The sequence below is a fragment of the Glycine soja genome, chromosome 17 (genome assembly GCF_004193775.1).
Source record: "Glycine soja cultivar W05 chromosome 17, ASM419377v2, whole genome shotgun sequence".
Classification (NCBI taxonomy): Eukaryota; Viridiplantae; Streptophyta; class Magnoliopsida; order Fabales; family Fabaceae; genus Glycine; species Glycine soja.
In genome coordinates, this window is record NC_041018.1 from 24,432,804 (window position 1) to 24,504,892 (window position 72,089).

At 33.8% G+C, this 72,089-nt stretch overlaps 3 protein-coding genes across 5 annotated transcripts; 1 reads left to right on the plus strand and 2 right to left on the minus strand.

Moving 5' to 3' along the window:
• Nucleotides 1–18,387: 18,387 nt before the first annotated feature.
• LOC114391585 (endonuclease 4-like) lies at nucleotides 18,388–24,895 on the plus strand. The gene is made up of 7 exons (XM_028352575.1): nucleotides 18,388–18,396; nucleotides 21,336–21,516; nucleotides 21,894–22,004; nucleotides 22,099–22,154; nucleotides 22,899–22,966; nucleotides 23,375–23,448; nucleotides 24,729–24,895. The coding sequence occupies exons 1-7, from the start codon at nucleotides 18,388–18,390 to the stop codon at nucleotides 24,893–24,895; spliced, it is 666 nt and encodes a 221-aa protein (XP_028208376.1).
• A 4,497-nt stretch (nucleotides 24,896–29,392) lies between these two features.
• Nucleotides 29,393–33,398, minus strand: LOC114392576 (plant cysteine oxidase 2-like). 2 transcript variants are annotated; one of them, XM_028353761.1, is made up of 5 exons: nucleotides 32,716–33,398; nucleotides 31,549–31,670; nucleotides 31,283–31,442; nucleotides 30,765–30,968; nucleotides 29,393–29,777 (listed from the first exon to the last, which is right to left on the minus strand). In XM_028353761.1, exons 1-5 carry the CDS (start codon nucleotides 32,996–32,998, stop codon nucleotides 29,647–29,649), a joined length of 900 nt encoding a protein of 299 aa, XP_028209562.1. In that variant the 5' UTR covers nucleotides 32,999–33,398; the 3' UTR covers nucleotides 29,393–29,646. The 2 variants fall into 2 exon arrangements, with proteins under 2 accessions (XP_028209562.1, XP_028209561.1); XM_028353760.1 differs by having other exon boundaries at nucleotides 29,393–29,783.
• Nucleotides 33,399–45,214: 11,816 nt separating this feature from the next.
• Nucleotides 45,215–56,517, minus strand: LOC114392494 (protein RRP6-like 2). Of its 2 annotated transcripts, XM_028353650.1 has the most exons (15): nucleotides 55,722–56,517; nucleotides 54,107–54,262; nucleotides 53,159–53,317; nucleotides 52,999–53,082; nucleotides 52,705–52,784; nucleotides 52,515–52,565; nucleotides 50,362–50,479; nucleotides 49,565–49,647; nucleotides 49,331–49,376; nucleotides 48,416–48,503; nucleotides 48,158–48,327; nucleotides 46,701–46,766; nucleotides 46,475–46,612; nucleotides 46,284–46,382; nucleotides 45,215–46,164 (listed from the first exon to the last, which is right to left on the minus strand). In XM_028353650.1, the coding sequence occupies exons 1-15, from the start codon at nucleotides 56,400–56,402 to the stop codon at nucleotides 45,514–45,516; spliced, it is 2,670 nt and encodes an 889-aa protein (XP_028209451.1). In that variant the 5' UTR covers nucleotides 56,403–56,517; the 3' UTR covers nucleotides 45,215–45,513. The 2 variants fall into 2 exon arrangements, with proteins under 2 accessions (XP_028209451.1, XP_028209454.1); XM_028353653.1 differs by lacking the exon at nucleotides 54,107–54,262.
• Nucleotides 56,518–72,089: the final 15,572 nt, after the last annotated feature.

Genomic DNA, 72,089 nt, shown 5'->3' on the forward strand with positions numbered 1-72,089 from the left:
TGAGAAAGGGGGAGAATGTAAATCATGCAAGCTTTGATGGTGTAAAGAAGAAATCACATGTTTGTCATCATCAAAAAGGGGGAGAATGTGAATGTATGTATACATGATTTTGATGATGTCAAAGAAGAATCTAACAAGGCTGCTTCAAATGATAAGCATTTGCTTCAAGAACAATTCAAGATTGCTTCAACAAACAAAGCCTTGTTTCAAGATTCACTAAAGACCAAGCATTGCCTTAAAACAAAGTGCTTTCAAGACATGCAAGGCTCTGGTAATCGATTACCAAGAAGTGTAATCGATTACCAGAAGACAGGGTTGAGAAATAGCTATTGAAAAAGGTTTTGAATTTGAATTTTCAACATGTAATCGATTACCATATGTCTGTAATCGATTACCAGCAACGAAACTCTTGAAATTCAAATTCAAAAGTCATGACCCTTCAAATTATAACTGTGTAATTGATTACACAAACATTGTAATCGATTATCAGTGGAGAATTTTCAGAAAATCTGCCAACAGTCACATCTTTTCATTGGATTTGTAAATGGCCATCAAAGGTCTATAAATAGGTGACTTGGGCACGAATTTTATGAGAGAGTTTTACTTGGCAAAAATGTCTTATCCTCTCAAAAGACAATGAGAGAGATTCCAAAAGAACTTCATTGTCAAATGCTCTCTCAAAAGAAATCCTTGGCCAAACACTTGCAAAATCTATAAGGATTCTTACAAGATCTTCATTGTAATATTCTTCTCTTGAAGAGAAAATTCTTCTTCCATTCTTCTTATTCAATGAGATTGGCTAAGAGACTGTGAGTTTCTTGTTGTAAAGCATCTGAACACAAGGGATGGGTTGTCCCTGTGTGGTTTAGACTTTGTAAAGGATTTTACAAAGATAGTGGAAATCTCAAGTGGGTTGCTTGAGTATAGGACATAGGCACGGGAAGTGGCTGAACCAGTATAAAATTGTGTTTGCATTCTCTCTTCCCTTATCTTATTTATTTTGTCGCAATCAATTGTGTCTTTCTTGTTTAAAGAACATTGTTAAATTGATTATTGTTGCTTGTTCTGCATTCTAAGCCTATCCCTCTTAAGATTATTGAGGCCACAAGGTCCAACAATACCCCCTGGGCTACCTCCTCTTAGGGGAATAGAACACCAAATAGACTTAGTCCTAAACGCAAGCCTTCCTAATAGGCCTGCCTATAGGACTAACCCTTAGGAGACTAAGGAGATAGAGTCTCAGGTTAAGGAATTGTTGGAGAAGGGTTGAGCCCAAGAAAGCCTAAGCCCTTGTGCTGTGCCAGTGTTGTTGGTGCCCAAAAAGGATGGTAAGTGGAGAATGTGTACAGGTTGCAGGGCCATCAACAACATTATTTTAAAGTATGGTGTCCCATTCCTAGACTTGATGATTTGCTTGATGAGTTGCATGGTGTCAATATCTTTTCAAAATTTTATCTTAAAACTGGTTATCACCAAATCAGGATGAAAGAGGGTGATGAGTGGAAAACCGCTTTCAAGACCAAGTTTGGTTTGTATGAATGGCTAGTGATGCCTTTTAGGCTCACTAATGCACCAAGCACCTTTATGAGGCTTATGCATCATGTCTTAAGGGATTTCATAGGTAGATTTGTAGTTGTTTATTTTGATGATATTTTAGTGTACAATAGGAGCCTAGATGATCACTTAGGACATCTAAGGCAAGTTCTTTCAATTCTTAGGAAAAACACTCTCTATGACAATATAGAGAAATGTACCTTTTGTGTAGATAATATAGTTTTCTTAGGATTTGTAGTTGGTAGAAATGGGGTCCAAGTGGACCTTGAGAAAATCAAGGCCATCCAAGAATGGCCCACCCCAAAAAGTATAGGAGATATTAGGAGCTTCCATGGGTTAGCAAGCTTCTACAGAAGGTTTGTTTCTAATTTCTCTACACTTGCCTCACCTCTCAATGAGCTGGTGAAGAAGAATGTAGCATTCACTTGGGGTGAAAGACAAGAGGAAGCCTTTACTTTGCTCAAAGAAAAGCTCACTAAGGCACCTGTTCTAGCTCTTCCTGACTTTTCTAAAACTTTTGAGCTAGAATGTGATCGGAGGCTATAGAGAGGCATCGAAGGCTGACTATATCAGCACGCATCTGATGACATCAGACAAAGTCAGAGTTAGAGCCACAACCACATATAGAGCCACATGCATAGGCAGATAGGATTGTAGGACCTCTATTTGGAGGAAGTCCAGTTGATTTGTTACTACTTTGATCTTACAGGGACCACTATGTTGGTCATTGTTAATTCCTCGGGACAAGTGTGGGATTTATTAGCAAGTGCACTGAGTCATAAAAGTAGTATAAAATGGTAAGACCTAGTATTGTATCCACAAGGAGTTTGTTTCATTCAGAAAAGTGTCATTCAATAAGTAGACATTTGTGTAACATCATGAAATGGAAATAAAATAGGATAAAATTTCAATTCTAAAGATAATTACAAAATTAACTAAGTAAATGCAAAAATAAAATAATGATTGAAATGTTGGGCCTTTGTATTGAGTGACTTGATGCAATTAAGGGTTTTTCTCTATCTAATGTTGTTTCTGTGTTCTATGCTGAGGACAATTATCCCAAACCCCGATCTCTCGCACAAATGGGCTAATTCTAATTAAACTTCGTTCCCGGATCCCTCGTTGAACTTAGCCTAACCGAACAACATTAAGGTCACAGCATATTAAAAACTAGAGTCCCTACACTTCATGTCCAAACAATACAGTTATCTAGCCCTGCTCTATCCAGTTCTAAGGATTCAAAACATTTCCCAATGCTAAAAATCCTAACTTTACACACAAATGGATGATCAAACCAAAAGCATGCAAGAATTAAGTGCAGATAGAAGCAGTGAACACATCAAAACAACATTAAATAGATAGTAAAAATATTTACATCAATACTCAGCAGAAATTCCCAACAAAAGCTTTAGCCTTCCATGGCAAGTTATCACCTTTCAATTACAATAGGAGGTTTTGGAAGCAAAATACAGATTACACAGCGGTAGGGGTGTCTCCTCCACCTCTAAGAACCTAAAAATCACTCTAAAACCTCAAATCCTCTTAAAAGTTGAGGTTTTTGGTGCTCCCTTGTCATGTTATGTCTCTCACGTATATCTCTATTCTTCCACAAGTTAAAGACTCTCTTTTTACGCCAACTTCAGCTTTTAAGGGCTTTCTGACCTCGAAGGTTTGCTTAGCGCCATTTTCGTGCTAAGTGCGAGTTAGTGGAATTTCGTTGAGTGAGCTGGGTGCGCTTAGCGCGAAAGAAGACAAACGACTCACTGAGCTAGCTGATGACGCACTGAGCACACAGATGCTTGGTAGATTCTCCTCCAGATTCTCCCAACTCGCTAAGCGGGCTGAGTGTCTCACTTAGCGAATGATTCTCACTAAGTGCATAAGCCTCATTTAGCGAGACACCAGCCACAACAACCTTCTTATTCTTCATCTTTTCACCTGAAACTTAAGTTGAAAACACATTAATTCACATTAAAGGGAATATCTCTACATAAAAATCAAACTAAACCTAAAAATATGTACAAACCTATAAAAAGAACTATAAATTGGGGAAAAAACATAAATTGCATAATGTTTTTCAATACAAAAGTTAGTCGTAAATGACGACTAACAGTCATGTTTTGATCCATCAAGTGCGGTTAGAGCTAAAGCTTGTTAGCCACAGTGCCCAGGTGCTACCACTCCCTACTGCGTGTGCGGTGAAGGCTTATGTGGAGTGGTCGGGGAAGCCAACCTAGTCATAGCATGGTACCCTACCGCAAACAAGGGCTTTGTGAATGCCCTTGTAGAGAGGTGGCACCAGGAGATGTCATCCTTCCACCTGCTTTTTTGAGTGATGACCATTACTCTGGATAATGTGTCTTGTCTCCTGCATCTTCTTGCGATGGGTAAACCTATTGATCATGTCCCCTCCACCTTTGATAGAGACGTGGTGAGCATTTTGCTTATTACTCACCTTGGTATTCCGACAGAGGAAGAGGCTATGGTGATGACCACTATAGGTGGCAGGATGAGGTCGATGTGGTTGGCAGAGCTATATCATCGATATGTCGAGTTAGGGTCACGCGTGTGGACTATTATGATATCTTCTGCACTTGGTCAACAATATGATATTTGTCAACAAGTCCTCGACTCACATCCATGTCGCCTACCTCCTCTACCTCAACAACCTTGATGCTTGCCACAAGTATGTGTAGGGAATCGTTGCACTATGTACCTATACGACCATATCCCCTATGCACACCAGTACACCAGAAAGCAGGTTAGAGGTTATATGGCATTACTCATGATAAGTAAATTATTTTATTATTGTGATTATTTTTATTATTATTTCCTCTATTACTATATTTAATTTTTTTTGTTAATATTTTTTGCAGTCATGGGCGTTTGCTCATTTTCCTAATGCTGGCTATCTAGAGCATGGGACAGGTGCTCTGGATTACCTAATAGCCAGCAGTTGGAAGCCAACAAGAGGTTTTGGGTTTGCCTTTTCGTTCAGGGAGAAGCTAGATGAGTTGTAGATGGATGTTGTCATCTGGTGTCCTTATGAGGGCCATAAGGGTGTCAAGCCTTTCACATAGGAAGCCTTTTTCTCTGGCTTCAAGAGATGTGGGACTAACATGTGGCCTTATCTTTCGAAGAGGATGTTGAGGTAGTTTGACCATGTACAAATGATTCCACGCCATCCACCTCCTCATCCTACATATCAGCTTTGTGATACGGCATAGGTAGAGTCACTAGTGCAAACATCACATTCTACATCGATCATTACTGACTTTCTATGTCAGTTGTGTACCATCTTTGAAGCCACCATCTTTGAAGGCAAAGACTTTTGACAACGATCAATTAACAACTATCTTAGAATAGCTAACAACTCTAAGACATTTTTTATCTAAAGATCATCTTTGAATAAGACCATTCTAAGACAATTTTTAACCAAACACCATCCTAGAATGGTATCATTCAACGATGGTTTTTACTAAAAAATCGACTTTGAATGATGGCATTCTATGAAGATATTTACTTAAAACCATCGTAGAATTTTGACATTCAAAGACGGTGTTTATGTAAACACTGTCTTAGAATGTCATCATTCAAAGATGGTTTTTAGTAAATAACCGACGTTGTAAGAAATCATTCTACAACGGTGTTTACTTAAAAACCGTCTTTGAATGATACCATTCCAAGACGGTTTTTAATCAAACAACGTTGTAAAATGGTTTCATACAACATTGATTATTTGCTAATAATGGTCTTTGAATGTGTTCCTTCTATTATAAGGTATTTTTGGGTAATGTTGCACCTATTTTCACAAGCTTGATTGTACCAGTGAATATAAAACAAACTTAAGGAAAAACTACAACTAATAGAATAATTTTTACAAATTTAATGTCATTCATCATTGAAAAAAATGTACAAAGCAGCTAATGTTATGAATATCATATACACAGAAAAACTGCAAATTACAGAAACCAAATTACAGAAAAAAAATACAAACAACTCAGCAAATAATTCTATCAATATCCTTTACTTAATCATGTAAGTTGATTATGCTATATAGCACCCTGGACATATAAATAAATAAATCAATCAAATTCCAAGAGGCTTCATAAAGCGCTTCCTTAGTAGTTAAACTTCCATTTGTCCATATTTCGAGGTCTTATTTTTCATTCCCATTCACATAAGAATGAATACTTTGATTTACATTTCGAACATGCATAAATGTGCCACGAGATGATAATCATAGGCCCAAAAGAATTATTAAGAGGCCACAGGGATAGGAAGAATTTGTTCACTAAAGCAACAAACCATTACTCAAATTCTGCTAGTAGTGGGTAGTATTGGAATCAATATCTGTTAGTTGGTTGTCCCCATGGTGCTTAGCCATTCTGTTATGTTTGTTTTGCTCTTTATTATTCTGTTACTGTTGTCCTTATCCTATTAGCAAATGTTAGCCTAAAAATAATGTTATATCAATGAAAGGGGGAAAGTATTAGCAAGCACAAACCTGTCTTCTTACCCTTCTTTCTCGAGGTATTTCCTGGTCTCGAATATAGGAAGTCATTTTCCCTTAAGAGCCATCAAATTATCAAATGAAGAAACTACCCATGAAGAGGCTTCATGTGGAATCCACCCAATTTGGTGCTTGTGATAATCAAAATGTGCTACCATAGAATCTCCTTCCTGCCCACAAAAGTAGGAATGTTTTCATATCAACTTTAATAACAAAAGTAAAATAATAACCAGGAAACATTCACACAATCAAAATTACTTTGTAAACCATAATAATGCAATAATACTATAATAGTGGTTCACCATAATGCATGTAGAAGTTCCTTGATACATGTATTTATAGGCACTTGATCTGCACATTGAGTGCTAAGAGAAGGATGTGATAATCAAACAAGGTAAAAGAAAGTCCTATCATACAGCTTTACAAATTCAATGTAGTATGGCTACTGGGACACCAGGAAAAAAAGCCTGAAAAAAAATTGAATCATCAAAACATGAGATGAAAACACTATTCACATGAGAGTACATGAGGTGCACAGAGTAACCATTCTATTATAAATGAAGCGTGTGTACTACCTTGAGCAGTTTGACATGATGAATACACATCATCACTCTCTGAGTCCAACATACAAGTAGCCTGTCATACACCAAATTGTGGGAGTTGGCTAGATTATTAGAACATTCTTTGTTCATAATTTTTTTCCTTATCCAGTTTTCGCCCTATCCCAAGGTGGGTTACTTAGGGCACTTTATCTCTAAAGGAGTATCCATGGATTCACAAAAAATGCTATCCATTTTGGAGTGGCCAATGCCTAAAACTCCTAAGGCATTGAGAGGGTTTTTAGGACTTATGGGTTATTACAGAAGGTTGATTTGCAATTCTGCAAACATACCCTGCCCATTAACTGATCTATTAAAGAAACAAAATTTTAAGTGGAATGGGGATAGAAATAAGACTTTCATACAAATTTTTTGAAAACAATAGTCTGTAGAAGGATAAGCCTCATGGAGGGGAATTGGAGCTGTTCTAACACAAGATACAAATTAAAGCCAATTGTGTATTTCAGCAATGCATTGGCAAATTCAAGTCATGGATTAATCTGTGTATGAAAAGGAAATCATGGTTCTTGTCTTAGCCATACAACATTGGAGGCATTATCTTGTGGGTCATAAACTTAGTGTATACACTGACCAAAACACTTTGACATATCTACTTCACTAGCGAACTACAAGTCATAATTGACAAAATTATCTCCCCAAGTTGCTGGTGTTTGATTTAGATATTATGTATAAGGTGGGGGCTTCAAATAGGGTTGTTGATGCTCTATCTAGAAGATATGAAGACAATGAATTGAAGGGAATTTCTAGACCTTTGTATGAAGACATAACAAAATCGGATGATGAAGTTTAGAAGTATCCTACATTGCCTTAAATCCGATGAGAATTGAAGGAGAATCCAAACCATATTTTGTACACCCTGGAGCATGACAGATTATACTACAAAGGGAGGTTGCTCTTGTCAGCTTCTTCATTGTGGATTCCAAAGTTACTATAGGAATTTCATACTTATGATATGGGAGGGCAGTCGGCTATTTACAAAACTTATCGAAGAATCACTCAATCACCTTATTGGATAGGAATAAAGGGAGAAATGACTGAGTTTGTGGTCCATGCAGTGTCATGTGTACCAAAGAAGCAAATATGAAGCATCCTCTCTACCAAGTTTACTACAAGCTTTGCCAATTCAAAGCACTATTTGGGAAGAAATCAACATGGATTTTCTTTTACGTTTTGCCAAATTCAACGGGATTTGATGCTATAGCACCATCACTGGTGGATAGGTTAAGCAACTACGGGCATTTTAATTGTGATTAAGCACCTATACTCTGCATGTCTATTGCTGAAATATTTGTTTATGTAAATAATCATAGTTGCATAGGGTGCCTATATCCATTGTCAGTGACAGTGACCCTACTTTTAAAGATGACCATAAATTATGACCCAAAATCAAATGGCCAGACAAAAGTGCTTAACAGAACCTTAGAAACCTACCTCAAATGTTTTTGTTCATAACAATCAGTATCCATTTGTAGACTTTATTCCTTAAGCAGAATTAACCCTGAAGTTAAAATTTGCATTGGCAAGGCAAACTTTCAGAAGAAGCTACTTGGGAAGACATTTGTATCATCATAAATCAGTTTATCTCTTTTAAATTTGAGTACAAGGTTGTTTCGGAGGGAGGAGGTATTGTTAGGCCAGAGTCCAACCAATAACCTGTAGCAGGAAAGGGTTTGGGTTTGCAGGTTTATTAAAGGAAAAGGAAAGGGTCAAAAAGTTGTAAAAAAACACTTAGAAGGATAGAAAACTTACTTCTATTATTTGGAGAATTGTAACTGCTATAAATAACAGTCCTCTCTTCAATGAGACGGGAGGATTTGAAATATAAAGTTGGCAGCTTGGCTATCAGGTATAAAGAAAACAGCTATACCTGTTGGAAACAAATAAATTAAATTTATATATAAAAAATAAGTGTATCTGAAAAAAGATATATAGAATACCACTATACTTGCTTGAGACAAATTATTGAGAGCAACATGTAGCAATGACTATTTTAGTAATTCACCAGAAAGTCAGGCCAAAACAACTATACTTGTCATACACCAAAAATATATACAGAAAACAACTATACTTGTCTGAATTTAACATTTTTCGTACACAAATTTAGTTAACTCGCTTTAAAACTTATATCTTCATAGACTCAAGTAGTGTCTTGCAAATTAACATGAACTTCCTTGAGCCCCCTTCACCCACCATTAAGAAGAATGTTGATCAACTATTTCTATGTGATTTCCAATTTTCCACTAACCAAGTAGAAATGTGATTCAGGTTGTTGTCTTATTCTATTTTTTCCACTAACCAAGTAGAAATGGCTGTGCTAATTTTTGTTAGTGTAGGCAACACAAAAGCACTGGCTTTTAATAAAGTTGGATTCATGTTACTAGCCTGGTTGTGAATTTGATGGATTGTTACTACTAGTATGTTTTTGTTGGAATTAAATAGCATAAATAAAAAAGTTGTTACATTTTCCAAGTTACCTAGATTCATTGTAGCTTAGGAAAATAAAGTTACAATTATTAGCTTAGTAGTTATTGTGAATTGCATCTTGGATTCATTACTCCATTTGTACGTTGTAACTATTATGTATATAAATCCTTCCTGGGGTTGAGTGTGCTACTTTGTTAGGACAATTAGTTGATGCATAATAATGGTGTGTTAGGAGAAGTGGTTAGATAGGAGGAGCATGTAAGATAAGAAATATCCAGTGTAGTATCATTTTTAAATTGAGCAATTACTCTTTGTGAAAGTACTAAGTGATTGAGTTACTAGTATAAAGAACTCACAAAATTGTCAATAAAATCAGCCAAAACCTTTTAAGCCTATTAGACAGATTATCCTATCCTAGAAATGAATTTTTATCTTTGAACCTTTATTCACGTGAAAATATCAAACTACTACCCCGGATAAATTCTGACAAAGATCTTGCATGGCAATGTTAAAAAAATTTATCAGTTTTGCAAACATACGAAAATAAATAGCAATAAATTTATCGATAAATAATAATCACATTTTGACTATTCTGTCAAACATGGCACCACTAGGCATTTGAACCTAATGAAAGTGACATTACCCTGCCTGTGGCACCCAAAGTTTGGGTGGCAGCACCAAAAGTAGGAACTCCATTTGCCAAGTGAGGTAGTGCTACAAACTTATGTTTGAAATGCAATTTTCAATATCTATCTATGAAACAATATTTATCATCATATCCATAAAAAAATATGTGTATACTTCAAATGGAAAAGCCTCAACAGACCAAGGTTCATATTTGTATAGGGGTACAGTTGGACTCCAGGTACTGAGAATAGGCATTCACCATTTACATGAATCATCCAAATATATGGCACATTGCATAATATGAACCTTGGATGATATGATATGTGAACCAACAATACATGTTGAAACTTATTTAGTTTGTCATCCAAATCCCCAGTGTTGCTTCCACAATTTAGCATTGACCTTCTTTTTAATAGCAACCAATCCACTAAAGCATAAGGTTGTCAACTAATAGTAAGCCTACCACCAACCTTGTATATATTTGTAATTGCCCAAGTATATAATAATTGGCTATAATAACAATAATAGTATGCAATAACACAAGGAGGGAAAAGATATGAGGATTGACCTAATAAGCAACAATGCTTGCATGGGCACCAACAAATAAACTTGCCAGCATTGCCCCAGCAACCGCCAATGGCCATAGAAGGATAGCAACACCCGTGAAAGGTACACATATGGTCTCCACGAAAGGGCCTTGACAACAATGTCATGAAACAATTGATGCCACCCTTTAAATAGCATGTATGGACCTTTGCATATGGCAACAAATGATATAATTACCACATGAACAATGATTCTTATAGCAATAGCACGACAGATTGCAATGGCACTACTATACTAGAATGCAACAACATGTTTAACAGGGCAAAGATAGTTATAAGGAAGCCCATTTACCTCAATGACTACGTGCATCATTGAATTCACAAGGCACACCTACCAGCTAGTTCGTTATTGCAATTCCACTACCTCACCACTCGTAGTCCCACTCAGTATGTTATCACCCATTATCAAATCTGTCATAACCATAATGTATTGAGCTAGACACATGATCATTGAAATTATTATAAATATGAGTAAAAGAAGGAATAAAAGGCAGACTGAAACTTGTCTTAATTTTCCTTCTCTAGCATTCCTTTTTTTTCTGCACTAGTTAGCTATCACATTCGAATAACTACAGCTATTAAAGTACCAGGAAAATAAAACAGCCTGCAGGAAAGGAGAAACAAAATTCAAAATAAGTCATATAGCACAAATGATGTGTCAGAGTGGTCTAACAACATCATATTTGGCACATTATGACTGGTTTTTTTTTTTTATCTAAAATTCATTCTTCATAGTCACATTTTGTCATGCTTTTATGTTCTAGAAAATAATTCTTATTTTTCTTTCAAAGTACAGTTCAATATTCTCATGTGATGTAAATCTATCAGAAACTCAAGATACATGTACAACTAGGACACAACAATGCTAACAACACCGTTGATGTCACATAGGCCAATAAAAAGCTTCTGAATAGGCACAAATTGTTTGTTAGGGAAATCACTATGAGAAAGTAATCTCAATTTCATAATACATGTATAGAAAAAGTGAGCAAAAACTTCAAAGAGTGGTAGTCAAGGAAAGCACCTCACAACAATCTAATATGTCCAAACAGCATGCACTAACCAAAGTCCAACTATGATAGCAGTGTTCGCAGTTGCAATTATTAACCATATGAAAGGGCATAAAAGGATACCTTAAGTGATTGGCATTTTGCAGTTTAAGCAATGGTAAGTAAGGTTTACAATCATACTCCTCACATCAAACCCTCCTCGTAAAGCATAGTATAGTAAAGCATGACATAGAAGAAGCAATTATATATTCCATGGTTGAAACTAGAAAATGAAAGAAGTTCACCAACTGATTAAAATCCATGGTGTTGTGTCAACTATAACCACTGTTTATTGAACTAATATGAATAGGAAATGTTTTTCTATTTCAGGCTCCTAGAAACATAACCAAGGCTCACAATCAGATATGTTTGGAGCCCATGTAGCCTTACAGTTATGTTGAGGTTGTGCCTTTACTGTTGCTTATCCATGAAGTATAGAAGGAAGTTCTCCAAGTATCGGTTTAGCTCACCATTTGTGAAATAAATATCCTTGAATACAACAAATTATATTAAAATCCTTGAATACAAATTCCCTAGTAAAACAACAACACAAAGGAACACTAGATGACAAAAGTACAAGAAATCGTACCTTTTTAAAACAACAACTCAACCAAATGAGGTGCCTACAGAGAAGTGTAAACATTTGTCAAAATGAGGGACCAAAAGAAGTAAGTGCCTCATAATTTTCAGCGAACAATCCACCGTGAGGGTTACGAGTATTCAACAACATATCCAAACCCCTAAACACTACCAAAAATAAACAAAAGATTACTGATTTAGTTATGCAAATGCTATTAATGCAATCAATTGAGCTTGTAACCCTTGATACAATATGCACCATTTTTACACATTCAAATGACAAGTACAAACATTTGAAATTTTGACATGTACCTCTTTCCAATAATGACACACTTGGTGAAGTTATAAGTGCTTAGACATGGCTCCATTCTCCCATTAACATTTGTATTTTTGACATAGCAACGACATGTAAACAAATATATACAAATATTAATTATGGCATAAATTGGTAAAAAAGATAATTCAAAAATAAAGGTTACATATCAACATACATGAATGTAGTTGTTGAACCTCATTTGTGTTGATGTCAATTGGCTATCATCAGCACTATCTACATCCTCAGGTTCATATTGACTTGCAAAATGGCCAGGTTGGTTGCACTTAAAACACTGATCCTATCCATGCACCTACCAATTGTGATTCCAATGCATTGTCCAACGGCTTTGGAGTAGATTAAATGAAATAAAAAAATTATGTATATTTATTGTGAAATAATTGTCAATAATAGTACAAACTTGTTTACAATATTTAAACAATTGTATTGAACACAACACATTCATTCTTCCTATGTCATGTTTAACATTCTACATCGGATGTTTTTAACTTTTAAAAAATATGTTTCACATTTCTTGCGAATTGTTGTCATGGTCTCCTTGTCTAACAACGTGCCATCACCAAACCACTACAAGTTATAATATATACAAGTTAGTGACGTAGATATAAAATGAATTACAAATAATAGTTAACAAATAAGGAATTTGGACAAGTAAATATACCATGGTCCAATCAGTCTTCAACTCCCTGCTTACTATGTTCCACGTCTAATGCATGATGTAATAGCCATACTCATAGCCTCCGATTTGAACGTGACTCTACATTTAATATGAAAAGTACCAAATAAGCAATATGACCATGCAAAGTAGTCTTTAATGATATACATTACAAAGTTACAAAACATCAATAGTACAAAATAAGTCATGGATGATATCACTAACCTTTACTTCAATCCACTTAGGTGCAACTTGATCAATATGACCATGCAAAGTAGTCTTTAATGGGTTCATTGCACTACTTACAAAAAAACATCAACGAATATACAAGGACAAACTATTTATGTATCAACATTTAATATGATCACAATATAAGTTAAAACTTAACTTGTTAATTGCAGCTTTGATATGAATATCAGGCTTCTTACACAATGAACAAAACCAAACGATAACTTCCTTCATAGGACACAAAACAACCAGCTGCCAATGGCCCCTGAATTTGAAATGAATTAGATACATATAACACAAACATTGTTTACAGGCATTCCATAAATTTGACTTACTGATTCAAGTAAGCTCCTAGGTAGACCTCTCGTTGGGATTCCTTAACCCATGTTTCAATGTATTGTTGGGATTCACCATGTTTATCCTTTGCATTGTGTATGGACTAAGGCTCAAGGAATCCATACATGGAACCATGACCCAAGCTTGAACTCCACTCATCCATAAACTTATTAATAATATTTGAAATTAAAAATGATAATCATGTATAGCATAATGAATATTAATTAGTAGTCAACAAATAAGGAATTTACTTACATAATCAACAATTGTAGTATAGATATGTTCAAACATTTGTCACCTGATATTATTTCATTTACATCAGAATATGTTAGGAAGACAGATGCATCTACATCATGAATCCCAAATTTAGTCCCATTAAACAACAATTCAACAGGTTTGTCATAAATATCACAAAGGCTCATGATCAGCCCACGCAAGGGATCATCTGCCTCCACATCATTTGACCTTCGAACAGGTTTAGCCACTTTGTGTTGGAGTAAGTGAGTCCTATATGGTTAATGAAAACAACAATTAAACTGATGTTGGTAACTAATTTAAGTCTAATCTATGATTGTGTTAATTCATGTACAACAAAATAAACATTACCTCATGTGATACAAGTTTGACAAACTATGTCGGCCATGCAATGAATGTGTCAAGGGCCTGCCTGACATACTATATTTCTGACGTGGGGAACAGGACTTTAGCATCACTGTCGAAAACTTTTTCAACACTGACCCTTACCATGTCATCTGCATAAGCCACATTGTGTATGGTAGACCCCCCTCCATATATTTTTCCCAAGGCCACCAAGTGTGTAGAATGATCACATTGCACATACAATCCCATAGTCGATATAACATCAACAACATCTTCTTCCCCTAATGGGTTGACACCAGTTTCAACATTACTACCCTTTGTGTTCACACGTGCACCCATTTGTTGTATGTCAGCCTCAATTGGGGGTGAGTATTGTGATCCCCTTTGTGAAAACTCAATTTTTATGGCCTCTTTCAACTCTTGTTTCATTTTGTTAAGGCTTTTTTTGTTTTCTTCTTCAATCTGATTCCTTATTTCTTCCTTATGTTTTTTAATTGTTTGTGCCTTTTTCCTAATTCCCTGTCATGGCGCATATATAATTTCCATCAATTGAATTCAAATGAAATGGTATACTGGACAACTGAAATTTAAACTTAAACACATGCACAACTAACTTCCTAGTTAGGGGTCTGGCGGGTTGCAGCAAATTCTTTCCAAGTCTTGGGATCTAGACCATATTTTGATGAAGGATATTGTGTTTGTTGTCCGTTAGTGTTAACATACACTAATTTGGTGGTGAGATTAGACTTAAATTGCCTCCATCTTGTCGCCATCGTTGACATGACCTTCATCTTGGCATTTGGTGTTTTTGCGATATCAAATTTGGCCTGCATAACATAATGTTGTGTTACAATCAGTCAATGTTAACATTTTAAATTCAAATAACCATGCAAGAAAACTAAATACACCATTTTGTACTAGACTTACCAAAATGTCATCCCATACTAGGTCCTTTATAGATTGCGGTACATCTTTCCTGTAGATATGTACAATAGGAATCTTTTCTCGAGCTATGATCCCCAGATAGCTGTGGAACTTTTCTTTATTCGGGCTTGGTCCTCTCCCAGTAGCAGGGTCAACATTAACCGTTGGTATAGGCTAATTGAAGGTTCTTAAAGTCAAGCTTCTTAGTCGTGTCGATTGTCTACTCCTCTTGGACATAGCCTCTGACTGACCATCTGAATGCAGAGGAGACCTTGGCGGTGTGCTCATGACCATGTACAAATAAAATTAATAATCAGTAATGTACATCGATTGCAAATATTGTGAATACAAAACAAATTGTAAATATCATAAAAAAAACTATTTGCTACAAATAACGAAAAAAGACAATACATTGCTTTGATACAAGTTCGTTACGTAGGAATGTTCTCGCATAAACCTTCATCATGATCATTACGATTTGCATGTACATCATCCACATCATGATCTTCATTGATAGAAGGCATTCATTGGGAAAAGGAAAGTGTCTCACAAATGTCAAGTGTTGAATCATCATTATGGTGACTGATACCACTTGGTCTTCCTTGTAGAACAACCAACGGTCTTGAATCACATGGATCTTGGGCGTAAAATACTTTTCTGGCTTGTTCTTCCATAACAAAAGGTTTGTCCATGTAAGCCACCTTGTTAAAGTCTACTAAAGTAAATCCCAACTAATCTTGTTGCACACCGGTATTCCCATTAACCCACTGACACTTAAAAACGGGCACCCTAAATTCACTATAATCAACCTCCTAGATTTCTTGAATCACGCCAAAGTAAGCCATGGATGCTCGAATAGGGTTATTGTTTGATGCACTACAAAAGTGATTGGAATCAGCATCGACACTCACCCCACTGTTTTGCACAAAACTTTTATCATATTGTGACTTCGTGTAGAAGGAATAATTTTTTATGTCATATCCCTTCCAAGTAAGGACATTGAGATTTGGCCTAATAGCTAAAAATCTTAATATTTTGGAAGCACTGTCATCAACAAATATTTTTTGTCTAAACCAGTTGATGAAAGTTCTATTGTGCTCTTGCAACACCCTCATCATTTTCATTTTTTGGTGAGTAATTGTCACATTTTTTTGTGAGTCTCTATGTACGGTAACACCTCTGTTGTATTGTTTAATATATAAAGATGTGCTTGTGACACCTCATGTCAACTCATTTTGACAGCATTGTATCCTCGTGTACCCTTACCTTGTCATGTCTGCTCATGTCGAGTTTGAGGAAGACCGACAGATTTAACTGTTTTAGTGTACTGGGAGAAAAACTCAATACAGTCTTCAGCAATGTACCTTTCGACAATTGATGCTTCTGGTTGGTATTGGTTCTTGGTACAACCCTTTAACACCTTCATGTACCGCTCAACTTGATACATCCACCGTAAAAACACAAGACCACACAACCAGATTTCTCATACAAGATGAACAATTAAGTGAACCATTATGTTAAAAAATTATGGAGGAAAATACATTTCCATTTGACAAAGGACAATGGCAGTCTCATTATCCAATTCATCCAATTTTTTAGGGTCAATGACTTTGCTACAAATAACATTAAAAATGAAGCACAAACAAGTTATGGAAACCCTAACCTTGTCAGGCAAGCTACCGCGAATCGCCATAGGCAATAGTTGTTGCATTAACACATGACAATCATGAGATTTCAAGCCAAACAACTTGAGATCATTGAGAGACACAAGGCTCTTGATATTCGAAAAGTATCCTTGTGGGACTTTTAGACTACGAAGGAATTGACAAAAACTTCTCTTTTCTTTTGTTAACATTGTGTAACATGCTGAGGGTAGATATGATCGCAAGCCTTGTGAGATAGAATGCAACCGGTCCTGTATACCCATGCCAACCAAGTCTTGACGACACTTCAAACCATCCTTTTTCTTGCCTTTAATGTTATGAAGAGTGTCAATTAAAGTAGCACAAACATTTTTCTCCACATGCATGACGTCTATTCAATGTCTAACATCAAGATCGGACCAATATGGAAGATTAAAGAATATTGACCTTTTCTTCCATATGTTTGCATCAAATGATGGTTTTTTTTGTGTCTTCCCAAAGATAGTTATGAAGTCCTTTACTCAATCATAAACTTCTTTGCCAGCTAATGGATTCAGGGCGCTTTCATTTTCCTGAGTTCCATCAAAAGATTTTTTCAATCGCCAATATGGATGATAATGTTTGAGAAATCTTCGGTGCCTGGTATATACTGTCTTCTTTCCATGTTTGAGTTGGATGAAGCTTGTAATTTTCTCATAGATAGGACATGTGTCATGTCCGTTGACACTATATCCACTCAAATTTCCATATGCTGGAAATTCATTAATAGTATAGAATACCATTGCACACAACCTGAACATCTGATGTAGATTCCCATCCCACACATCAACCCCATCTTCCCACAATTTTCTCAAGTCTTCAATCTACGGAGTCAGATAGACGTCAATATCATTCCCTGGTTGCCTTGGGCCCGATATCATCATCCAAAGCATTATGTACTTTCGCTTGATGCACAACCAAAGAGGGAGGTTGTAAATAATCTGCAAAACAAGCCAGGAACTGTGGTTAGTGCTTAAGTTTCCAAAAAGATTCATTCCGTCTGAAGCAAAAGCAAGCCTTAGATTTGTTGGCTCGTCCCCAAAATCAAGATACAAATGATCAATTGCCTTCCATTGCGGACTATCAGCTGGATGTTGGAGGAATCCATCACTTTTTCTGTTGTCTACTTTCCATGTAAGGTTTTTTGCATCATGTCCATTAGCAAACAATCACTTAAACCTTGGTATTATTGGAAGATACCAACACACCTTTATTGGACGACTGTTGTTTGCGATTGCATCAACACTGCATTCCCCATCGTTCACTCTGTACCTTGATACCCCACATGTGGGGCAATTACGCATTTCTGCAAACTCATTTTTGTACAAAATGCAATCAGTAGGGCATGCATGGATTTTTTGGTATTTCATTCCCAATGGACATAAAATCTTCTTTGCCTCGTGGTGATTATTTAGCAACGTGTTATCTTCAGGAAGCATGTTTTTCAATAACACAAGTAATTTAGTGAAGCTCTTGTCACTCCACCCAAATCGTGCCTGCAAGTTCACCAAAGCTAGCACCACTGACAACCTTGTGAAAGATGTGCACCCCGAATACAAAGGCTTCTTTGAATCATTTTGTATTTTGTCATACATGGGTCCATGTGCTTGTTGAAAAATGTCTTGCCCAAGATCGTGTGCATCATATCTTCTATACGATGTCCTATGTTTGCATTAACTGGCTCAGCCTGAGAGACTGTTGGCATGTCTGGTGATTCCCCATGTCATATCCATTTTGTGTAATTCGAAATGATCTCATCACAGATAAGATGAGATCTAATGTCATTTACTGATTGGTGTCTCCCATTTGCACATTTGATAGACAGAAAATTTGCCCCACAAAGATGGTGCATTACATTAAGTAAATTGCGAGAATTCTTGAACACCATTCTCATAGTCTTTAGTTATACGTGATGCTTTCATCTAACTTCGATCCATGCTTCTCCTTTGTTGTGACACTTGATTAAGTTATCTCACATGCATGAAAACCTCACTTTTTTCATTAAAGGTGTGGTCTTATCCCATTCAGGAAGACATTGTTTACAGTAGATTCATACGTATGGGTTAATTGTTTTTTTTTTTAATTTTGACTAAATTTTGTCAACAATTCGCATTGGTTTCCAAGTACACAACATGAAAGCGGTGACATCTTATGATCCACCACATTCAAGTATGCACTCAGAGAACAAATTGAAATACAGTATACCGAAATTTTGTAAAATTTAACAAAAGACAACTAACCCATATGTATGAATGTACTATAAACAAAGATGTTGGATCGAGTGGCCTCAGAATAATTAAGAAGGGGGGGTTGAATTAATTATTCCTAAACCTTTACTAATTAAAAAATTACTCTTCTAAGGCTTTTACTAAATTGTTAAGAGAATGAGGAGTAGAAGAGAAACTTAAATTAAATGCACAGCGGAAAGTAAAAGAGTAGGGAAGAAGGAAACAAACACACAAGAGTTTTTATACTGGTTCGGCAACAACCCGTGCCTACATCCAGTCCCCAAGCGACCTGCGGTCCTTGAGATTTCTTTCAACCTTGTAAAAATCCATTTACAAGCAAAGATCCACAAGGGATGTACCCTCCCTTGTTCTCTTTGAACCTAGTGGATGTACCCTCCACTAGAACTGATCCACAAGAGATGTACCCTCTATTGTTCTCAGTCAAACCCAAGTATATGTACCCTCTACTTGTACCACAAAGGATGTACCCTCCAATGTGTTGAGACAAAGATCTCAGGCTGTTAAACCTTTGATACTTTGTGAATGGGGATACAAAAGAATTCTCAGGCGGTTAGTCCTTTGAACACTTTTGTATTAGGGGAAGGGAAGAATCAAAAGAATTCTCAAACTGTATCGTTTTGAATTCTTTGACAATGGAGAAGGGAGACACAAAAGAATTCAGGCGGTTAGTCCTTTGTTCTTTTGGAAAAGGGAGAAGAGAGACACAAAAAGAATTCAGGCGGTTAGTCCTTGGCGAATTCTTTTTGGCAAAGGGAGAAGGGAATGAAAATGATGAATAGCACAAGTTTTTGAACGAAGAACTTTTCTTGGAAGAGAAAGTTTTGAACAAAAAATTTTTAGAAAGATGAAGAGAAGATGAAACAGAACAACTGTTGAAGGAGATGAAAGAAAATATTGAAAGATGATTGAAAGAAATGATTGAGATGAATTGATAGAAAGATTGCTTAGAAAGATTTCTTAGAAAGATTGCTTAGAAAGATTGATTGAAAATACAAAACAAAGTCTTGCTTTTATAGACTCTTCATGTCTGGTCAAGAGAACCATTTTGAAGAGTTATAACTTTTAGAAAAACTTAAAACCAATTTGAAAAAGTCAAAAACCATTTGAAGAGTTACATCTTTTGATTTATTCAGAAACAACCACTGGTAATCGATTATCAAATCAGTGTAATCGATTACACAAAGCTTTTAGTGAAAGGATGTGACTCTTCACATTTGAATTTGAATTTCAACGTTCAAAGGCACTGGTAATCGATTACCAAAACATTGTAATCGATTACAGCTTTTTTGAAATCAATTGGAACGTTGTAAATTCATTTGAAAACTTTTTCAAATCCATTTTGCTACTGGTAATTGATTACAACAATCTGGTAATCGATTACCAGAGAGTAAAAACTCTTTGGTAAACATGTTTTGAGAAAAATTCATGTGCTACTCAGTTTTTGAAAAAACCTTTTCATACTTATCTTGATTAAGTCTTCTCTTGATTCTTGAATCTTGAGTCTTGAATCTTGTTCTTGATTATTCTTGATTCTTGATTCTTGAAAACTTGAAACTTGAAACTTGAAACTTCTCTTGAATCTTTCTCTTGATTCTTGAATTCTTTGGTATCATCAAAATAACCTTTGAAGGCATTGCTTCCACAAAAGAGTCTTCCCAAACTATGTAACCGGACAATTAAAGTTTCAATACATCGATTAATGCAAACTGTTCGTATTAATCATTGTATTAAATCTCAAATGGGAAACTATGTTTCACTCGCAATGCACATACGTGGTTATATAAAACAATAGAGATATACCAACAAGCATGTAATAATTTTAGAGTGTGGGACATACAAACACATACCTCAAAAGATAGTCACTAAAGATAGGTAGTAGGTGACTTTCAATCTACAGTGGGAACCAGATGACACAGTCGGGTACACACCATAATTCCTCTTTTTGTACATAACACTACAGTACCATGCAAAATATTCAAGTAGTGAGAAAGAAGATATGGCTCAATATCACTAAATTAGCATCAAGATTATTCTCATTAGTCCATAATGTATAAAATATAAAACCACCTTCAACATGCTTAACTAGAAAACTATATTAATTAGTTGTGTATAAGAATCTAGGTAGATAAAGATTAACGGTATTTAAACTTTTCATCAACGATGTTTTTATTTACCTTGGTAGTTAAAACTACCTAATTGTTTCCTATGACTCCTAAACTGAATAAACCAAGTGGAACTAGTTACTTTTTCATTGAATTTTAGTTGGTTTGGGAGTACAAGCGGGTTTTAGGGGTTTTGCTATGTGTTTATCCTGAGACTGCAGTGTTGGTAAAATGTTGGACGTTTCAAATTCTAGGAATATCTCAATGAAGATGCTCTATTTCCTGTCAAACAATTGCTTCTTGATTCTGCTCAAGGTGATTTTGCTGCGGTTTGTTCATGGGTTGATGAGGTTGGCCATACTTACTACTATCATTGGAGCAACGCTTTACATTATGTTGACATGCCGGATTTCAAGTGTAACAATGAATACTGCAGTAAGTTTTTTTGGTTGTTCATTATATTGGCCTCGGTGAAATTGTTGTGTATTTAGGTCTTGTTTGGATAAAATTATCAATAACAGTTTATGAGAATAAAATAAGAAGGTAAAATGAATTAAACTTCTTCTACAAGTTAAAATTAGCTTATGCATAAGTTAAAATCAGTTTTTGGAAAAGTTAAATGAGAGAGATCTTAAAAAAGTTGAAGTGCATAAGTTGATTTTAACATGTCGAAAAAATTTAATTCATTTTACTTTCTTACTTTCTTCTCCTATAAATGCTTATTGAGAAATTTTCCAAACAAGGCCTTAGACTGTTCAATGGCCACACACTTTGCAAATTACTCTAATGTGTTTTTTTCATGATTCTTATAGGAGACTGTCATGATTCTTACAAACGTAAACATAGGTGTGTTAGTGGAGCAATATACAACAATACAATGCAACTTAAATCAGCTGATGAAAGCACTTCATCTGAATTTAACTGTATGCATTCATAGAGGATATTCTTAATTTGTTTGTCATATACAGAGATAGTTCTTTTAATTTTCTCTTCTGATTCTGCCTTTATCAATTACAGACAATTTGGCAGAGGCATTTATGTTCTTGTCAAATTTTGTTGGGGATATTCATAAGGTTTTCTTGTCCTAGTTCCTATTTAAAACCTTATAAGAAACAAAAGTTATTATTGGTTTATAAAGTAAACATGATTTTCATATCTTTTTATCCTTGATTTGCATGAGTAAAAAACTAGAGTTTGAGTTTACCTATGGGTAGATAAGTTGGGAAATGAGAACTTGAAACTTTAAAACAAGGATTGGTGCGAATGAGTCATCATATTGTTCCCTATGTACTAGGTGAAAATTATAGTTACATGGTTCAATATGTGTTTTTTCTTCTCCAAACTTGTGCTATAAAGGAATTGTTTTTTATTCCCATTTTCTTTTGTAGCCCCTACAAGATGCACCTGCTTTTGATATCCTTCTTAATTATGTTGTCACTAAGATTTTCTACATATTTCTTTGGTTTTCATATGTTGGCCATAATGCTCATGCAATCTGTCTCTCTCAATAATGCAATAAAGTGACTAAATTCAGTGATTTGGATTTTTGGTCCAAGTGTGGGATGACTTGATTATTCACTCTACTCTAAAAATATTCTATGATTCTGATCTTTCTATTATGATACAAGCCATTGAAAGGAATACTACAGTGAGTTTTATTTTTTCCTATTTTTTAATGCATTTATTCAAATGACGAAGATACCCAACATATAGAAAATGAAGTTTTTTCTTTTGTCATCATGGTTATTGCTTGGACTTGTAATATAGATATTTATAGGCCAAGAGGCTGACTGCTGATTTTTACTCACTATCTACAGTATAATTGGCCAAATGATGTATCAATTTGGGAACATTGTGCCAACAACCACACAGCTTGTCCAAATCGGTATAAGCATGATACATTTCCTATCCAACCTTTTTATCATTTTACTCTCTAGTTTTGTCTAATACTCTGATTGGTTGCTTAGTATTAAATTGGTTACTCTTTGCATTGCTTGGTAGTCAATATTTTTATTTGTATATAAACATATTTATATTCATTTCTTGTGCCTCATTATCATAACTTTGCTCCTTGAAAACATTGTGAATTGATAGAGTTGAAATACTTATCTAACTAATAATGAATTCACAATATTGATTAATTAATATGTACATTTGCTTGTATATTTGGATAGGCAGGGGCTCCCTTTGTTTTGGCATATTAGCATATTACTAGCAATTACAATACTTCTTACATACAACTGATATAAAGAATTTGTATCTTATGATTTGATTGGTTAAATTTACAATTCAGGTATGCTTCTGAAAGCATTAGCTTAGCATGCAAATTTGCCTACAGAAATGCTACACCAGGAAGCACTTTGGAAGGTATTTCCTATTTTCTCATCTAAAAACATAATATTAGAGAAACTCTATAATCTTCAGCTAGAGATATCCTCTTCCCCTTGTGGGTAGTGTTGTTTTTTGTCTCTTTGCTTTTCTTAGCTTCAAGTGGAACTAGTTACTTTTTCATTGACATACTTAAATTATTTACTTTTAGTTTTACACGTACACACATGCCATGCGCCACTACCAAAAAGGCTCAATATGAAGAGGATTAGGTTTCTAAGTTGGAGCACTGAAATAAAATCACATTCCCCCTCCCTACCCCAACAAGGAAGGGTTCCCACAACCCTCTCATATATGTGCTCAATTTAAGCAACATAATCTGAGACACTAACCATTTTCTACCCCGTAGCAGGCATATGACAAGACTCTTCATCACTTGTAGTGATGACGGTGCACTTTACTTGGAAACCAAGTTGAACCTTAACATGGTTGAGTTTCTCACACCACCTAAGCTAGAATTTCTAAACAAATTTCTCCCGTGTAAGCCTAATAAGATGCATTCACATAGAGAAACCTTGCCCCAAGTACTTGTACAAGTGAACATATTCAATTATGCTAGAATAGCTATAGGCATATGCAATCTCCATACTCTTCTTCATGCTATATGTCGTGGCTCTAGGGAGGAAGTAGCATTTCCTGATTGAAGTTCTGCTTCCTCTTATTTTTCACCATTGAATGATTTGAGTTTGCATGACCATGTTGATCAAAATAATGAGGATTCAAGTGCAGAAAATATGTGCGCCACTACAAGATTTGTGTTTGGTGTTGAATTGATTGACAGTCTAAGAGCTGATGCAAAAGATGGTAATTATGATGAAAACTCAAAGCCTCTTACTAGATATGAAGCATTGGCTGCATTCATTTGGAAACATATGACACCTGCATGCAAGATGGAATCTAATAGCACAAGACTAGTAGTTGTTATCCATATTGTGGACATGAGAAGGAGGATTGGTGAACCTTTCTCTAGATACATCATTGGCAACATTTTGTGGCTAGTGATGGTGTTTTGTGAAAGAGTCAATGCAGAAACTAGTGTTAGATATTTGGTTAACATTGCCATAGACAAATTTGGAAATCTTTCAAGGGAATTGTTTTTAACAGTCAAAAGTGATCCTAATATCCTATGAAGCACTCAGTCTATGGATTTGACTCAAGGTATCGAAACAAGAAATCTAATTCCAATCACAAGTTGCTCTAGTTTGAATTTCAGGGGGCTAGATTTTGATTTTGGGAAGCCTTTGTGGTTGGTGTTACAGGAAGGGATCAGGAAAATCTCCCCAATGAAGCTATTATCATGGAAATAGATGAAGCCATTGAAGCTTGGCTGACAATGGAAATGCAACATATTGCTAACTTGGAAAAAGACATTGAATTTCTCAGATTAGCTTTGCCTAATCCTAGTGTTTCAAACATCTGGTTTTGACATCTGCAAATGAATTAACATTTCAAATATAAACATTTAAAATATGTGTCTACACAAAAGAATGATAAAATGTTTGTTGATCTCCAAAATGGTTGAAGTAATCAGTTATCAAGCCATTGTTAAAGACAAAGACATCTTGGGATAAAATGAAAAACAAGTAGATGTCATTTTGTCTGGCCCAAACTAATTAATAAGTATTGAATTAGAGGGAAAATACTATTTTGCTAGATACAAAAGCTAGGTAACAACTTTTCTAGCAAACCAACTAGGTGCACAGTGCACTGCAAATCTAATAAATTTAATGGAATCCTGAAATGAACTAGTTCCACACATAACCAGTGTTTGCAAGCTTAGCAAAGATTCAAAGACAATATTTGCTTTCTACTTAGATGTTAGTTTCATCAAGTAGTCAACTGTAACTTTAAAATTTCTATTTTGTATTTTCACATACATCTCTAATCATACTGCCATCATGTACCTATGGCTACTAATACTGATCAATTATTAGTTAAGTTCATAATTTTTCTATCGTACCTGAATGATAGAAAAAGTATGGTTTTGTGTTAGTATCACTAATTTTGTCTGAACTAATAATACAATGAATGGCAAGTTTTTACTTGTATGGATTTTAATGTATACAAGTCATCACCAACAGATTAAATTAAAAATAAAAGCAGATGTTTATACAAAATCTACCTGTAGATACTAATACATTATGTACTCTAATCAGGGAAAATCATCCAAGTATAATTTGACAAGGATTTGCTCTGCATTACAGAGAAAACCATGCATGACCATTATTCATTTGACATGAAGCTGAAATTAAACTAATTGGGTGTACAAAACCAATAAAGCACCTATTGAGGAAATAGTAAGTATAATAGTTAGGTAGAGAAGAACCTGTCGAGGGAACAGTACGAGCTGCAGCTACCTGACCACCACAAAACCAAATGCACGTTTCGCAAGAGCTAGTGCTGAAATACCATGAAATAGTTCAAAATACAAACAGGGTGTACATTGAACAACATTTCCTTTCCCTTTCAACCCAATAGAGCATGAAAGTTAGAGGCGATAATAAAACCCTGAAAACAAACCTTCGACAATGACTATGTTACACGACGGCACAGGACATTCCACCATAGGGCGGTTTTTCAATAAACCCACGACGGCCGACGAGTGACGAAGGACGTGAGCTGAGTGAGGGGAAAAAATGTAAGTATGTGAATGACTAAGCGCAAAAGGGTCTATGAGTCACTTTAGGCACGAGGGTTAGTCATTTAATTGACTTGGCATACCACGACAATGTTAATTGACAAACGTTGTGGATTTCTCATTTAAACGACAGTCATAACTGCACCCATTGTTGTAAGATCCATATGAAGATGGGTTTTGTTACACCATCGTTGTTTACGCACATCATAATTACAAAATTGTCACCGCCTATTCTTCTAAGACAGTTTCAAAGGACCAATGTGGAATGTGCGTCATAATATAGGGTTTTTCTAGTAGTGAGTGGCAACATGTCATTCCTCTGGACGATGTTGTGCCACCTAAGGGTCCTTGGGCTTGCACTACTAACTATCAATTTTGGTTTGACAACGCTTCCCACCCCTATGCCATTCCACCAGAGGAGGGACAACCACCATGTTCTCTTGTATGTTTATCGCCCATCCCAATATAGTTATCGCTAGGGCAGCTACTAGCAGGCTACATACCAAGTTGAGACTACTCTTGCCAGGTAAACCAAATTGGATTTTGTTATTTTTTTCCCTAAATTTTCACTTCAAAAATAGTTACTAGTTGAAATTGTTCTTGCTGGATCAATTCCATATGGCATTAGGCACTATGCAGAGCTTGTTAGACCTCAGAGTTGTGCCAGAGGGCACGAGTCATCTCAAACCATACAACAAGCTCTCTAATTATTGTAAGAGAGCTTCAAAGCTGGGTGTAACTCAGAGGCAAAGGAAGAGGGCAACCGAGGATGGTAGCAGAGGCAAATGATTTTTTGTATTGTCATTATTAGTATTATCTTTTAAAGTAGTATGCATAATTTTTGTTGTTTTGACATTTTTTATTTTATATTGTGGTTGATTTACTTATTGTTTGTGTTCTACAACTATTAAAACAACGCGTGCCTAGTAGTAACAATACTAGTCTCTTCAATTAATTCATAAAAAAAAACATCAACAACTAAAGAAGCACGAATAATATAGACTTTTCTTAAAAAACAACCATTGTACAATTTTGATAAAGTAAAAACATGACTACACAAATTTATCACTTATCAGAGCAATGATCTCATTAGTAGATCTTGGTTTCCTTGGTTTGCACATCAGGGCAAGGATTTCATCTAGAGATCAGCCAAAAGTTGCATTCAACTGAATCAAACTTTTGTTACTAAATTCTGAAAAGATGAAAAATATTTGTCACGTGTAAGCTCCATATACTCCTCTTCAACACAACTATCACCTATGTAAACTGGTTGATGATAAAAAAGATCAAGTGAAATTTTGCAACCTCTGACGGCGTCCATAATTGTTTTCCTTAAGACATAAAGTGATATGTTCTCACTTATTGTGACGACTTTAGGACATTCAAACAATATCCCTTCAGTTGATGAAATCATGTCACCATCACAAACATAACAGCAGATACACTCTACATGTTTTAAGCAATGTGGTGAATATCAAGCAGGTGTTGAGTTGCATCAAACCCCTACTGCTATTTATATTAGATGATCTACTATTCTCTTGTGACTCATATCAAACCAACAATTGAGATCGAATCGACAATATAAATGATTTAGATTGGGTCTATATTTAATACGGTTGGTATGCGATTAAAAAAAAAGGAGTATCCTGTAAATAAATCTCAAAAAAATTGTTGTTTAGCCAATATGTCTCAGAAAAAAAAACACTCTCAAACAATAAATGGTCAATAAATACAACGTTGAAGTGTTAAATCAATTAAAAAAAAAGAACACATTAAAAAAACACAAAATGTGGTTTTGTTTATTCTTCTTTTTTCATTTTTTTTTAAAAACCACCACAACAGAATCAAGATTTCGTTGCTGATAATTTTTTTATCACAACATAATCAAGATTTTGTTATGATGTGAAAAAGGTATACAACGAAATCATGATTTTGTTGTATTAAGGGGGGTGACAAAAGATATAACAACGAAATTACAATTTCGTTGATATGTTTGGGAGGAAAAAAATATACAATGAAATCGTGATTTCGTTATATATGTATACAACGGAATCATGAATTCATTGTAAGAATGGGAGTGAATGTCATTTAACAACGGAATCATGATTCCATTGTGCATTTTAAATAACGAAATCATGATTTCGTGAGGAAAATATTTTTTAAATAATAAGTAACTCTCTTTTACTAATTAGTTTTATATTACGTACGTTTTTTCAAAATTGGAATCCATATAGATATTAATGATATCAAATTTATTAAATTTTATCTTGCAGTCAAATTTTATATTTTTTAAAAAATTATTGTGTTAACAATTTAATAAATCCGTGCAACAGGTTGTAAATCTAGTTGAGTAGTTTATTTTATTATTTAATACTATTAACAAGTATTTTATACAATGTATGAATTTACACACATAAATAAATAGATCGATAAGAAAAATTAAAAAAATTGCATTTAAGAAAATATTGTTTTGTTGACAGTAAAGAATATAAATGAAAATATAAAATAGATAAATTTGAATTTCTTTTATTTTTAAGACATTGAAATTAATTTAATTAATAAACTATCAGTTTCTAAAATTAATATTAAAGATTAATATAAATTAAAACAATAAAAGAATTAATCTAATATATAATTAAGAATATGAATTTGAGTTAAAATAAAAATTCATAATACATCTTAATAAGAAAATATATGATTGCAATAATAGAAGAATACATATATGAATATAAAAATAATTATAAAGACTGGTTAAGTCTCAAACTTATATTTTCCTTCAAAAAAGTCTGAAACTTATAATATAAGTTAAATCATTTCATATTTCTTTTACACTTTTTGAAAAGAGAATCTCCTAGTCTCCCTTTTTTCTCAAAACTAAAGTATAGACTATAAAAAGGGAGAGGTATAAGAATATAACTCGAAACATTGTGTTGTCTACATAAACAATATTCTACAAGGACTCGTGTTGAATTTTAATCAAGCTATCTTTCTTTTCTCTTTTTTTCTATCCCCTTTATCAATGACAATGACACCATTTTGTTTTTTGTAATATTCAATAGAAAATTTAGCCAAAATTAAAATGTCCCGAGAAATGCATATCTTTGACCTTGTATTGGGGAAGGTTTCAATTCCCACATTAATGGTTTCCTTAAACAAGTCAACATTGTTCACTGCTTGTTTCCAAATTCTTGGTCAAGTGTACACAACGTTAACCATACAACCCGGAACCAAGCCTAATAAAAAAAATCGAAAGTATTTGACAGGTAAACAAACTCAAGCCCACAGTTTTTCTTTCCTTTAGAATCAGCCTCATATATATAATGTAAATTTGGTTGTACAACATCCAAAATGTAACAACTAACAGTAAAATAATGGTATTAGAGCTTTATTTTAAACATAGTAAAATTTAAGCGCTAGCTAGAGAACAAAAACCAACACATTGAGAGAGGTGGAAAATTTCTTTATATATGCCTGTGGTATGCACAATAAGAACAGCTAAGAGGACATGCTACGGAATATGTGTCAAATGTTGATCTTATCTATAGGGCAGTCTCTATAATTGGAGGACCCAAATACTCAATTCCATCCATTTGAGAGTTTTCTGGCATCTCAATTTCTTCTAACCATCCGTAACTATCATTCTCTTCTTTCACCTTACCACTTTCTCCATCTGCAGCTTTCAAAATCATAATTTGTCAGATTCAACAATAATGAACAATTGAACATAGCATAGTTGATGTAAATTCTTATTCATGTTGGACTAATTTGGATCCAATCAAGAGCTGCCACCTCGTGTAGCTCATGTTTAATTGAGGATTTTTTTTCCTTCCAAATTTAGTACTACTGGTTACTGTGCCACGTGAGGTCACAGCTTTATGGTTGCAAACTTTATAACCAAAGATATCCAAGCAATAGAAATATTTTAAGGCCCAATTTACTTGAAAAAAATAAAAAATAAAAAAAGCACAAGTTTCCTATTAGGGAATCCAAGACACATACCATAAAAACCAGGTTGTTTGTAGGTTGCAAACCCATAAACTATATTGGACTTTGATTTATTTTTGTTTGAGTCAAATAAGTCCATAGAAAACAATCCTATAAAATTGAACAAGATTATGAATAGTGTAATTCTTCCTCTAAGTATTTAATTATAGAATTGATTATGAACATTTAAATGTAATTGAAATATGTGTCTGAATTAATCTTAGCCATAAATTTATAATGAAACATTTGCATGGTTGGAGAAATTGATTTTAAAAGTAAAACAAACAAGTCTTAAGCATTTGGTTAAATTTTTATTACTTTATTTTCCTTAAGAGAAGTTGTGCGCTCGACCAAAAAAAAAAATCCTTAATAATAAAAGCTGTTTTTAAGGAACAAACATGTGATACAGAATCAGTCCAACAGAAAGTGAAACCTAAAGCAAAAATTGAAAGACTTTTTTTACTTTAAAGGAAAACAAGTAATATGTGAGACCTTATAGGTAATGTGTAACATTTTTTACTTTAAAAAACTAATAACAAATATTGATTGGCCTAAACTCAAGTTTTAGTTGCTTTAACCTTGAACTAACCATTTGTCTCAAAATGTCATTCTGTACAAGCTAAATTATAAACATTGACATATAATTGTTGTCAAAAGTTAAAGTGTTGCATACTTGGAAAAGCAGTATAAGGGTGATCTCTATAGAAAGAGCAATCCCTGCCATCATCTTTGGAATAAGGTGGCCCAAGGACATCAAGCACAGCACATGGAGTTATAGCTGTGAATTCATGGATGTTGCCTCCACTTTGTGGATACAGAACTGAAGTGTCGCAGGGTGCTGTGAACACATTATTAGCTTTTAACCTTGCCAATCTGACTGCAAAAACAGCAAGTGCATGATTGGTCAAATTTAAAATACTAATATATCCCATGAATTCAGATTCATTTAAGTTAGAGTAAAATATGTTTTTAATCTCTATATTTTTTATGAATCTTGTCTTTAGCTCCTGAACATTTTGATATTTGCGTAATTTATGAACTTTATAAAAAAAATATTTTTAGTTCCTGAGCTTACTAGCTAATTTTTTGGAGACTAAAAGTAAGATTTTCAACTAGACAGTATATATATATATAAGGACTAAAAACATATTTTACCATTTAATTTAATTTTGATAGAGATATGATACTCACACTGAGATGGTTGGTGCAACAAATTATGAGAGACCTCAGAATCAACCCAATCGTAGGACTTAATATGCATTTGACCCAAAAGAAGTTTACTGAAAACAGTCATTTCTGGGTGGTTGTGGAGGGGAATGACTCCCTTTGCAGGTAGGAAAAAGAGGCAGAGCTGCATGCACAAAAGAGAAAAAAATGCCCTTTAAAATTAAGTACACACATCTAACTAGGAATTGCTTTGGTGAACAATGACTAAAATTTGAGGTTACAAGACATACCGAGAAATTCTCACAACTATATATGGTTGTGCACGTGACCCTTTGGTTCTCTTTGACAATATTTTCAGGCTTGAAGAACTGCAGATCTGATCTTAGCCCTACATCTTCTGGCTTCATGCTATCTGGTTATTGAAGCATCACAACAACACTTCAGATGATGAGGCAAATAGGAATTAATTAAGAACCTGAATTTAGGAAGAAAATTAAATACCTATACACATTAAGTATAGGATAATAGAATATGACTTGCAAATGCTAGTTTGTGCACAAAATGCATATCAATTTGTGCAACTTTTAGACAAGAGTTAACTGGTATTATATTTTCCCCTAAGAAAAAAGTAAAAGAGCGGTAAATTGTTTTCTTGAAGTGTTCACATTCACCATATTGTTAAACAACAAATACACTTCAAATGTTTTCATTCTTTTCCTGTGCTAAAACTTGAAATTTGGAATTTATTTAATTTTTTAAAAGGGAATGAAAGAATGAAAAGTACCAATCACTCACTGACTCGTCCTAAGTGGATGGAACTAGAATCACTTTTTTTTTTTAAGAAAGGAACTGGAATCACTTGAATACCATATATCTCTATTAGAACAAAACACCCAATAACTAAAGAAAACTGACGTTATATTATCAATTTGAAAAAGGAACAAAATATACACAACTAAAATTGAAAATTTGATTTAAAAAAAAGAACACTACGGCGTGAAGACAAAAGAATTGAATCCTCAGTGTGGTGCAAAAGCTAAGGAATATGAATGGGCACACACTTTCCATCTAAAAAAAAAACAATTTATGTAAAGGGGCATTCTACTTTGACGTTTTGGCTGATTATAGGCAGTATACATCAAAATTCCCAGATTTTCGTATACAAGCACATCGAAGTTAGGCTAAAAATAAAAGATAAAATATATTTTTAGTCCCATGTGTTTTCAATAAAAATTAGTATTAGTTTTTGTATTTTAATTTTGATTAATTGGGTCCTTAAACTTTAGAAAAACAGTGATTTTCAACCTTTCTCATAGACCTTTTTCACGGTGAAGAGGGAAGGAAACTGCTTTTGTAAAGTTCAAAAAGATCGAATCGATAAAAGTTGAAGTTGGAGAACTAAAATTAAGTTTTACCGAAACTACAAGATTCGAAGCACAAATAGAAAGAAATCGTACCAAGAATGTGACACAGTTTCTGAACATCTTGTGGTGAGGGAACAGTACCACCAGGACCCTTGAATGTTTCCCTGCATGAAACAAATAGCTCCTGAAGTGCCTTTGGGACTTTATTAGGCACTGTCTTCTTATTATGAATCCTACGATGATGATGATGGTAAGGTTTCCTCTTCTTAACAATGACCCTTATCCCATAACCAATAACCTTGTTAACATGTCCAACTCTGTCTCCACCCTGCTCCATTTCAATCGAGACACCACCAATATTATTATCCCTCTTCATACGTGTGAATACAAAATCTTCAATGTTATGATCGCTGAACAAGCCTTTGTCCTTTTTCACAAAGCCACTTTCACACCAACATCAGAAGAAAGGTTTATATAGCCCTCCCTATGTCCTTGAAGGATAACTATTACCTAATTCAATTTTGCTTCAACTGTATTTGTCAAAAATGAAACTTTCAAGGATTTATTTTCCCTTTTCTTCTCTGGGGCTTGTGAATTGTGATCTTACAAATCTTGGTAAAAAAAATTTGGTGCAAATATGAAATATGGTTTGACTAAAAGAGGAAGGGGGATCTTTGATATTTGTAGAAATTAAACAGTGCAAAATTGACACAAAATAAAGCTTATATTAAGGATGATACGATATATGATATTTCTGGGGATGTTAGAGAATGTTGTGGGAGAAAGTTGGATGTCATGTTAATATATATTTGAAGAAAGATAGACACGTAGAGAGAGAAAAGAAAAATACTAAAATAATGAAATATATCCAAAGATGGAAAACCATGGGCCATTTAGCATGGGATAGTGCTTTTTCTTTGGTTGACAAATGTGAACCGTTATTGGAAGTCCTAAGCAATCAATTATAAAAGGAGAAAATAAAAATAAATGAAAAGGAAAACCAGTATTTGGATCCACTTCCCGCCCCCCATAGATTTTGTTTGGGAACTAGCGGTTAGAGCGACCCCTTGTTTTGAGTTGAGACGGCGACACAATGTGGATTTACCAAAACAGCCCCTTGGTTGTGTAATTTGTAAGCTTTCTTTCTTTATTCACCGTTGCTGGTTTCTACAGGGAGTTTGAGAATATTAAAGGTGTCATGCGAACTAATTATAAGAGGGAGATCATTTCTCAACTTCGGGTTCTTAAACTCGGTTTTCTTAAGTAAGATTTTGAATTTGTGTATAAGAAAAATGTGATTGAAAGAAAAGATCTTACTAAAGAAGAAGAGATCTCATTAAAGAAATTAATCATCAATGAAAAAATTGATGGATACTATACACCAATATCATGGTATAAAAAAGAAAATCATTTAATCATTAAGTAATGAATCGACTAATGTGAAATTGTTGATCATATATCTCAGTTTGAGTCATATATGTGCAGTTGTGTTAAATATTTAGAGAAATTTTTTTATCACACATCATAATCTTATCTGACTCAAATAGAATTGTATCCGGTAAAAAATATATTTAGCCTTAAAAAAAACATCATTATTGATTAAATAAATGTTGGGGTAATATCTTAATCCGTTTGTAGTTAAAGCTAGCTTGGTTAGATCTGTGATAGTTATAATTATATTATAAAAAAAAGGAAACTAATAAATAAAAGCTTTCTTAGATCTGTCATTAAAGGGGATGAATGATCAATGTGATGTGCTGTGTAACGCGCATGGACATAATTTGCGGACTGTAAAAAGAAGTTACGTGTCGTAACTTAGGATTTGTTCTCTCAGTTGAAAAAATATAAAGTCTAAGAATTTAATATATTTTGTGTATCTTAAAATATTACGTATTTTTATTTTAGCTTCTATAAAAAAAAATTTTATTTTTAATTCTTCGTTTTCACAGTATACATATTTTTAATTCTTATTAAAAAAATTAAAATTATCAATATACTGTAATTTATTTATAAAATAAAATATATATTTTATCTAATAATCAATTATTTTTATTTCGTCCATGAATTATATCTGACAAAGTCTAAATCTAAGTATCGTACAAAGGAGATTTCAACATCGTTAAGGTACCGTAGGCTAACGTCTAAAGTTTTTTTTAAAATATTTTATAATCTTTTTCACAACTGAGAAGAGAGACACCTTGGGACTAAATTTATAGTGTGTACACATACAAACACTAAACATGATGTCTGATCTACTTGTAGTCATATAAAGTAGGGAAGTAATAATACCTCTATACTTTGTTTAATTAATAGACTTTCCTTTTTCATCCACACTTAGATAGCAATTTGTAGTCATAGGAGTTGGAGCCTCCTTTCTCTTGTCCATATCAAACTTCTTGAGAATTTCCTTGCTTTTGTCCAATTTGTTAAATACTTTGTTTGATAGAGAAATGTTTCATGATCCATTTGTTTTACTTGAAGACCAAGAAAATACTTTAGCTCTATCATCATTGGCATTTAAAACTTCATGCATCATGTGCACAAAATCTTCACAAAGAGATTTATTAATGCAACCAAAAATAATACCATCCACATAAAATTGCACAAGAAAAATATTATGAAAGTACTTTTTAATGAAAAGTGCATTTATCAACTCTTTCTCTCTCAAACTTTTGTTCAAGGAGGAAGTTGTTAAGTCTCTCATACCATTGCCTTGGTCCTTGCTTAAGTCAATAAAGAGTTTTCTTAAACTTGTACACATGATTTAGATTTTTGTAATCCTCAAAACCATGAGATTGAGAAACATAAACTTCATCTTCAATGTATCCAAATAGGAAATCACTTTTTACATCCATTTGGTATAATTTGAAATTCATAACACAAGCATAAACAAGTAGCAATCTCACGGCCTCTAATCTAGCTACTGGTGCATAGATTTCACCAAAGTTTATACCCTCTTGTTGGTTATAGCCCTTGTCTATTAGCCTAGATTTATTTCTAGTGATCAAATCATGTTCATCCAATTTATTTTTAAGCACCCATTTAGTGCCAATGATGTTCATGTTAGTATAACGTACCAATTCTCATACATCAGTTCTTTTGAATTGGTTCAACTCTTCATGCATTGACATTATCTAAAACTCATCTTTTAGTGCCTCTTCTATAAGCAAGGGTTCTACTTGTAACACAAATGCAATGTGCTCACAAAACAAGTTTACAGAGTTTCTAGTAGTCACTCCCCATTTCAATGTCTCTAATGATGTTGTTTATAGAGAGATCCCTAGGTGTTCTCCATTCCATGGGAAGTTCTTATGATAAGGGTCCTTCCTGAGGTTCATTGTTCATCACCTCTTCACTCCTTGGAGATGCTTTTCTTGGACTCCCTACATCATCATAAAAAACAGGCACCTTTCCCTCCTTTTGGGGGGTTAGGCTCATCAAAAACAACATGGAAAAGTTCTTCAATCTTTAATGAGTTCTTATTGAAAATCCTATATGCCCCTAGTAGATGAGTATCCTAAGAGAAATCATCATCATCTTTTTCATCAAATTTGTCAATTTATTCTTTGTCATTGTTCAAAACAAAGCATTTACAACCAAAGACATTGGGATGTGATATATTTGGCTTCCTACCTTTGTGGATCTCATAGGGTGTCAATTTCAAGAGAGGTCTTATAATCACTCTATTAAGAACATAGCAAGTTGTACTAATCACATCCACCCAAAAATATTTAGGTAGATGGTTTTCATTTAACATTGTTATTGTTAATTCTTCAAGAGACCTATTTTTTCCTCTCCACAAGTCCATTTTGTTGAGGAGTTCTTGGAGTAAAAAAATTGTGATTAATATCATTCTTTTAACAAATGGTTTCAAACTCCTCATTTAAAATTCATCCTCATGTTCTTAAAGCTTTAATTTTCAAATCTTTTTCATTTTGAATTAGTTTGGCTAATTTTTGAAAAGCTTTGAAAGCATTATTTTTCAAGGGTAAAAACAAAGTCCATGTAAATCTAGAATAGTTATCCATAATCACTAATGCATAATAGTTCCCTCCTATGCTCATAGTTCTAGAAAGACCAAACAAGTCTAAATGCAAAAGTTCAAGAGATCTAGAGGTAGAAATCATATTTTTAGCTTTGAAAGAAATTCTAGATTGCTTACCATTTGAGAAGCATCACATGAACCATCTTTCACAAACTTAAGCTTAGGAATTTCCCTAACTAACTCTTTAGAGATAAGTTTATTTAAATGATTCATGTGAATGTGAGCTACCCTTCTATGCCTTAGCCATAAACATGTCAAGCGTGATGATGAAGCACAATCTACATTAAGCATGTACGTATTTCCAATGCAGTTACCAATAAACTTAGTTTGATTTGTGATTGGATTACTAATAGTGCAACAATCTTCATTAAAAGAAATTGTATAACCTTCGTCACATAATTGGCCAATGCTTAGAAGGTTATACTTCAATCCATCCACATACAAAATATTCTCTATCAAGGTAGTTAGTGAGTTTCCAATGCTACCTATACCAAGAATTTTTCTTTTTCTTCATTGCTAGAATCACTTGAAGTGCTAGAAGCATTCTTCTCCCACGGTATGTAAGCCTTCTTCCTCTTGCTATGACTCATTGCCTTCTTTTCTCATCCTTGTTGTTTCTTTAGGTAGATGGAGCATTCAGATTTTATGTGGTCCGGCTTGCCATACTCGAAACAAGTGAAGTCAGGGAAGGTTGAGTCATTATTCTTAAAATTCTTCTTTTGTTGAAAGGATATTCCTTCAAGATTCTTCTTGTTCAAGAACTTCTTAAACTTTCTAATATATGTGTTAGATTTTCACTCTTGGAACATTCTGCATTTTCTTCATCGCTCTCATTACTATATGGTATGAAGGATTTTAGTGCTAAGCCTTTACTCCTCTTCTCCTTAGCTTCCTCTTCAACCATCTTAGTCATGTCTATTTAATATTCTCTTAATTTCCCAAATGGCTCAACATATGTGATGGAGGTGAGGTCTTTGGACTCTAAAATAGCAGTGACCTTCAATTGCCATGTTCTATTAAGGAATTTTAATACTATTACATTCAGCTCTTCTTACTCAAACACTTTCCCAAGGCCTTTGAGATGATTCACTATATGAGTGAATCTCTTTTGGACATCTCCAATAGTTTCTCCTTGCTACATTCGGAATGCCTCATACTCTTAGATAAGAGAGTTCTTCCTTGATCTTCTAACCTCCGGAGTACCTTCACGAGTCACTTGTATAAGATCCCACATCTCCTTCATTGTAGTACATGCTAATACCCTAAAAAATTCATTATAACTCAAGAACGAGTGAATGATATTCACAACTTTAGAATCATACTCTCCTCTTCTAATTTATTTTGTAGTCCAAGATTCAAATGTTTTCTCTACAGTTTTCTCATTAACAACATGAGTTAGAATTGTATAACCATTTACCACAGCATGCCAAATACCTCTATTAACATATTCCTTAAAAAATTTCAGACAAACTTTCTAAAAAGGATAGTTCAGACCACAAAAGAGTGCAGGTTTGTTAATGGGCGCAACTTCCATAATAATCAAAGAATTTTGATAAAACCTTGATTAATTTTCAAGACCCTAGCTCTTATACCATTTGTTGGAATAGTTGGAAATCTAGAAGGAGGGTTGAATAGATTCTTTTCAAAAATCTTTACTAATTCATAGTTTAGGTTCAATTAAAATCACACCCTTTAAGTAATCAATGTTTCCACGCGACACTCTTACTTAGGAAAGCTAGGCAGCAAGTGTCGAGGTCACCCTGTCGTGCATAGGCAACTTCCTCCCCATGGTGATCAGCCTGAGTCTTAAGGAAGTTCCAAACCAAGTGACATCCCCCAAGTACAAGTTTTTTCCTCATGAAAAACTACAAGTACTTACTGACAAAGTTTATATTATTTTCATGCAATATGAAGTATGAAACATAGGCACCGTCAATACATTGATCGTGGATAATTAAAGATTCTAAGTAATCTTTTTCCCTCTCCAGGGATGCTTAGAATTCTTTAACCACTCTATTTTCCCCTCCAGGGATATCCAACTTAGTCACTGCACCCCCCGCGTACATACACACCATACATCCATCACAATGGCATCATCAATATCAACATCATCTCATCTCAATGTCATTATCAACATCAACATCATCTCATATCAGCATTATCATAAACATTAACATAATCTCATATCAACATTATCATAAGCATCAACATCATCTCATATATATGTCATCAACATCATCAATAATCGCATTCCACATATATACATATAAAATTTTGTGCCTAGGATTCACATTTTACAGGCCTTCAGACAACACAAGTCTCATACAACAACAAATATCATTCTCAATTTCATTCATTAATAACTAATATAACACATCTCACTAGTCAAAAACTTGGTTTTTCTTGAAAATCAACATGCACAAGGACAAACATGCATCCCCATAATTGGGTTCTCTGGCCCCAACTATGGTAACAAAAGCTATAAACCAAAAATAAACTCCTATCACCTATCGATATCTCTCCATCAGCTCCTCTCTGCGTCGCTCGGAGGTCTCTCACGTTCATGTTTGTCGGTCCAATCGCAGAGCTGTATATACCAAACCTAAGACAATTTAGTATAAATTTCAATGACAAGGTTAATATCAACAGTTAGGGTCAAATACCCATCCAAATTAAAAAAGGTCTAAGGGGTGTTTCGGGGTCTACATCAAAGAGACATCATTTTGAAATTCTGATCACGTCAACATGACTGGGTTCAGCGAAGATCATGAAAATAACATCAATTTTATAAAAGGGTAACTCCTACAACGTCTCATTTTCAAAGGTTTTTCAAAGGAAGTATAAAACATCCTATTACGGTACCCAAATCACAAGAGGTACTAAGAGAAGCTCAAACTAACTAGGAGAAGACAAGGAAATCATGGTTACCTCGAAGAAACCACGAAAGAAGGGCTGAGAGCTCTGTTCTCTACCAAATCCTCGAGGTGCATTCTGAAGATTTCACTCTGATTAAAGCGTTCATCTTCGTGTTGTGTTCCGACGACAAGCAACTGCGGCTCCTGGCGGCCACCGGTGGTCGTGGGTGCTGAAAGAGGAGGTGTTAGGGTTTTTGGGCGTGAATTGAGAGAGAGGGAGGTGAAAACGCGTATTTTTACATTGTTGGCCATGTTTATAATCTACAGATCTCGCTTAGTGAGCTCGTTTCGCTAAGCGAAACTTCACCTTCCACGCTAAGTGAATTATCTCCTTGGGTTGGAATTACACTTAGCGTGCTTGTCTCGCTAAGCGAATTTCTCTCTTGGGTTGGAATTGCACTTAGCGGGCTTGTCTCGCTAAGTAAGCTATCCAAAGATTATTATTTGGAAAATCCCAACGGTCAAAACATGCAAACATGAGTCATGAACCTACAATTCAAGTTTGAAGGTTATCAAACGGTTAACAAGTCCAAGATCATGGTTTTATCGAAATAGATTTTTGGGTCAAACTCGAAATCTCACATTTACAACACAGGTCAATCAAACTCCACATAACCTAACATCTACACCAAGCAATCACACATAGATAATTCACACAATATCTCAACTAATCCAAATTAATCGAACAATGCAAGAATTACATCAAACATCTATTTTCAGTTATCGAAATTTCAGGGTGTTACAATAATCGATTACTATATGTGGTAATTGATTATCTCGTTTCACAAAGACTAGTTTGAACTTCTGAGAATCAAGAATAATCGATTATGAAATGTAATAATTGATTAGTTTGTCTTACAGAGAGCTCCTTAAGTTTTTAACTCAAACTAATGGATCACGAAATGTGGTAATTGATTATCTCGAAGCACAAAGTCTTCCTTCTTATGAAACTTGCATTGTAATCGATTATGAAAACTAGTAATTGATTAATTTGATGATTTTAGCCAAATTTCAAATAGAAGTCAGTTCATATGCTTGTTCTAACACTTTTTAATTGATTACATAATCTTGTAATTAATTACATTGTGTTGAAGTCATTGCTTCTAAGAAACTTAGAGATTAATCCATCTTTAATCATACTCGATACTCTACTAAGCATAGATAAACAAAAATTAAAATAATATTTTCCACACATGCCTAGTCTAAAACCTTCAATACATATGCCACATCTTTTCAAACATGTTTGGCATTGCAAAATCATAAAACCAAAACTTAAGACTAAATCTTCAATTCTTCAAATCAACATTTACAAGTTCATTGAACGTTTTCTCCTTGTTGTCAACCGACTTTGTATCTACAAAATACTTATCCATATTTGATAATTCTTTATCAACTTATTGTCATTAAACTCATGCGGATGAAGTCTTGTGCTACTAAAGTTCTAGAGTTATATCCTCTATATGCTTTGGATGTTTTGAAATATCCTAACAATATTCCATTGTCATACTTAGAATCAAACTTTAAAGAATGTCCTTAGTGATCAAGATGAAACAATAACATCCAAAAGGGTGAAAATAAGATCTGTAAGGTTTTTGGCCTTTCCACGATTCATAAGGAGTCTTTTTCAAGATAGGTCTAATATATATTTTGTTTTGTAAATAGCATGGAGTGTTTACAGCTTCAATTGAACCTAGAAATTTTTAGGAGTTAAGTTATCATTCAACATGGTTCTAGTCATTTCTTACAATGACCTATTCTTTCTGTCCACCACACCATTTTTTTATTTTCTTGGTGTAGAGAAGTTGGGGAGATTTTTGTTCTATTGATATACATCAAAATTGACATAATATATATTTTAAAAATATACTCTCTTTGTTCCTATATATAAGATTCAATTACTTAATTCATCAAGATTAATTAATTTAGTTTAAAACAATAAATTTGTCTTAAATTTATAACTTTTTTTCAAAATTATATTTGTCATTAATACTTCTCTCTCTTCTATTTTTTTTTTGTCAGTACATTCTTTTTCTTCTTTTAATGGGGGATATTTCTAGTCTAAAAATAATTAATGCAAGAAACATTATAGATCGACCCTTATAAAAAGAAACAATCATTATTTCAAACTTAAGTCTTATAAATAGGAAAGAAGGGAATATAAAAACAACAACTTTGTTATTATATACTTGTATATGTTCAATTTAAAACTTGGCACAAACAATCAAACTAACAATTTTTAATTCAGATAAAAAATTCATTGTATTTTAAGTTAGGGTTAAAAATCTTATTAGCCCCTCTAAATATGGTCATTTTCGTTTCAAATACCTCCTTTTAAAAATATCAACTTCTGGTCCTCTATTTTTGAACATTTGTCAAAATAAATCCCAACACTAACTTTGTTAGTTGAACTTAACAGTGATACCAATTTGTGCTAATTTTTAACCACAACAAAATGTAAATTTTGGATTCGCACTTTATGGTGATTTTTAACAAGAACAAAATTATTCTCACTCTTAACAAGAATATATTCACTCTTTTATTTGGTCGAATGAGTAGTTCTCTTGCTTTTACCTCTTCAACTCTCTCGCGTTTTCCCTCTCACTCTTCCACACAAACTTTCTCGTCAAAGATTGAGCCCCCTTTGTCGTGCTTAAACTGCCACCACCATCCTTTCTTCGCACATCCCTCGCCTTCCCCTTCCTCTTGTCCTCTTTCTCTTTCCTTCACACACAACCTTGCTTACTATCATGCATGGCAGCACTAATGCCGCCACCTCTTCTCCCTCAACAACAATGAACTTTTCCTCTTCCTTAATTTGCAAATTTGAGGATTTGGAACCAAATAATAAATAAATAACACAAAATACTTGAAGAAAGAGACCATGAGAAACATAAAGAAGCAATGAGCGAAAAGGAAATGACAATCTGAGTGATGAGTTGCGGGATAAGTCTCCATTGATGCTTTTTGCTTGTGGTTGGTAATGGTTGTCATGGTGGGTTTAACACTAGTGACAAGTATGTGGGTGGTGTGAGGCTTATTTGCTATTGGGTTTGGTGGTTGTTGGGTGATGCTTATTAGTGATGGTTCCATGAAGATGGCCATGGTTGCACATAAGAAATGCTTGTATGTTGTGTGCCTTGTCTATCAGCTTCAAGGATTAAAAGTGTTGGGGACAATGACTTTCTTTTTGGTTCATATTTTTATCATGTGTCTAAGCCTTTTTATTTGAAATTTGGAATGTTTATTGAAGAAACAATGAGGAAGTAATCATAACAAGCAACAGAAGTAGGCTTAGGCTAAAGTCTATTTTATGGTGGATTAAACATCGCCACAAAGTGTGAATCCAAAATCAACATCACTATTAAATTCAACTAACAACCAGTGTTAGCATTTACTTTAACCTGTTTTCAAAAGTGAAAGACCAAAAGTCAAATGTTTTAAAAGGAGAGACTAAAAACAAACAAGATCATATTTATGACTAAAAGGATGTTTAAACTTAAAATTGCTATATGTTTGTATAACCTAACGAAAAACCAACAAAATTTAAAAAAAAAAAAAAACAAAAAAACACTTTTTTCCACTATAGCCATGGCCAATGTTGGTCAAAATACCCTAGCCGATGTTAGCAGAAAAACCCTGGCCGGTGTCAAATAAATAATATCTCTAGTCGATGTTGGCCAAAACATCCTAGTCGATGTAAGCCAAAAATTCTTAGGCAGCATCAAATAAAAATAGTCATGACTTATGTCGACCAAAAACCCTAATCAATGTTGGCTAAAAAATAGTCATGACCAATGTCGACCAAAAAACCTAATCGAAGTCAACCAAAAATCCCTAGTTGGCATCAGCCAAAAAATCCTAGTCAATGTTGGCCAAAAATTCCTAACATACATCGACTAAAAAAATAGCCCTAGCCGATGTTGACTAAAAAATAGCTTTGGCCAAACAAAAACCCAAGCTAGTGTTGACTTAAAAGACCTTACCAGGTGTGGGCTAAAAAATAATCATGACCGATGAAGGCCAACAAAATCTAGTCGATGTCAACCAAAAAAATATAGTTGACATCGGCCGAAAAATCCTAACCAATGTTAGTTAAAAATAGCTCTGATCGATGTGGGCTGAAAAACCCTAGTCGATGTTGGCAAACAAAACCCTATCATACATCGACTAAAAATAACATATCGATATCGACTAAACATTATCTGTAGGTGATGTTGGTTGAAAAAACCCTAGCAAGTGTTGACTAAAAAATAGTCATGGTCAATGTCAGCCAAAAAAATCTAACCAACATCACCCAGAAAATCCCTAACTGACATCAGTTAGAAAAACCCTAGCTAACGTTGGCCAAACAATCCCTAGACAGCGTCTACTAAAAATAGCCCTGGACGATGTCAGTAAAAAAAAAAAAAGAACGTCGAGCCAAAAACATCACTAGCTGACATCAAATGAAAAAACTTAGATGACAACTGCCAAAAAGTATCCTTGGTCAACATCAGCGAAAAATTCTTATGACTGGCATCTATGAGAAATTAGCCCTAACCCACGACGGCCAAAAAAATTCTTAGTCAACGTTGGCAAAATCATAGCCTTGGCCGACGTCAGTGAAAAACAGCTCGTGTCGATGTTTGTCATAGAAGCCCTTGACCACCTTTAGTTGTGAGTGCCAAATGAGAAAGTGAGTAAGAGTAAGCGTCTCTAAAAAAGAATTTCAAATCAAAGAATTTTTTAAAGAATTTGAAATCTTTAATTAAAATTATTCATATAAATATCAAAAAATTAATTCTCTTTCAAATATTTTATCCAAACAAATTATTTTATTATGAATCATTTTAAAATTGACTTAATTATTAATTCGGTCCTCAAATATTTTAAAAGATTCAATTTGATTCCCAAGTTTTTAAAATATTCTATTTAGGTCTCAATTTTTTTTAAAATGCATCAATTTGGTCCTTTCCGTCCAATTAAACTGACCTCATTAGAAGTGCAAACTGATCGTAAGTAAAAATTGTGGAAATTTGCACCTCTAAAAGCATCAGCTTAATTGGACAGAAAGGATCAAAGTAGTACATTTTAAAAGAAAACTCGAGGATCAAATGGAATCTTTCTTTTGTAACTATGACATTAGTACGAAATAATCTCTATCAAATGCAATGATGAATCTTCTATGGTGACCTCGACATGAGTGCATATAAGGTGAACATTCTCCTTCCAATATAATTTACCTCATATCCAAGACAATCAGAATTTAAACCCTAACCACTTGGGATCAAATTGAACCTGGGATCAAGTTAAATCTTTTAAAATAATTTAGAAACCAAATTTGTAATTAAGCCTTTAAATTCCTAAAAAAAAAGAATTCTGCGACTGAATTGAAAGTTTTTAACATTCATTAAAAACCAGTTTAAACTAAATGAGAATGTCCAATTAAATGCTTAAGCTTGTCATTTCTTTACAAATAAATTTAACGAACTATAGCCAAAAAAATCACCAAAGGATACAAATCACCCCATTGTTTAACCTCAATTATTATATTCAACTGTTTTCTAATATTTACACGAATAGATAATAAAGCAAAATCAACTATTGTTTATCAAAATTAAATTCTAGATTTAAATGCAACGGAAAAACCCCATAGTCTAAATGCAAAGCATATTTAACCTTGTAATTGGAATTTTCAAACCAATACAATACAATTCAATGTCTAACATATTTTTCTGATCCCTCAAATATTTTCACCTTCAATAGCTGATCGGCGCAAAAAAACTGTTGCTGCTCAAGTAATGAACAAAAATTATAATCAAAATATGTGAGCTTTTATGACACAACCTATGCTAAATCACAAAATTATATATCTTGATCATGTTGGATTTAACACTGCTAAATTGAAAATATGGCTTTGTCAATTTGTACATAAAATCTATTTTCATTGTCTCAGCGGAATGTTGAACTACGATTCCCAGAAGCAGGAAACGCCTGACGTCTTCTACCTTGTGGCAATTGTTTACTCAAATCACTAGCTTGTCCCTGTCCTGTTGTCGAACGCTGCTTCTTGCTACCGGAGTCCTCTACTACCTCCATATGACCATCGGAACCCTTGGAAGATGCATGCTTTTTATGTTCTCCAAACTTAACATGTTTCCTTGCAGCTTCATAATCAAATGGCTTCAGCTGCACTAAGCCACTGGGCTGTTCAGTTTTCTTGGGCTGTCTGATTTTATTATTTTGATCATTTGAATGAAAGCATTTTTTTAAATTCGATGACAATTCTGACAGTGATACTGGCTCATCTTCATCCTCTTTTCCCGAAGTGGACACAACAGAATCTTTCTCCCTGTGTTCATTGGAGTTTTCTAGGTTATTCTGCTCCATATCCTTTGCACCCGTATCTGATTCTAGCATTATAATCTCATCTACTGGAGAGGCAGAAACTACATCAGAAACAGGTTTCTGCGGTTCTGACATTTCAGATGCTACACTAGGAATTTCTTCTGTAGGTTCTGACTTTTCACTGCTACCCAAAAATGAATGGAAAGGAAGACTGACAGAAGATCTAATCTGCTCTAGCTTGATCTCTTCCTTGCCCTAAGAATAAGCCCCAAAAAAGTGGCATGGATAAGTAGAGAACAGACATGGAGCTCTCCATATTTTGCATCACGTATGTAATTTAGAGACATTCATTGAGATGTTTGACGAAAGCATACCTTACCAGGACCAAGCTTCCTCTTTGAAGCAGAACTCCCCAGGAGTGCCCCAAAAGCACCAGTAGGCTTTTTAAGCACCTGAACAGCTGCTCCATTCCCCTATCAACAAATTAGCAATATAATTTAGATCAATGCTCATCACTAGGAGGCTAAAACATTGAACTAATATTAAAACACAGAAATTTTGCAACCTTTGCTGTAGAAAGTGCACCAACATTTGCATCCCTATTCTGCTCTGCAATTGTGAGACTATCCTTTGGTGGCTCAAAAATAAGACTATTGGACTTAATTTTTATTGGTACACTTGTAGCTTGATGCTGAGAAGATTCCTGAAGGTCGAAAGAATAAATGGTGACTTCTCAAGAATATTGATATAGCTGATATTTTCAATTCCAACATTTTAGTTGCATTTCCAACCTTAGAATGCCGTGTATGAGATGGGGGATCTTCAGTTCCATCTGTAACAGGTACTACATCTGATGCCTGCACAACAATCATCATCACACAGTTTAATCAACATGCAAAAATCAGAAATTAAGACGAATAAAATTTAAATACCAACCCATTAAGCTGGTAGCATTAATTCCCATAAGGAGAAAAACTTCTTCTTCTTCGTACCCCATTGCCCAGAGGCTCTTCGCTATGCGAAGGTATGGGGGAGGGATATTGTACGCAGCCTTACCCTTGCATATGCAAAGAGGCTGTTTCCGGATTCGAACCCATGACCAACAGGTCACCAAGGCACAACTTTACCGCTGCACCAGGGCTCGCCCTCCTCCCATAAGGAGAAAAACGAAGTAGAAAATTTTAAAACTCTCTAAGTAGTTATTTAGACATCTCAGCTTACTCAAATTTTTCGGTTTTGAAACTGACTCAGCATTTATAACAGATCCAAGGATCCAAATGACAGCAGTGGCCAATTATCATAATCCTAGTTTATTAGAGACCTTTTCAAATTTAAATGCTTTAAAATACCTGTTGAATATTTGTTTTATTCTATGTATGGTTACTTAGCTAGCTTACTTTTCAGAGGAGACAGCAGGGTTAGGTCAGTATGTGTAAGCTGTCTCTCTCTTCTCTTTGTACCCTATATATATGCCATTCAAAAGCAATTAATGAGATGAGAGAGAGTGAGAGAAAATTTCCTCACTTATTCAAATCTTCAACTATACCTTACTTCTATATTAATGTTTAATATACTTAAACAATGAACTTGAAACGTCCTATTTTTAGTGATAGTATTGTAACAAAAAATGTTATTTCTACTATAAATTGAATTTAAATGAATAAAGCCTATAGATTATAAAACAAAAGATATATTTAAGAGTTCCAATAACTATATGTTAACATTGTGTGGAAACAATAATTTCATGCCACTATAAAAACCATGAGGTTACAGTCATTGTGTTTCTTTGTAACAAGCTAAAAGATTAGGGGTTGTATGTGTGTCAGGAGTCCCATTACAACAGTTATCATCTAATATTGGGCTGGACTTGTACTAGCTGTACCAAACTACTAGATCTTGTTAAATGAAAGTGTTAGAACATTGTAATGTTAAATACAAGGTTACTATGTATTATGGCTCTTATGAATCATAGTATTACTGGGTAAATTGTATTACCGGGTTGGGCATGTATTACTTGCAACGCACTAGTACTTAACAAAGATTGTAAATATAAATGAGTGTTAGTGCTTTGTACTTTATACACACAACCTTTAAATAATTGTGAAAGTTGCACAAATAACAAACAGGAAGCTCCCATATTAGTAACTTGTTGTCTTCATAACAATTAATATTTTACCAGACCACAGCTGACAAATTAATATATCCTCTGCCCAAACATTCATATGGTAATTGTAAACATATTACTTACAGTGACAGCTTGTGCTTCTTTCAACTGTTGAGCAGCTTCCTCAAATGAAGCAGCATTCTGGATTGAATGCCTAATGATGCTGACAACAGTATCAAGATTGTGTTCAACATAAGGGTGTTTTGACTTCACCAATCGCCGTAGCTTGCTTGTAGTAAGAGGCATCTGCTTAGCTTTTAAACAAGTAAATACAAATTAAATTATGAGCATACATCCAAATTGCTAATATTAAGATACACAGAATTTGCACAAGTTTCATACCGATTTCAAGAACAGATTTATTTGGCAATACATATCCTGTACTTTCATCCTCTGCACGGGCAACAATGTCCCTCCATTCACACAGCCCCTGCAAACCAGAAAAACAGAGTATATAAACTACAATAGATGTTAAGAATAGAGAGCAACGAAATCCAAAACAAAATGCAAATTATGCAATATGTGACATGCCACATTCTTAGTGTTTGAAGTTGGGCATTCACTCACAAAATCCTGACATTGTATCAGGACTTTTTGGAGGTGAAAGCTATTTTGGATTGATTCAGAAAAAAGTAAAAAACTTAAACATGAATTATGCTTGGAAGGCCATTAGATTAGAGTTTCTTTGTGTCTAACCCAAACTGTTTCATGATAGAAACCAGCATGAAACAGCAAGATAACTATTCTAGAAATTTTAGTGGTGATTAAGATGACAGAGTAGTTGGAAACTGTAGTATTATTATTTAAGTAACAGAAACAAAGGTGATAATGACACTAATGAAGGTGGTAAGAAATGGTATCAAATATCAATAGCTAAATTGAGATTTCGATAATGACAATGAAAGTGGTCAGAGTGATGTTAAGGGAGTAAAACTTTATAAAATAAAGAGAAATAATTAACAAAGAATAATCTATAAAAATCCAGGGGAATAAGTTCACCACATTTGGGTCAAAATGAGATTCACGAGAAAATAATGGCTTCTAGATTAAGACAACAGAATTGTCCACAATACTTAATAAAATCATGTATCAAAATTTAATGCAAAGTGTTGCTTAGAAGAACTGTGGAAAACATTTTTCATATTCATGGCAAGAATGGTGTTTGATGGGAAAAAAAAGGGGGCAAGATATTGTTGCCTCTAAGTATTAAGTAATTCAAGATTGATGCTACAAATAATTAAAAGGAAGTAAACTTACAGAAACAATGGCAAGCTGCTGAGCATTGAAACCGGCCCCTTGCAACCTAAAGAGAAACAGTAATTAAGCTTTGTTTTACACTTCTTGGCATGCATTACATGCAAAACAGAACTTAATAAATAAACCCTTTATATAGAAGAGTCAGAAAAGTAATCAAGATATACAAAAAATGCTTGGTGAACAATTGCTGCTGGCATAGAATGCATAACTAATGAAAGAATGCTATTGACGAACCCATATATATGAAGATAGGAGTTCTCTGTCAAAAGTTCTTTCTCATATAGCTGAATGCAGACATCATAACTGCGTTTGTAGACCTGTAGGTTTAAGGGAAATTCCAGTCAAAAACCAAAAAGAAAGTTCATTGAGCCAACCATTCGGTCATATTGTATCTCAATTTGATTAAAGATTGAGAACAAAAACTAATGCCCAAAAAACTTTATCTGTATAGAAAGGAAGGTCAGGTCTAGTCAGTCTTCACATTTCACATTATTGTAACATGTGCAAATGTTCAAACAAATGAGACAAAGCAGTCCTACAGGGATTAAAGAGCACCCTATGGATTGTGGAAATGAATGATAGTTCACATTGTCATCTAGTTAGTTTAATTTCTAATAGGCACCAACTAAAAATGGCTTTATAGTCAGCTTCCTAAGATAACTCTTGAACGGAGAAAAAACTATTTCCATGAGAAAGGCTTTCTCAAAACATGCATACCACAATGAATATCATAAAGAAAAAAGCAGGAAGAACTGATAAACATAAATGTTACCTTCTACTATGCTAAATTAGTAAAAGTTTTAACAAACAGAACTTAAAGCAATCATAAATTACTAAACGTTGTAAACTTATTGAAGGTGACAGAAACAAAGTACTAACAAATTTAAAACAAACAAATTTCCAAACTCAGTAAAGCATGAAAGAAACATGTTAAACTTCAACAGTTCAACCAAATCAAATTCATCTAAAAATTTAATGTAATAGCATCCACAGTCAGAGACATTTTTGTTGTAGATGATAGTTATACTTACCTCCACCAGAGGAGTGTCTGAAGACTCAGAACTTTCAGACTCCTTAGACAAGGCAAATAACTTAATCCTCATTAAGTCGTATATATACAACAGATAGTGTGTATCTTCTCTGGCATATCTGTCATCACAAAAACAGTTAATTAGATTGTAATAATTACTAATTAGATTGCCCATGACAGTGTGCCAGTAATCATCAAGCTAAAACCAAGATAAACAAGTAAACTAATTTCTTTTTTTGGGAGGGGAAATAAACCCAAGGTTTGTCGTAATAGAATAAATCAGCAATGCTTGTGAAAATTTTAATTTCCTTAGAATACATTTATACTGCTGGTAGTATTCTGCAGACGAAAGGGAGAAGAATAAAGAGATAAAGATTGAGGAGAGAAGAACAAAGATCGGATGGAAAACAAGAGAGAAGAACTGAACAACATAAATTACAAGCTGGTAAACAACGGGTGAGACTCAAAGTAAATAGTGAAAAGCCTTCTGATTCTAATAATACTCTTGACAATGATCAAGAATTATTGTAGCTGTGAAGGCCCAGAGTAGCAACCTAGTGTGTCATTTTCTGAAGAATGATGATGCATGTTGAAGCATATTTTTAATTTAACAGGGAAAACTTAACATCAAAAACTTAAGGGGCAATCAAATAAAAAGGAAGCAAAGCAAGGATTCAATTTCAATGATCTGTAAACTATAGTGCCTCTGTGTTTTCATTTTGCAATTCAGGTCACTATCACCACTTCAAAAAAAAATGGCAGTCATGACACAGAGCTACAATGCTATTGCTGCACGCTATAGCATGCTATTAATTATGCATACAAATACAAACACAACTACAAAAAAATGACAAAACTCCACTTCCACTGTGGCCAGGCCATGACATGAATCATGACACAAAGCTAAAATGCTATTGCTGCACGCTATAGCATGCTATTAACTATGCATACAAATACAAATGTTACAATTCCGTGTTTGAGTGACTTGTATCTGGACTATATACTAGAAATGAATGGTGGGGTAACAGTCGATGTAAGAACTCCTAGAGGTGAGACTAAAGATTTTCTTGTAGAAATAAGTTCACGTTAGGCTCAGCCTTGAGTCCTTGTTTAAAATAGTCTTCGGTGTGCTTACCAAGGACATACAAAAGATTACCCATAAAAATACTTTTATTGTGGAATCAAGGAAGGGGTTTACTCTAAACTTGAACTTTAGAGACAGACACTTGAAGCATAAGATTTTGCTTGAGTAGGAATAAGAGAATATGCATTGCAATTTTAGCAAGAAACAAGAAAATGACTAAGGAGGTAAAAATTAGAAAAGATGTCATACAAAAAGTTTCCAATTTTAAATATCTAGGATCAACATCTACAAAATAATGAAAATGTCACAGAGAAGATACAAGCTGGGCAGTTAAAATGGAGGACATTTGGAGGAGCTAGTTGAGACTATAAAGTACCTACCAAGCTCAAAGAAAAGTTTTTTTGTATTACTATACAGCTAGCTATACTCTAGTAGTGATTGTTACGCTTTAACAAAACAAGAAATAAGGGAGTAGCAAAAATGAGTATGTTGATATAAATGTGTAATACACAACAAAGGATAGGATAAGAAATGATTGTGTACAAAGAGATATTAGTAAGATACCTATCAAGGTAAAGATGACAGAAAATGGGTTAAAGTGATTTGCACATGTGTAAAGGCACCCATATGGGTAGATAGCATGGTTTTTTAACCCTATGAAAAGGAATAGAGAAAGAACAAGATGAACATTGCAGGAATTCATAAAAGCAATCCTAATGGTAAATGATAACCCTGAAAATCCGGCTTTTAACTGCGCCTAATGGCATTGTATCCATGAAGTCGACCTCACCTAATAGGATAAGGTTATCATTGTTATACTATCAGGTCAGTTGCAAGTAAACACCACCCAAATACAAAGGGAACTGGCAAACAATCAAACCAAGGATTACCAGATTCTATAGATTCCTAGTATGCTAAACAATCACGCAAAACTAGGTTACTCATTAATTAGCTCCAGTATATTTTAGGAAACCAAACACATTTAAAATCCAATAGTGCAAAAAGAAGACAAAGGGTGAAAAAAATGATGAATCAAGTGTCAAATCTGACTAGTTAAAAGTTAATCATACCTTATCATCTCATCAGGAAGTGGACGTAGTCTCCAGTCTGCATTCTGGTATCTGCAAGAAGTTGTTAATGTATAGCTTCCAGAATTTATTTAAGGGAAAAATGGAAAAATCATGCCAGAAGCACTAGTAAAGCATCTAAGCTCAATGGGTTAATTCAAAAAATTAAAGCGAAGAACTAAAGACAGCATACTCTTTGTTTGCAGTAACTTCACAAAAATGATGTAGAATATGCTCCAAACTATTTCTCTCCAAGTTTAACAACTTTGAAGCCTAAGCAAGGTAATCAAAATAGATTAGTCTAGTGCAATAAATTCTTCAGCAATAACATTACAAATACATATGAACACCAAAACACTGAAATTTCACATGCAGAGCCAGAGCCAGTATGAACCAAATAACTGATAGTACAGTTTTCTGCCTTGATAAATTAGAAGGAAATAGTTTCAAACTTTAAATATTGAATAGCCAGAGCATTTAAACAAACCTGGTGAGTGTCAAACAAATTACAAATGTAAATTCCAAAGTCTCGTTGAAGCCATGCAATATCTCGATCCGCACCATGCATGACCTAATTAACCCATAAATGTCAACAGAATGAGACAAATAAGTTGAATTAAGAGAAAAACCAATTATGTGCAGCTAACCTTCCTCTTGGCAGGGTCCTTGAAGATTTCCCTTAGATAGGGTCCAATATGAATGCGAAGTTTCAATGTGTCAACAATAAAATCTTCAGTCCTTGTTGAAATTTGCATCAGGCAAGTCAAACCTTGGAAAGACCGATATTGATTATGTTCCAAATCAACCTATACATTTCAACTTCAAGTCATTATACATAAATAAGTCAAAAGAATGCAATGAATGGAAGTAATGGAGGGAGTGACTACAAGAAAGGGGAATATCAGCCCAATAATCAAAAGCAATAAAAAAAGGAGAGCATCTAAAGGCAAACAAAATGTTCAAGAACTGTATCCTATCCTATAGAGTACAAAAACAATAAAACTGAGATATTAAAATCTATCCTCACAATCAACAAAGAAACATAACTCCAAACAAAATGGCAGCAATACAAGTTAAGCAAATTGCTACCTCAACCTGAATAACTTTCAGGTTAAGAGTAAACCAGAAAAATGACATGATAACAATTTACTTTTGTCAATGACCAAATCTAAAAGTTTAAGCTATAAGATGAAGGCTCATAAATGACACTACTATACAGTGAAATTTCATGTGTGACACATCATTAGAGCTTAATAACCTGTCCAAATTGTGCTCCTTAGTATGAGCCTTAAAGAAAAGATGTTTTTTAATTGAAAAATGTTCAAAGGATATATGATGATTAAATATGTTATTTGACAAAAATTAATAATCTAAAAAATTAGTTTTAGTATTTCTCTCTGAAGTTGGATAGAGTAGCTTCAGAATTTGCACTACTTAGAATAAAGATTTATCTTTTCTAAGGTAAACCCATGGGAATTTAGATTTCTTTTTCATGTGTCATTGCAGTTGCACATATAAGATGCAAGAAGCAAATTATGTAACTGGTCATGAGGTAATTTATAAGTAAAACTTTATGAATAGTAATCATGTTTTACAGCAAACTCATTAACAGAACGCAGCTTAGCCGCCAACTCCTTTAAATCTTTGACTTCCTCAACGAGCTTAAAAGGGGTGCTTTCTATCGAGGGAGGCTTCACAGGCACAACATCCCCAAGATTTGTATCAACAAAATTCAAAACAGATAGCTTTTCCTGGAATAATAAATTAATAATAGATTAACACAAAAAGATAGAGAAGGATGATAAAATAAAAACATCTCCACAGAACAAAAGATAATCAAAATTATAAGAAAATTCCATCAATACGCCTGCATACACACACACACGCACACAAGGGATAGAGATTACTAATGCAAAACAAAATAAGACTATAAAAAGTTATTCTATGGAGATTTAATTGCTAGAAAAGCAGGACTTAGATGTAGAAGGCTATCAAACAACCAAAAGTTATTTCTAACAAGATTTCAATGCCAAAAATAGCATTTACCCCTTTGAAAATGATTTACCCCTTCATGCATCAAAAGACTTTCAACAAGGCTCATTGAATCCATAACCCTGGTTCATCTAAAATTACAAGAATGAAAAGGTATCAACATGATACAGAAAATATCATTAAACCTAAGCTATTGCTTTCAAGTATACCATACCATGTACCAACATGTAAATAGTCAGCATGATTGAACTTGCTTTTAAGGATGCTAAAAAAACACCCACATGCAACTGCCATTGTTATCTCCTCTTGATTCAAGAGACCATGCAACTAAACTTATAACTGGCAGAAGTGGGCACAATTCAGTTTAACTAATGTTGTTCTCAAATGGGATTTGGGATCTTCTCTTGTTGTTAACAGGATAGGGTCAGGTTGGAGAAAGAAAGACATAAAAAGAATATATAATTTGTGGTCCTACAACTAATCATGGTAGGTCATAGTTGAATGAAAATAAAAAATTGTTTCTTTCTCTCCCAACAGAACCACATCATGTTAGTTAACAACAGAAGAGTATCCAAATTCCTTCTCTTATCAAGGCATGCTAGGTCCACTTATTAGACCTCTCCACATATAGGCAATGGAGTTGGGATTGAACCAAACTTTCTAAGATTATGATTCAATCCAGTTTCAGGGGTTGAGAACCAAATATTAAAATATTAAATTAACAACATGCATCCATGAAATAACATTACTGTCAAGCAAGTTATTAACTTGCCTAATGGACTTGATATACACTCCAAGTCTCAAACCAAAGTCACAAATTACCTTAATGAAAACACAGAGAAGAATAACCTACCTGTGAAAACTAGCTCCTTTAAGCATAAGCAAATATATGAGTGGCCAACAAAAAATCATATTAAATTATGGCCGATTGCAATCAGACAGTTGAAAAAAAATTCACTTAACATAAATTTGTTAGAAAACCAAAACAAAAAGGAAAAAATAACAAAAAACAACAAAAGATTTTATGCTGATACTAATAACTCACTGCCAAGTCGTTAAAAACGAATCCAACCATCACAATCACATCCTATAAAGTCTTAATATGGCAGCGATGCATCAACTCATAATTAAAATTCAAACTCAAAAAAAAAAAAAAACAAAGCTATACAATACCAAGCTGTGTAAACAAACGCTAGCGAAATGAACTAAGAAACTAACCAGTGGATGAATGAAGCTCAACCCATCATCACTCCTCTGCAACCAAACATGCTCAAACGGCATGTTTGCATTATTAACCACTATATTATACTCATCCTGCGGCCTCCTAATCGTTGGTATATGAAACGGAACCTTCGACTTCGGCCCCATCGTCTTCTTATCCTTAGTTGCCACCGTAACTCCCGGTGGCGCCACTGCCGCCACCTCAGAACCCGTCGCTGCCGGAGTCACATTCCCTTTCCCCCCTTTCTTCTTCTTCCCCGTCACCAATTGAAACCCATCTTCCTCCATCGGATGCATCGCCGGACGCCCAGTCTCCTCTTCCTCCTGCCGAACCTTCCGGAACTCGTCCACCGACGCGTCGAACCGCTCCAAAACGTCGTCATTCGCGTTTACCAGCCAGTCGTATGCGGCGTCGTCGTCGACGTCGTTGTCAGGGAACGCCGCATGCGCTGCCGCAGCGCCGATGGCCTCGAGCATCGACCGCGACTCCCGAGCGATTTCCTCGACGGGGACCTTGAACTCCTCGAAGTTGCGGTAGAAGTGGAAGTCCTTGTCGGAAGGGATGCACCGCGAGGACGCAGCGAGCTTCGCCACCGACGACGATAGAGGACCCGCCGTTAGGGTCTGCAGCGCCTGGGCCTTCGTCGCCGAGGGAGGCTGATCGTGATCCACGTTCATCGAGTCTTGCGAAGATTGGGGATTTTTTTGTTAGGGTTAGGGTTTTAGGATTTTAGAAGCGTCGCCACCATTGTCGAGCACTGCGTTTTGCTTTTTGAAGTGAGAAAAAATTATAAGTGCGAAACTGAGTTCGTATTTATATACGTTTATGTCACGTGTTTTGGGTGTGAGAGAGCAAGTGGCGATAAAAGTGTGTATGAAAATTTGATCATGCATTAAAATGCGAACACTTTATTTGACTGATTTTAATTATTCACACTATATATGCCGGTAATCTTTATTTTTATCTTTATATAAAAAGGAGAAGGATGAAATATTTTTGAAATATAAAAGAAAATGCGTGGGAATAGTTTTAGAAAAAAATCAAATTCATGAGAAGCATCTTAATTCATGAGGAGTATATTTCATAATATTAATTGTCATCATTACACCCTATATTTTTGTGTAGTATATTACACTATGTTAATTGTTATTGATTATAAATTCATAATTTTTGTAGCAAGATACACATTACATTATATATGTTCGTAATCTTTATTTTTATCTTTAAAGTAGGAGGATGAAATATTTTTTGAATAAAAAAGAAGATGAGTGGAGATAATTTTAGAAGAAAATCAAATTCATAAGATGTATCTTAATTCACGAGGAGCACAATTCATTAGGTTAATTATCATCATTGTAGTTATTTTTTTTAGCACATTATCTATGTTAATTGTCATTGAATGCAAATTCATAATTTTTGTAGCACAATACACATTACATAATCTTAGTATTCAAATTCTTTATATATATAAAAAGAGAAGGATGGGATATTTTTGGAATATAAAAGAAGATGAGTGGGGATAGTTCTAGAAGAAAATCAAATTCATGAGGAGCATGTTTCATTGTGTTAATTGTCATTATTACAGGTTATAATTTTTTGTTGCACAATTGTCATTGAATGCAAATTCGTGATTTTTGCAGCACACATTACATGTTACATAATTTTAATATTCAAATCAAAACCACACGTTGAATGCATATATGATTTAAGTCTTAATTGTCTATGAATACAAATTCATGCGAGCACATTACACTTTATTATTCTTTTTGTAACATATTACACGTTACATAATTTTAGTATCTAAATCAAAATTACACGTTGAATACAAATATGATTTTAGCCTTATATAAATAAGGTGGTTTAAGATATGTTCTTCTAAACTAACGTGGAATTATACATTTCTGAAACTTTATTTCTTTTCTATTTGTGTTCTTTGTTATTTGGAAATTTTCTTCCACATTTTGTTGTTTCGACTATCACCTACCTAGGCCTTTAGCAATGGAGTTCACAAATTGGTTTAGAAGCTTTGTTGTCAAATTCGTCCCACAACATGTTAAACATCTTTTTTTATTATTATAACAAGTTAATCATCTAATTACTACATTCTATTGTTACATGTTTTTTCTGCTTGTAAGATTGCAATACATCATAAAAATTGAGAGGTAATTTTGATTGTATGCCAACAAGTTTATATATATATATATATATATATATATATATATATATATATATATATATATATATATATATATATATATATATATATATATAATACAAATCAAACTTGACAATTTTAATTGAAAGAAAAAAATAAAATATAAACAAAAGTAAGAAGATAACACAAATAAGAAAATCCCTTAAAATCTGATTTACCAAAAATCATTTACGTGTGTCCAAAATCCTACAGTTGAAACCATGTGGTCATAAAAGTGTGAAATGGGAGAATGGAGGAACCATGAGAAATTTCATCCCTTTTATTTTGGAGACCAAACCAAGCAAAACAAATCTTTATCTTTATATATTAAAAATGAAAAATTATGCAAAGACTAAAAGTCACAAAATGAAGCTAAAATATGATATTTATAAAGTTTATGCAATGAAGAGGAATTATATCAGTAATTTATTTGCATGGGTTGTTATGAAGTTGAAAAATTGTGTTATATATTACTATTATTATTATTATTTGTGGATTAATCATTGTCTGAATTAATAGTGCAATAAAGCAATTTTACAAAAAGTATCGCTATGTATATAGTATTTCTATAATATATATGTATGTATATAGTATTATTATTATTATATGTTGGTTAACTATCATTTCTGATGCAAGTTTCATTGGAGCTTGTAGGCCTAGGATCTTCTTCATTAATGAATTTTTTTGCTTCTTGGAAGATGAATGGCAGCGGAATGGAGAAAGGAAGAGAGAGAAGACGTCACTTCAAGGAGAAGATGAGTCTAGAAGAAGTTCACCATCATAGGAGGCCACGGATAAGAGCTTGGAGGAAGAAGGAGATGAATGAAGGGAGAGGGAGAGAAGAGCACGAAATTTTGTGCTCTAAATGAGCTTTGGAATCTGAAATTTAATATTCAAATGATCAAAGTTGAAAAAAATGCACACACATGACCTCTATTTATAGTCTAAGTGTCACACAAAATTGGAGGGAAATTCAAATTTCACTTGAATTTGAAATTGAATTTGTGGAGCCAAACTTTGGAGCCAAAATTTCACTAATTATGATTAGTGAATTTTAGTTATGGTTCAGCCCACTAATCCAAGATTCTCCACTAAATGTGCTTAGGTGTCATGAGGCATGGAAAGCATGAAGGACATGCACAAAGTGTGACTATATGATGTGGCAATGGGGTGTAGTAAGCAAATGCTCACCTCCCCTTCTAAAATTTAATTGGATTGAGCTTTTATCAAATCAATTAAATTTATTTACAATCACACACATCAAATATCCACTTAGTGCATGTGAAATTACAAAACTACCCCTAATACAAAAACTAGTCTAGGTGCCCTAAAATACAAGAGCTAAAAAATCCTATATTTCTAGGGTACCCTACCTACATTATGGAGCCCTAAATACAAGGCCCAAAAATAATGAAACTTTAATCTAATATTTACAAAGATAAGCGGGCTCATACTTAGCCCATGGGCTTGAAATCTACCCTAAGGCTCATAAGAACCCTAGGGCCTTCTCTTGCATCTCTGGCCCAATCTACTTGGAGTTTTCTATCAAATGCCCTTGCGGGGTAAGATTGCATCAATTTCCCCTTGCTCATTGAGCCATTGAAGTTTATAGGTTTTGGGTAGGGAATGATAATGAGGTTCAACTTGGAAACTAATCTTGTGCTACAACAATTGCAACAAGATCCACTATCCACAATGAGAGAACAAGTTTTATCTAAAATTTTGCATCTTGTATGAAAGATGTTCTTTCTTTGGGATTGAGATAGATTACAAGATTGACCTCCAAGGGGCCTTCTAACCATTAAGAGGTCACCTTCTTCATGGGGGTAGACTTCCTCACTAGACTCTTCACCCCTTACTTCATCTTCACTTCCACTAGAGGAAGGGCAAGAAGTAGTCTCCTCTTGACTACTATAAATGTCTTGACCTCTCATAATCATGGTTTTCTTTGTGGGGCATTGAGAGGCAATGTGACCTCTCCCAAGACATTTGAAGCATTTAATGTTGCTAGTCCTTTCTTGGGAACTAGTCTTAGGGATGTATTTCTCTATAGTCTTACCCTTATCTTCCTTGGGTTTTGAAGGTGCAGCCCCCAAAATTCCTTGGGCTTGACCCTTCCTTGGATAAGAGTGAAATCCATAAGATTTTGAAGAAGGTTTTCTTTTAAGCTGTTGCTCCACTCTTATACAAAGTTGGACTAGCTCATTTAGGTCCCTATATGGAAGGAGTTCAACCTTGTCCCTCACTTCCATATTAAGCCCACTAAGGAACCTAGCTATGCTTGTTCTTTCCTCCTCCCTAAGTCCAGCTCTTAAAAAGAGTAGTTCCATTTGTTGTCTATATTCTTCAACACTCATACTCCGTTGTCTAAGCCTTTGGAGCTTGTCCATAAGCTTTCTTTCATAGTAGGAGGGAATGTGTCTCTTCCTTAAGGCACTCTTAAGATCATTCTAATACTCTACTGGAGGATCCCTATGAATCCTTCGTTCCCTAACAAGGAAAGTCCACCAATAAAAGGCATACCCTTGAAAGTTAAGGGTAACCAATGGAACTTTTCTCTCTTCGCTAATATGATGGCAAGAAAAGAGTTGTTCAACCTTCATCTTCCAATCTAAGTAGGCCTCAACATTATCTTTTCCATGGAAATATGGGAGGATAATGTTAGCCTCTTAAGACCTTCTATCTTTTTCTCTTCTTTGGAGTGATGTTTAGTATGTGAACTATGGTGCCCTCTATAATAGTTGTTAAGTTATTCACTTAAACTCTTTCAAGAGTCATGACTAATATAAGAGGCATGTTTTTCTCTTTTCATTTCTTTCATTATTTTTCTTCTCTCTTTCTCTCTTATTTTCTCTCTTTCATCTTGACTTATTTCTTCCACTCTTTTTTTTCCCTTTTTCTTTTCTCTCTTGTTTTTCTTTCCACAACTTAAGGGATCTCAACTCATCTAATATCTTATACAAGGGGTCCTTAGGAGTAGAACCCTCACCATTAACACTAGATGAAGAATGAAGACTCATGTTGGTTCCTAAGTTGTGGTTCTTTGTTGTTGGGGGTTTTAAAACAAAAGGTAAAAGAAACTATGGTTGAAACTAGCCAAAATAAACACTAAAAGAGGTGTGAAAGATAAGGTAAAAACTAATTGGTAAAAGGCAAGCTATCTAGGCGGTTTAACAATGGAAGTAAAGGAAATAAGCTATAAAAGTAAGCAAGAAATGTAAACTAGGCGAATCCTAAGAGTGTTTGGATGACCACATTTAAGGTTTCCAACAAAACACTCACAATCCTAAGAGAAACTTGCCTAAAATTATTGCACACAAATGAAAGTAGGGTGACCTATTGGAGGCTCCCAACTTACTTCCAATGAAAGACCTTTTTGTTACAAAATTTGACAACAATGAAAGTAAGTAAATTGTCAATTGCAAAATTACAAAAAGGTCCTCAATTTTGGTGGTTGTTCTCTCTTTGGTGATTCACTCAATTTGGAGTGCTTCTTAGTCCAATAGCTCTTAAGGTGGTTTACCCTTGCTTCTTGACTCAAATTCTTCAAGGGATGGCACCAATCCTTCTTTCTAATTCCCTATATGGCAACTCACAAACAAGGAAACAAAGAGACAAGCAATAACTAAAGACCAAAAAAATGAAATGAAAGCTAAACCAATAGAGTTTTAACAAGACAAATTTTCAAGGATTATTCAACAATTAAAGCAATGAAAAGCACATAAAAGCAAGCTAGGACTCAAAGAGAAACTTAGAATGGCTCTAGAGTAGAGTAAAAAATAAATAAAAAAAAAGACTCAAGAAATCTCTAGTTTTGGAACTTGTTTTCACACTAATTTTCAATTTAAATTTCAGAACTAAGATTGGTATAAAATAGGCACCAATTATAGAACAAATTTCGAGCCAAAACAACAAGCGCACTTCCCTTTCACTTTTTTTTCCTGGACATTGGTTTTTCTGTCAATTTGTGTGATTTTTCTTATTTTTTCCTTTAATCCAAATTGTTTGGTTCTTTTTTATAATTTTGGTCCAGATGTCTAGAAAATTCAGTAAAACTTTTAGCTCAAAATTCATAGTGACCAATTCCCAGTAATTTTACAAGTTCGTATATTTAAGCTGCCATTACCAGTGATTTGAATCTAGAAATCAAGAGTAGTGTTTATGTTGCTTAAGACTTGGATAGTTACAATTTGTGTTTGCTTATGCGCAATTATCTTGAATAACACAATTCAAGAGAGCTTAAGACTTATTTTGATTCACAAATCCAGCCACAACTCAGCACCACAACTCAACTTCATCATAGGCATCATGTAGGAAACTTAGAAAACAAAAAAAAGTTCAACAACAAGGTTACTTCTAGGAATTGATTTAGAACATGTTATGAACTAAATAACATGCATGAATTAAACTCAAAATTCAAAAGATAGGCTAATAATGACAAGAATACATGAACAAATGTATCTAGAATTCAATCAACAAAATAAAAATTCAACACAAACTTAAAACATAATGTGACAATTACTATGACTAAACATGACTCTAAGACAACATGGATTAAGTGATTTACACTTAGATTTTTGTGTTTTTTTTCTAATCAATATTTTGGAAGAAAATTTAGATCTAAAGGTTCAGCACAAGAATATTATGATTGAAAAATGATAGAACCTAAAATCAACACAAAAACATGATTCAAGAGTAGATCTATAAAATTTGAACCATAGAAATGTAAGAACAAGTGTAGATATAAGATTTAATTGGTTTATTTTTTTGAATCTACTCTAAACAACACCAAACCACAAGACAATGGAGGATATACATGGAGAATAAGATGAATAACAAGGAATTAAAGTGAATTGACCGAACAAAAAGATAGAGGAAGCAAAAGAACATCACCTAGATGAATATGCTCTTGATACCACATGATGTAGCTCCATGTGGAGCTTGTAGGCCTTGGATCTTCTTCATCAATGGAGTCCTTTGCTTCTTGAAGATGAATGTGTTAGACAAGTGACCTCAGTTATCTTAAGAAGGGGGGTTGAATTAAGATACAAAAATTATTCCTCAATTTAAAATTCCACTCTTTCTTTTTGGATTAACAATGCACCCTTAATATGAATTACTCAAAAGATAATTCAAAATAAACTTCTTTAAAGCAAAAGATAAATAACAATAAATAAAAGAAGCTTAAGGGAAGAGAGAATGCAAACTCAGTTTTTATATTGGTTTGGCCACGCCCTGAGATTTCCACTATCTTGTAAAATGCCTTTTACAAAGTCTGAACCACATAGGGACACCCCTTTCTTTGTGTTCAGAAATCCTTACAACTTAAGAATAAGAAGAAGTTTCTCTCTTTAAGAGAAGGATATTACAATTGAAGATCAATCAAGATTCCTTATTGAATATACAAGTGTTTGACCAAGGAATCTTTTTGAGAGGATAAGACATTTCTGTTTAGAAAAACTCTCTTAGAAATTTCGTGTCTCAAGTCACCTATTTATAGGCCTTTGATGGCCATTCAAAAATCTCTTGAACAGATGTGACTCTTGGGAGTTATTTTCTGAAGAGTTGAGACTCTTGGGAGTTATTTTCTGAAAGAATTATTTGCTGAAGAGTTGTGACTCTTGAGATTTGAAATTTGAATTTTCATGTCTAGTAATCGATTACACACAAGTTGTACGATTACAGTCTTTAAAATCTAAATTCAAATTTCTAAAGGCTATTACAAAACGTTTAAAACTTCTGGTAATCGATTACAAGCCTTGTGTAATCGATTATAGTCTTAAAATTTAAATTCAAATTTTGTAAGAGCATTTCAGAAATTATTTTGGCCACTAGTAATCGATTATAGCCTTTGGTAATCGATTACCAGAGAGTAAATATCATTTTTATGAAATCTCATAAAGCTTTTGGAAAATATCCGTTGGCCAAACCTTTTGCATCATCAAGTAAAGAATGCTCTTCCTTAGATTCTAGGAACTAAGTTCATCAATTATCTTGAATTTCTGGATTCTTGACTTAGATCAAACATGAGAAACACTTATCTTTGGCATCATCAAAACTTCATATCATATTTGCTTCTACAGAATGGAAGTGAAATGGAGAAGGAATAAAGATGGTTTGAGATGCCACTTCAAGGAGAAGATGAGTCAAGAAGAAGCTCACCACCATAGGAAGCCACGAATAAGAGCTTGAAGGAAGGAGAAGATGAGTGGTGGGAGAAGGAGCACGCAATTTTGTGTCTCAAATGAGGTCCAAACTTTGAAGTGTAATTCTCAAATGATCAAAGTTGAAAAATACACACACATGGCCTCTATTTAAAGCCTAAGTGTCACACAAAATTGGAGGGAAATTTGAATTTCTATTCAAGTTTCACTTGAATTTGAAATTGAATTTGTGGAGCCAAATTTTGGAGCCAAAATTTTACTAATTATGATTAGTGAATTTCAGTTATGGTCCAGCTTACTAATCCAAGATCAAGTCCAAGATTTTTTACTAAGTGTACTTAGGTGTCATGAGGCATGTAAAGCATAAAGGACATGCAGAAAATGTGACTATATGATATGTCAATGAGGTGTAGCAAGCAAATGCTCACCTCCCCCTCTAAAATTTAATTAGATTGGGCTTCTCCCAATTCAATTAAATTTATTTTCCAACACACATATCAAATATTCACTTAATGCATATGAAATTACAAAACTACCCCTAATACATAAACTAGTCTAGGTGCCCTAAAATACAAGGACTGAAAAATCCTACATTTCTAGGGTACCCTACCTACATTATGGAGCCCTAAATACAATGACAAAAAATAATAAAATCCTAATCTAATATGTACAAAGATAAGTGGATCAAACCTTGGCCCATGGGCTCAAAAATCTACCCTGAGGTTCATGAGAACCCTAGGGCCTTTTTCAGCAGCTCTAGCCCAATCCTCTTGGAGCCTCTTGCTCATGGCTCTGGTAATTGGTCCCTTCATAGGGAGGATTGTATCAAAGGTTATCAAATTCGAGAGTTTATGCAGACTCATGACAGTTCCAGAGACTCAACTCGCAGACTCGTAAGAGTCTACTTCATATAAAAATAATAACAAAATATATATAAATAATATACTAATTAAACATTTAAACAATATAATAAAGCAAAACAGTAAATTATAAAGTTCAAAATATTTAACTAACCAAGTCTAGTAATAATACATTACCGCTAGACAATAACTTGTAGAGGTTCTAGTAGTAATAGATCATTCTCATCAAGGGTTTGATGTTATTAGAGAACAAGGGTTTGATATTATTAAAGGTGAGAGTTTTTTATTTGAGAATAACACGCTAAATGAAGGTATGTTGAATGCTAAACAGACAGAAAACAATAAAAAATGACTTACATTTTGGTCTAATTTTTTTAACTTGCTAACTCGTTGACTCGGTGGTAAACTTGAGAGTCTACCGTGTTTACTTAGAGTTTATAGAATTTACCCAGAGTCTACTAAAAAAAGAGTTTACTCAATAGTCAATTCGCAAAGGACAAGTGAACTCGTAAACTCGTAAGAGTTAGCGAGTTAACTCGAGATTTGATGACCATGCTAACCATGATTCTCCAACTCTCTTTCTCAGCATTGATCTCAACTACTAAGTTGTATTTGTTTTCCATTTTCTAAACTAAAAAACAGCAGAGCTTAGACTAAAAGAGAGTATATTTATAATGCAAATCGATTTTCAGCAAATGCAAGAGAACTCCTAAACGAATTTCTGCAAACTAAAACAAAGTATATTTATACAGGAACATATAACAGAAGGAGATGTTTAAAATTCTGTGGGAACACAAATGAATTTGAATCTCAAGTTTAAATTAAAAAATGAGCATCAACATTTACCTCTTCAAGGAAACTTCATCTACACACAAAAAAAGAATACGCTACACTCCCAAAAATTACCATTTGTTGTGTGTTCTTAATATGCCACACACAAATGGTCACCTACATGCTACCTGTTTCATGCTTTTGTTGTTGTTGTGCTTTCTTTTTTTTTTACCAAAGGTAGTCAATAAGCAATCTCGATTTTTGTGCGCAACCAAACTGTGTTCTGCATGCAAAAGGAAGCCTTGCCATGCTACTTTGTACTGTGAAGGTGTTGTGATGCCCTCTACCCCATACATATATGTACTAATAATAAAAGAAATAAGAAATCATAATTAATTAAAAGTTCTTAAAACACATTTACTTCATAATTACCAGATAAACTTGTCAGGAACATTTTTTTTTGCTCAAAACATCATGTAATTAAAAAAAACTCATGCCTCAATGTCACATCCTATCAGAGCATTGTGTCCTGATGTTTTTTAGCACAAGGTTCCTTAAAGCAATTCACCTAGTCATCTGCTCCCATGAACACAAAGTTCGAGATCATCACAGGATCCAAACACAAACAACACACGAGGAGTGAGTTATCACATTCCAAACTAATGGAGAGAAACAAGACAACATGTAGGTATAAATATCATTTAAACAAAGTAAAACTTAAACATAGTTCATGTCATTTCACCACTTTGTCGTCCAACATCACATCACAACACAACACGTCTCATTCATATTAGGATATTTAATATGTATATCTCTAAAATTATTTATCTAATTGGTTTTCTAGAAGATTTACCATTATGAACAATTTTGCGGTTGAAATTTATCTGGATTTGGTCCTTGAAGAGGTATTTTTAATATTTAATTTCTCTTCGTAGTAGATAGCAAGATTGAGAACAATCCCAAATAATGTCACATGATCAAGATTTAGTAGCCCAATTCAAGGCTATTCATTCCAGAGAGGTTTTTTCAAAAATATAATGAAGTTATTTTTTAAAAAAAAATCATTTAATTTTAAGTATTTATATTGTTTAATTTTATTGTAAAATTTTAGATTTGTGCCGATAACAATGAATTGGGTGAGGAAAAGGCGAACTCAACTAAAATGGATGACAAAATTGAGGCAAATTCTTTATCTTAAAATTTTAAGTATATTTATTTTACATGTGATGATATTGACACTACAAGAAAAGTGTCGATGGGACCGATGGATCTAAATCCGTCGGAAAAGTTAAAATTTTTTATGGACTATGCTGACAGATATTCGTCCATCGGAAATGTTGCTATTTTTGATGGAAATTTCCAATGAATTATGGTGTGTAGAAAATTTGAACTTTTTTCGAAGGCTATTACCGACGGAATTTCAATGAATTTTTAAAATATTTATTTGTGACAAAACTTTTTTGATGGATAAATATCCATTGGAAAAGTTAGCATTACTGCCAGAGCATTCCAACGAATTTTGTGCTGGTAATAAACAAAATCCGCTGAAAAAAGAAAAAGGGCCCATTAAATGTTATTAAACACATGAGATAATAATAAAAACGACTCATTAAATAACTAAAGACATAAACATATTTGAATGATTAATGTTGTTATATATATATTAAATTGTACTATGCTTATTATTGATTAAAAAGGTTTTTAAGATATATTTAAAAATGAAAATTCAAATATATAAAAATTCAGATAAATTGATAAATATGAAAGAATTAATTTTTAAATTCTAATTTTAAATAAATTATATAAGTTATTTAATATATATATATATATATATATATATATATATATATATATATATATATATATATATATGAATTTAAACCCTCCCTTGATTCATGTATTTGGTTTTTGAATATATTAAATATTTTTACTTGAATATTAAAGATATTTTTCTCCCATAAGTTAATTTTTTAAGAAAGAGGATTGAAAAAAGTTATAAAGATAAAAAAGAAAATAAATTGATGTAAGCTCCATTGGAGCTTATAGGCCTATGATCTTCTTCATCAATGAATTTCTTTGCTTTTTGGAAGATGAATGACAGCGGAATGGAAAAGGAAGAGAGAGAGGAGACATCACTTCAAGGAGAAGATGAGTTTAGAAGAAGCTCACCACCATAGGAGGTCGTGGATAAGAGCTTGAAGGAAGAATGAGATGAATGAAGCGAGAGGGAGAGAAGAACACAAAATTTTGTGCTCTAAGAGAGCTCTGAAATCTGAAGTTTAATTTTCAAATGATCAAAGTTTCAAAAAAATGTACACACATGACCTCTATTTATAGCCTAAGTGTCACACAAAATTGGAGGAAAATTTGAATTTCTATTCAACTTTCACTTGAATTTGAAATTGAATTTGTGGAGCCAAATTTTGGAGCCAAAATTTCACTAATTATGATTAGTGAATTTTAGCTATGGTTCAGCCCACTAATCCAAGATCAAGTCCAAGATTCTCCACTAAGTGTGTTTAGGTGTCATGAGGCATGTAAAGTATGAAGGACATGCACAAAGTGTGACTATATGATGTGGCAATGGGGTGTAGCAAGCAAATGCTCACCTCCCCCTCTAAAATTTAATTGGATTGGGTTTCTTCCAATTCAATTAAATTTATTTCTCAACACACACATCAAATATTCGCTTAATGCATGTGAAATTACAAAATTACCCCTAATACAAAAACTAGTCTAGGTGCCCTAAAATACAAGGGCTGAAAAATCTTATATTTCTAAGGTACCTTACCTATATTATGAAGCCCTAAATACAAGGCCCAAAAATAATGAAACCTTAATCTAATATGTACAAAGATAAGCGAGATCATACTTAACCCATGGGCCCAAAATCTACCCTAAGGCTCATGAGAACCCTAAGGCCTTCTCTTGCATCTTTGGCCCAATCTTCTTGGAGTCTTCTATCCAATGCCCTTGCGGGGTAAGATTGCATCATAAATTGATAAATATATGCACTATTAATTTATTTTTACCTTCTTTATCCTTTTAATTTTTATTGTTTCTAAAACTAATATGATCTTAATAAAGCTTTTATTAATTTTCATCTTAGAAATATTAGACTATTTTTTTGCTCTCACTTGAAAAACAATCTGGACCCACATGCCACAAAATTCATCATGAAATATATCACCCGAGTCCTGGGATGAGAATAGGCCAAGTGGTTTATTAGGACTTATGGCTTGACCTCTTTAATTAAAACCCGTTATATTTAATTAAAAGATTAGGCTTTGACTTATAAAAAAAAGGAATATTTAGTTAATTAATAGGCTAAACTTGGGCTTTTAAAAAAAAGTATATTTAGATAATTAATAGGTTAGACTTATTGAACTTATAAAAAAGCCTATTAAGCCTAATAGGTCATAAAGATGTAACTATGTAGAGATATTAACATGGTTAACTTTAAATAGGTAGGTCGTTAGACTAGGTTAGGCCAAAAACAGGTCAAGTTTGGCTAGCCTAAAAAACAAGACTCTTGATAAATGGCTAGCCTAAAAGGCTAATTACTAAGTAGTGTAACTATTGAATTTGATTTGATTGCATTGAAATTTAAGATCAAATTGGTTAGAAGATAACTTAAGAATATTGTTTAATATAATATATAACTTAAGAATATAGTTTAATATAATATATAACTTAGGATCATTTTTAATAATCATTTTAAAACTTTGTTCCTATTTATTTCAAATTTCTAATAATCTTTATTCCTTTTAAATTATGTGTTTAGAAATATGTTTTATTTTTAATTTTTTTTTCATAATACAATTTTAAACCTTTTTAATTGACATCTATTTATCTATATGTAAAGGAAGCTTGAACTTCCATGAGCCGTCGGATTAAATTTTTAATTTGCCAATAACCATTGATTTTTATATTCTAATTTCTAATCTGACATTGATATTAAACTATGTTTTGATATACTATATGTATAGACATATATAATAAATAAAATTACACTACTTAATATTACTATGATTAAAATTAATAATTAATTTAGTATTTCAGATTTGAATGAACTTTAATTAAAAAGTTATCAAATAGTATACTTCATTATTAGTGTTTAACAAACTCAAATAATGCGCTAAAAAAGTAAATAATAAATTTACTAGTTTTTAACAATTTAGGTTAAAACAACAAAGTGTATATATAACATGAAATAATAAAATATTAAAACATATAAATTATATATAATTAAATAATTACAAACAAATTAAAGATATATAAAGTATGAAAATATATTTCATAAACATGAATTAACATTTTTTATCTGTACAAATTGAACATGATACCATAAAGTTTATGACACTCGCATATCCGCTCAACCAATTGAGATAGAACCCCTTGATATATGACATTTATCAATAAAAAATTAAAAGATCCATTTACGAAACAAATAAAAAACAATTAATTATAGTAAATAAGGAAATATGTCTTTAACTATTATTGTTCATTAGACATAATTTAAGGTGATAAAAATAAAAAGGATCTTGTTTAGGAGTATCTTTAGGACATTAGTTAAGGAACTAAAATAAGAAAATGTTTATTATGAAAATCATATGATAGCGTAAAAAAGTCATGCACAATGGAAATGGAATTTTACACATATGAGTACAAATCTTCCTCCTTTTAGTTTGTTAACCAATACCTTAAGGACAAATAATAAAAAATACTTATGAAAGATGTAGCTTTCAATGTATTTTATGCAATATTTTTAAATATATTATAATAATAATTATTATTAATGTTGTCTTTCTAAATTTTCTTATAATGAGAAGTTAGTAAAATGTGTAAAGTAGTAAGTTACCAATTGTGTATAATATATTCTTTGTATTTTAGTTTAAAACTGACTTATATTAAATATATATCACAAATATAAAATTATAAAAAATAAAGTGATAAAAAAAAGAAAACTGCCTTGGGCCCTCGTTCTCCAAAAATAAAACTCCCTCGCTCCTTTGCTTAGTGCTAAAAACCTACTCCCTTTTGGCCCAGCAACACCCTCTCTGCCATGATAAGTCCTTTTCTGCTTCCGTGTTCTAAGTTGTTTGAGTGAGGGAGAGAGTCTGAGACTTCCTCTCTGCTTTCTTTGGTCGTACAACAGTTTTGCTGTTAATGAGGTAGAAAAATTATTTATAGGAGTTAGTACATAGGAAGCGAAGCTAGGAATAATCTGATACAGGCTTAGGAAGGTAGTTAGTTAGTTAGACTCAATTCTGTTAACTGTTGTTAGTTAGAAAAGCAGTTAGGCAGTTAGAGGTTGAGAACTATAAGTAGTAATTGGCAAGTAAGGAAACATGTTGAATAGAATCTGTAATCAACCTCCTCCTTCTAATTTCTTCTTCTAATAATGAAAAACATGACCACCATGCTCATCGGAATTCATTCATTTCATTGAGTTCCCTTGTCTGTCTAAGAACTTTGAATCCCATAGCTGAGTTCCTACTTCTGCTACATCAATTGGTATCATCGAGCTTGTTCCTTCCTTGGTGATCAAGCAATGGCAAAGAACACACGCAGTCAAGCTTCCCTTCATGAAATGGAAGAACGTCTCAGTAGCAGAATGGAATCAAGATTTGTCGAGCTCGCTGCTTCCATGCAATAAACAATACACGAAATGTTTTAGCAGAGGCAACAAGATTCTCCAGCAGCAAGCAATCCACCTAGAGGTGAGAGATCCAACCCCTATTATTGTGGGACTCGGTTGGCTAGGTTGGACTTTCCAAGATTCAATGGTGAAGGAATAAAACAGTGGTTGATCCAGTGTGAAACTTTTTTTTGGTTGATAACACACCTGATGAATTCAAGGTACGTTTAGCAGTAGTTCATTTCGAAGGAAAAGCACTGCGGTGGCATAGTGCTTACATAAAATTTGTAGGATTGAAGAATTTTCCTTCTTGGAATGAATAACAGATCTTGTTACTTGATCGTTTTGGAGATGTTTGTGAAGATCCCATGGCGGATTTAATGAAGCTTAGGTAGACAGGATCCATCATAGAGTATCATGAGGAGTTTGACTCAATTGTATCAAGAGTGGATCTTTCTGATGAGCATCAACTTAGCTGCTTTTTAGGAGGATTAAAACAAGAGGTTCAAATGATTGTTTGAATGTTTCAGCCAAATTCTGTTCGAAAGGCTTATTCCCTTGCAAAGATGTATGAATCTTCCTTCTCCAATACACAAGCCAAACCATTTGTCAAGAACCAGAAATCTTCCTTTGTTCCTAAACCACCCCTACTTCCAAACCCTCCTAGATCAACCAATCCTTTAACCATCAATCCCTCTACCAAACCACAAACACCTAAGCACCTAACTCCCACA

Excerpts from the sequence above, each read along its gene's own strand:
- LOC114392494 (XM_028353650.1), bottom strand. The coding sequence starts at position 56,402 with ATGAACGTGGATCACGATCAGCCTCCCTCGGCGACGAAGGCCCAGGCG. Across the intron at positions 49,648-50,361 it reads CAGACACTCCTCTGGTGGAG|GTCTACAAACGCAGTTATGA; the intron begins GTAAGTATAACT and ends TTAAACCTACAG. Across the intron at positions 46,767-48,157 it reads AAGAAGCACAAGCTGTCACT|GCATCAGATGTAGTACCTGT; the intron begins GTAAGTAATATG and ends ATTGTTGTGCAG.
- LOC114391585 (XM_028352575.1), top strand. Across the intron at positions 22,967-23,374 it reads CACACAGCTTGTCCAAATCG|GTATGCTTCTGAAAGCATTA; the intron begins GTATAAGCATGA and ends TTTACAATTCAG. Across the intron at positions 23,449-24,728 it reads ACCAGGAAGCACTTTGGAAG|GAAGGGATCAGGAAAATCTC; the intron begins GTATTTCCTATT and ends TTGGTGTTACAG.
- LOC114392576 (XM_028353760.1), bottom strand. The coding sequence starts at position 32,998 with ATGAAGAGGGATAATAATATTGGTGGTGTCTCGATTGAAATGGAGCAG. Across the intron at positions 31,443-31,548 it reads ATAGTTGTGAGAATTTCTCG|CTCTGCCTCTTTTTCCTACC; the intron begins GTATGTCTTGTA and ends TTGTGCATGCAG. Across the intron at positions 30,969-31,282 it reads GTTGCACCAACCATCTCAGT|TCAGATTGGCAAGGTTAAAA; the intron begins GTGAGTATCATA and ends CTGTTTTTGCAG.